Here is a 68,763-nt window from a genome sequence, read left to right on the forward strand (position 1 = left end):
TTTTTTTTTTTTTTTTTTTTTTTTTTTTGAGACGGAGTCTCGCTGTGTCACCCAGGCTGGAGTGCAGTGGCGCGATCTCGGCTCACTGCAAGCTCCGCCTCCCGGGTTTATGCCATTCTCCTGCCTCAGCCTCCGAGTAGCTGGGACTACAGGCGCCCGCCACCACGCCCGGCTAGTTTTTTGTATTTTTAGTAGAGACGGGGTTTCACCATGTTAGCCAGGATGGTCTCGATCTCCTGACCTCGTGATCCACCCGCCTCGGCCTCCCAAAGTGCTGGGATTACAGGGTTGAGCCACCGCGCCCGGCCTACCTTTTCTACTTTTATATAAATGTGATTGCTCAGTACATACTGACATTGTATGACTTCTTTCTTCATAACTGTTTTGAGATTCATCCACATTGTCCTATGTATCAATAGTTTGTTCCATTTTATTGTTGACTAGTATTCTACTGTATATATAGACCACAATGTTTATCCATTCACCTACTAATGGTCATTTGAGTTATTTCCAGTTTTTGGCTATTACACATAAGACTGCCAAGAACATGCATGTACAAGTCTTTGGACATATGTTGTCATTTATTTTGGTAAATAACTAAGAACAGAGTAATTGGGTCATATGTTAGTTGTACGTTTAACTTCAAAGAAACTGTCAGCCAGGTGCGGTTGCTCACACCTGTAATCCCAGCACTTTGGGAAGCTGAGACAGGCAGATCACCCTGAGGGCAGGAGTTTGAGACCAGCCTGGTCAACATGGTGAAACCCTGTCTCTACTAAAAATACAGAAAATTAGCCGGGCGTGGTGATGGGCACCTGTAGTCCCAGATACTCAGGCGGTTGAGACAGGAGAATTGCTTGAACCTGGGAGGCAGAAGTTGTGGTGAACCGAGATCATGCCACTGCACTCCAGCCTGGGTGACAGAGTGAGACTCCATCTCAAAAAAAAAAAAAAAAAGAAAGAAAGAAAGAGAGAAACTGCCAAACTAGTTTCCAAAGTGGTAAAACAACTTCATATTTCCAGCACCAGTGTATGAACATTCCGATTGATCTCCATTCTCATCAACACAGAATATGGTCAATCTTTTCAATTTTAGCCATTTACAAGACTAATGACATTGGGCATATTTTCAGGTACTTATTTGCCATCTGAAAAGAGTCTTCAAATTTTTTGCCTTTTTTTTTTTTTTTTTTAAAGGAGTCTCCCTCTGTCACCCAGGTTGGAGTGCAGTGGCACGACCTTGGCTCACTGCAACCTCCACCAGGTGCAAGCAATTCTCCTGCCTCAGCCTCCCGAGTAGCTGGGGTTACAGGTGCATGCTACCACACCTAGCTAATTTTTTTTTGTATTTTTAGTAGAGATGGGGTTTCACCGTGCTGGCCAGGTGATCTCGAACTCTTGACCTCAGGTGATCCACCTGCCTCGGCCTCCCAAAGTGCTAGGGTTACAGGCTTGAGCTACCACGCCTGGCCTTTTTTGCCAATTTTTTTTATGGGGTTATGTTCTTATCATTGTGTTTTGAATTCTTTTTAAAATATTGATTGATTGATTGATTGACTGAGATGGGGGCCTTGCTATGTTGCCCAGGCTGGTATCAAACTCCTGGACTCAAGCGATCCTTTCACCTTGGCCTCCAAACGTGAGCCAGTGTGCCTGGCCTTTTTGTTATTTTTATTTTTTATTTTTTTTTATTTTTTTTGAGACAGCGTCTCATTCTGTCACCCAGGCTAGAGTACAGCGGTGTGATCTTGGCTCACTGCAACTTCTGCCTCCCGTGTTCAAGTGATTCTCCTGCCTCAGCCTCCCGAGTATCTGGGATTATAGGCACCCACCACCACAACCAACTAATTTTTGTATTTTTGGTAGAGATGGAGTTTCTCCATGTTGACCAGGCTGGTCTCAAACTCCTGACCTCAGGTGATCCACCCGCCTCGGCCTCCCAAAGTGCTAGGATTATAGGTGTGAGCCATCACACCTGGTCTTATTTTTATATTTAATAGAGATAGGACCTTGTTTTTTTGCCCAGGCTGGTCTCAAACTCCTGGGTTCAAGCGATGCTCACACCTCAGCTTCCCAAAGTGTTGGGATTGCAGGCATGAGCCACTGCGCCTGGCCAAGAGTTCTTTATTTGTTATATAAGACTGTTCTGCAGTGAGCAGCTATATGCAAACCTACCCCGAAGGCTGAAGGAGCTGAGAGACTGAAGGAATAAAAGCTGACAAATCTAGTTTCTCAAAAGGTAACATTTAATAGTGACTCACAAACAGAAGACATTTCTCAGACAGCCATGGGGTGGTGGATCTCTGCATCCACCCTACAGAAAATAGCTATAGCAAGCTATTTTGGTAAACTCGAGCAGTTGGTCAATGTCTCACAACATCTCACCTAAGTTAGGTAAGCATCTTGATTAGGGGTTATCTATGCTGCAGGTAGTCTGACCTCTGCATAACAGACTTGCCTTGGCTGAGCATTCAAAGATCACTGGATCTCCGCTCTTTTTTTTTTTTTTTAAAAGACATTTCGCTCTTGTTGCCCAGGGTGAAGTGCAATGGTATAATCTCGGCTCACCACAACCTCCACCTCCCGGGTTCAAGTGATTCTCCTGCCTCAGCCTCCCGAATAGCTGGGATTACAGGCATGTGCCACCACGCCCAGATAATTTTGTATTTTTAGTAGAGATGGGGTTTCACCGTGTTGGTCAGACTGGTCTCAAACTCCAGACCTCAGGATCTCTGCTCTTCTAATAGTTAACCTTCAGTCTGCTGCTCAGCTATATCTGCTTTTCCACTGCAGGAAATAAAAAGTCTACTTTGTAAGATAACATAGAGGCCCTCCAGCTTTCACAATTAGCCACTAACTGCTTGCTAACAATCCCTGGTCTCTCATTATCCCTCTGTAAGGCATTCACACAACTTGGCAATAACCAACCAACTCTCTTGTCTTTGTAAGCATTGTTCATCCTCTGCCCCAAATCTTCCAAATACCTCAGTTAGTGCACCTGCCACAGCACTTCCCTCCACTGGGATGTCTTCCTTGGTCACCCCTGGTGATTTTTTTTTTTTTTTTAGACAGGGTCTCACTCTGTTACCCAGGCTGGAGTCTAGTGGTGTGATCACAGCTAACTGCAGCCTCTACCTCCCAGACTCAAGCCATCTTCCCACTTTAGCCTCTTGAATAGATGGGACTACAAGTGTGTCTCACCATACCCAGCTAATAATTTTTTTTTTTTTTTTTTTTTTTTTTTTTTGAGATGGAGTCTTGCACTGTCGCCCAGGCTGGAGTGCAGTGGTGCGATCTCGGCTCACTGCAAGCTCCGCCTCCCGGGTTCACGCCATTCTCCTGCCTCAGCCTCCTGAGTAGCTGGGACCACAGGCACCTGCCACCACGCCCGGCTAATTTTTTTTGTATTTTTAGTAGAGACAGGGTTTCACCGTGGTCTCGATCTCCTGACCTTGTGATCCGCCCGCCTCAGCCTCCGAAAGTGCTGGGATTACAGGCGTGAGCCACCATGCCCGGCCTTTTTTTTTTCTTTTTGAGACAGAGTCTTGCTCTGTTGCTCAGGGTAGAGTGCAGTGGCACAATGTCAACTCACTGCAACTCTGCTTCCCGGCTTCAAGCGATTCTCCTGTCTCAGCCTCCCAAGGAGCTGGGACTACAGGCACCTGCCACCACGCCCAGCTAATTTTTGTATTTTAGTAGTGACAGGGTTTCACCATATTGGCCAGGCCGGTTTCGAACTCCTGACCTTATGATCCGCCCGCCTTGGCCTCCCAAAGTGTTGGGATTACAGGCGTGAGCCACTGCGCCCAGCCCCAGCTAATTTTTTTATTTGCTAATTTTAAAATGTTTTAGAGGTGAAGGTCTCATTATGTTGTCCAGGCTGATCTCCAACTTCTGGACTCAGGCAACCGTCCCACTTCAGCCTCCCAAAGCGCTAGGATTAAAGGCATGAGCCACCGCACACAGCCCTACCATTGGTGAACTCTTCAGCAGTTGTGCTGCCACCTTGTGGACACACTCTGCCCCACTTATCAATTAGGCTGGCACCCTCTCCGCTTGTGAAGCAGTTGAGGGAGCTGGTCCCTCATCAGTAAGGATAAAAATTATTTGAATAAACAATTAACAAGCATGGACTTCTGGAAGTCAGTAGAACCCTGCACCCAAGGAATCTTGAGTATTCACTAGGTACCAGTTGCTTTATGTGAATTACCTCACTCTTTCACTGAAATGTGGCTTCTGTGACTGAGGAACTTAATTATTTGAAATTAATAATAAAAAAAGATAGAGATGAGGTCTCACCATGTTGCCCAGGCTGGTCTCAAACTCCTTAGCTCAAGCAATCCTCCCACCTTGGCCTCCCAAAGTGCTAACATTACAGGTACAAGCCACTGCTCCTGGCTTGACATTATTTTAAGTTTAAATAATCTGTAGCCATAAAAAAGAATGAGTTCATGTTCTTTGCAGGGACATGAATGAAGCTAGAAGCCATCATTCTCAGCAAACTAACACAGGAACAGAAAACCAAACACCACACGTTTTCACTCATAAGTGGGAGTTGAACAATGAGAACACATGGACACAGAGAGGGGAACATCACAAACCGGCAAGAAGAGGGAGCGCATTAGGACAAATACCTAACACATGCAGGGCTTAAAACCCAGATGATGGGTTGACAGGTCCAGCAAACCACCATAGCACACGTGTGCCTATGTAACAAACCTGCACGTTCTGCACATGCATCCCAGAACTTAAAGGAAAAAAGTCACTAATTGGCTGAGCATGGTAGCTCATGTCTGTAATCCCAGCACTTTGGGAGGCCGAGGTGGCAGACTATTTGAGGTCAGGAGTTTGGGACCAGCCTGGCCAACATGGTGAAATCCCATCTTTACTAAAAATACAAAAATTAGCTGGGCTTGGAGGTGCATGCTGGTAATACCAGCTACTTGGGAGGCTGAGGCAGGAAGATTGCTTGAACCCAGGAGGTGGAGGTTGCAGTGAACCAAAATTGCACCACCGCACTCCAGCCTGGGGGACAGAGGGAGACTCTGTCTCAAAATAAATAAATAAATAAATAGTCACCCTGTAATCCCAGCACTTTGGGAGGCCGAGATGGGTGGATCACGAGGTCAGGAGATCGAGACCATCCTGGCTAACACGGTGAAACCCCGTCTCTACTAAAAAAATACAAAAAACTAGCCGGGCGAGGTGGCGGGCGCCTGTAGTCCCAGCTACTCGGGAGGCTGAGGCAGGAGAATGGCGTGAACCCGGGAGGCGGAGCTTGCAGTGAGCTGAGATCTGGCCACTGCGCTCCAGCCTGGGCGACAGAGCAAGACTCTGTCTCAAAAAAAAAAAAAAAAAAAAGTCACAAGTGGCTGGTGGTGACCCTATTGGATTACACAGGTCTAGAGGCTGCATTCTTCATGATTAAAACCCTAGTAACAATCTGCACACCTTGATTTTTCCAGTACTTTATGGTTTCCAAAGTATTTTGCTCCACTTCTGTCTCGTGATCCTTATAATACGCTATGGGGAAATGGAAGCTCAGAAAAGTGAAGGGACTTGTGCAAAGCTTCACAGCTGCAAGGCCATGCACCTGCCTGCCCAGCTCCTGGTCACCTCACTGCATTGCACAGACTGGGCACATCATGTTATATTTCTCTAAACTCATCCAAGTAAATGTTCACACATTCACCTCTGATGCACCCTTCCTTCCCTGTTTGCAGAAACCTCTCTTAGAACGTTGGGAGTGGTGAATGCTTCCTAGTAAGAAGAGTACATTCCAGGAAGAATGACATTTCTGTTCTCACATCCCTTGAAGCTCAGATCCTTCCTCTATCTTGGCCTTTCCACAACTTCGCTTGATTCCACGGTGCAATTTGATTATACAAACAAAAATAGTATCTTTTGATTTGCAATTCACTAAGAACCCAAGAAACAATGGTTCTATACATACTCCCTCTTAAAAGAACTTTCTACTCAGTATCTACTCCAACACTATTTCTTGAGTTCTTACTTTGTGCCCAGCACTGTGCTAGATGCCTAAAAAACACTACAGGCATTTTTTATTATTTGAGTATAATTTTATCCATTTCACATACAAAAGGAATCAGACCTTGTCCAAAGTCAGCATTTCTTGTTTTTTGAGACGGCGTCTGGCTCTGTCGCCCAGGCTGGAGTGCAGCGGGGCGATATCGGCTCACTGCAAGCTCCGCCTCCCGGGTTCATGCCATTCTCCTGCCTCAGCTTCCCGAGTGCCTGGGACTACAGGCGCCCGCCACCACGCCTGGCTAATTTTTGCATTTTTAGTAGAGACGGGGTTTCACCGTGTTAGCCAGGATGGTCTTGATCTTGTGACCTCTTGATCCGCCCGCCTCGGCCTCCCAAAGTGCTGGGATTACAGGCGTGAGCCACCATGCCCGGCTGACAAAATCATTTTTAAATAAAGAACACGAAGCCACAGTGAGCTAGGATTGTACCATTGTACTCTAGCTTAGGTGACAGAGTGAGACTGTCTCAAACAAACAAACAAAAAACTTTGTCTTTTTTATAATTTTTAAAATTAAAATAATCTCATTTTGGCACATTTTATATATAGAATTATATATTAACAAGACGTTTTATTTTTAGTAACCTTAAATTTTAGTGAAAACCTAGGAAGTAAAAAATCCTTTTTAAAAATTAAAAAAAATACATTCTTCACATTCTCAAATGAGTATGCAAAGAAATCTTGAATTGTTTGTGACATATTAGTATTTTATAGACGAGAACCACTGTATAATTATAAACATGCTTTTGTAACTTTCGTTTTTTGTTTTTTGTTTTTTGTTTTTGAGATGGAGTCTCACTCTGTAGCCCAAGCAGGCTGGAGTGCAGTGGCGCAATCTCGGCTCACTGCAACATCCACCTCTCGGGCTCAAGCACCACAGCCTCCCAAGTAGCTGGGACTACAGGCGTGCGCCACCACGTCTGGCTAATTTTTCGCATTTTAGTAGAGATGGAGTTTCACCATTTTGCCCAGGGTGGTCTCAAACTCCTGAGATCAGGCTACTTGCCTGCCTCTGCCTCCCAAAGTGCTGGGATTACAGGCGTGAGACACCTAGTCTGGCCCTGTAATATATTTTTTAAATTGAAAATGACCCAGATATTTAATGAGTATTTATTTAACATAATTTTAAGATTTTAAATTACATGACAATTGTATTTATAAGCATTTATCTTATATTTATTTATTTTTGTTTTCATTTTGCTTTGTTTTGTTTTGAGATGGAGTTTCGCTCTTGTTGCCCAGGCTGGAGTGCAATGGCACGATCTCAGCTCACTGCAACCTCCACCTCCCAGGTTCAAGCGATTCTCCTGCCTCAGCCTCCTGAGTAGCTGGGATTACAGGCATGTGCCACCACGCCTGGCTAATTTTTGTGTTTTTAGTAGAGACGGGGTTTCTCCATGTTGGTCAGGCTGGTCTCGATGTCCCAACCTCAGGTGATCTGCCCATCTCAGCCTCCCAAAGTGCTGGGATTACAGGCGTGAGCTACTGCGCCTAGCCTATATTTATTTTTAACATTTACTTAGACTAGTTATGAGAACTGAATATTAGACAAAGGTAGTCATTATTTGAAATTTTTTTTGTTAATTATTTGTACAGCCTGTGACTATCAGATGTTCACCTAACAGTCTTAAATACATAGCTATTTCGTTGATAACTCGGAAGATTTAGCTGTTTTCTGTTAAACTAGTTATATTAAATTAGTCATATTTATCAAAACAATCACACAAACAAAGGTCATTTTGGTTTTGGCTGGGTTTATAGTTTTATAATCTTTAGGCTAAACCCTGACACCCTTAAAATATCTAGCAGAGACACAGGTAAAACTTTGACCAGTAAACCAAGGCAAAAATGTATGTTGACAATTTTGAAGACATTTTTATTTTACCAATAATTTAAAAAAACAGTTTATTTATTAAAGATTTACTTAAGTCAGTCCAGGCGCTGTGGCTCATGCCTGTAATCCCAGCACTTTGGGACGCTGAGGCAGGTGGATTACTTGAGGTCAGTTTGAGACCAGCCTGGCCAACATAGTGAAATCCTGTCTCTACTAAAAAAACAAAAATTAGCTGGGCCTGGTGGCACGCGCCTGTAATCCCAGTTACTCAGGAGGCCGAGGCAGGAGAATCGCTTGAACCCAGGAGGCAGAGGTTGCAGGGAGCCGAGATTGCACCACTGCACTCTAGCCTGGATGACAGAGCAAGAGCCCGCCTCAAAAAAAAAAAAAAAAAAAAGATTTACTTGTCACATGAACTTGAAAAACATATTTGGGCTTAATTTATGGGTATTTATTTATAAGTCACTTTGGTACCATGTAGACACGATATATAACATATGTAAACACATCTAAACACATATATACACATAAATAAAACTCTTATAGCCTTAGGCCGGTCGTGGTAGTTCATGCCTGTAATCCTAACACTTCGGGAGGCCGAGGTGGGGGGATCACTTGAGGTCAGGAGTTCAATACCGGCCTGGCCAACATGGCAAAACCCTACCTCTACTAAAAATACAAAAATGAGCCAGGCGTGGTGGCAAACACTTTTAATCCTAGCTACTCAGGAAGCTGAGGCGTGAGAATCACTTGAACCTGGGAGGCGGAGGTTGCAGTGAGCAGAGATTGCACCACTGCACTCCAGCCTAGTAGACAGAGTGGAAAAAAAAAAAAAAAAAGGTCTTACAGGTTTTACCTTAGAACTCTAGTCATGGGATTAGTACTACAGAGACACTAGTTTATAAAAGATGGTTAGGTCCAAATTATTTTTGACAAAACTGGAACTTGTTTACATGGCTCAACTTTATTTGTCCCAATAGGTAATCTTTTTTTTTTTTTTTTTGAGACAGAGTCTCATTCTGTTGCCAAGGCTAGAGCGCAGTGGGGCAATCTCGGCTCACTGCAACCTCTGCCTCCCAGGTTCAAGTGATTCTCTCTTGTCTCAGCCTCCCAAGTAGCTGGGATTACAAGTGCCTGCCACCACGTCTGGCTAATTTTCGTGTTTTTTTTGTTTTTTTTTTTTGAGACGGAGTCTCGCGCTGTCGCCCAGGCTGGAGTGCAGGGGCGCGATCTCAGCTCACTGCAAGCTCCGCCTCCCGGGTTCACGCCATTCTCCTGCCTCAGCCTCCCAAGTAGGTCGGACTACAGGTGCCCGCCACCATGCCCTAATTTTTTTTTTTTTTTTTGAGACGGAGTCTGGCTCTGTTGCCCAGGCTGGAGTGCAGTGGCCGGATCTCAGCTCACTGCAAGCCCCGCCTCCCAGGTTCACGCCATTCTCCTGCCTCAGCCTCCCGAGTAGCTGGGAGTACAGGCGCCCGCCACCTCGCCCGGCTAATTTTTTTTGTATTTTAGTAGAGACGGGGTTTCACCGTGTTAGTCAGGATGGTCTCGATCTCCTGAACTCGTGATCCGCCCGTCTCGGCCTCCCAAAATGCTGGGATTACAGGCTTGAGCCACCGCGCCCGGCCTTTTTTTTGTATTTTTAGAAGAGAGAGGGTTTCACCGTGTTAGCCAGGATGGTCTTGATCTCCTGACCTCCTGATCTACCCGCCTCGGCCTCCCAAAGTGCTGGAATTACAGGCGTGAGCCACTGTGCCCGGCCCCCAATAGGTAATCTAATGGAGGCTGTGAACCAAATTTTTGGGTAGTTTCCATGGCAGTTTGATTTTTTTTTTTTTTTTTTTTTTTTTTTTTGAGACGGAGTCTCGCTGTGTCGCCCAGGCTGCAGTGCAGTGGTGTAATCTCAGCTCACTGCAAGCTCCGCCTCCTGGGTTCACGCCATTCTCCTGCCTCAGCCTCCCAAGTAGCTGGGACTACAGGTGCCCACCACCACGCCCAGCTAATTTTTTTTTTTTGTATTTTTAGTAGAGACGGGGTTTCCCTGTGTTAGCCAGGATGGTCTCTATCTCCTGACCTTGTGATCTGCCTGCCTCGGCCTCCCAAAGTGCTGGGATTACAGGCGTGAGCCACCGCACCCGGCTGGCAGTTTGATTTTTAAAACCTATCTTCTTCTTTTTTTATTTTTATTTTTATTTTTTTTAAGTTTTAAATGGGGCCAGGCATGGTGGCTCATGCCTGTAATCCCAGCACTTTGGGAGGCTGAGGCAGGAGGACTGCTTGAACCCAGAAGTTCAAAACCAGCCTGGGCAACATAGCAAGACCCCATACCCATATACACACACACACACACACACACACACACACACACACACACACACACACAAAGACAATGNCACACACACACACACACACACACACACACACACACACACACACACACGAAAAGACAATGAGTTTAAGGTTAAATTTTTAATGCTCACATTTTAGCTAGAACCTGGCTGAACTACATAGAAAAAATATCCAGGTAACCTCGAATTAGTAACACTGTAAAGAGTTTTATCTCAACGCCAGTAGAAAAGTCAACAGACTCAAAGCAGGTAGAAAAATAAAATAGAGAAGGTAGAAGACGCTACATGTTAACTCTATAATTGCAGGCTGACCATTTGAGCTCTGAATTTTCCTTGATGCTATTTGCCCATCAGTTTTAAAATGTGCACAAAACGGGGTATAATATGTAGCCAGCTAGCATCCCAAAAAAGCTAGCATGCCTTTGAACTTCCCATGTAGTTTTTAAACATGCAAGCCAAAAGGGTTCCTGAAGGTGGTTGGCTAGAGACTGTCCCGTTAGAACGAAGCCCCCCCCATAATTGCACTGCCCTTAGCCAGGTGACCCTTCAAGAGTACTCAGCATAAGCACCCTCACAAAACCTGAGAACCAGCTGAGTCTGACCTGATTACGCCTCCACCCCCACCCATAAGCACAGGGTCCACAAAATGTTCCCTCCGTGGTCTGAATGGAGGGAATCAGGAAGTCCCCCTTTAAACCCAGAGTTGACAAAGACATACCTTCCAGGGTCTGGATGCAGGGAACTGGGACCAGGCACTGGGAAGGAACTGAGAAGGATTGGGAAAGCCCCTGCCAGTGCAGGGCTGTCAGGCAAGGTCCCCTCCAGGGTCCATCAATGATGAGAACCAAAATAAAGTCTCCAAGATCGCTCTCTTTTTTTTCTTTTCTTTTCTTTTTCTTTCTTTCTTTCTTTTTTTTTTTTTTTTTTTTTGAGACAGAGTCTCACTCTGTCGCCGAGGCTGGAGTGCAGTGGCGCAATCTCGGCTCACTGCAACCTCCACCTCCTGGGTTCAAGCCATTCTTCTGCCTCAGCCTCCCGAGCAGCTGACAGAGTCTCACTCTGTCGCCGAGGCTGGAGTGCAGTGGCGCAATCTCGGCTCACTGCAACCTCCACCTCCTGGGTTCAAGCCATTCTTCTGCCTCAGCCTCCCGAGCAGCTGGGACTACAGGCGCGCACCACCACGCCCAGCTAATTTTTGTATTTTTAGTAGAGACGGGGTTTCACCATATTGGCCAGGCTGGCCTCGAACTCCTGACCTCGTGATCCGCCCGCCTTGGCCTTCCAAAGTGCTGGGATTACAGGCGTGAGCCACCGCTCCCGGCCTTGAATGTACATTTTAAATATACCACGAGTTCACCACTAAGGCTCAGAAAATACAAGTGGCCTCTCGGGTCTCTATACCTCCGGAGAAAAAATGTCTTCTTTTCTTCTATTTTATCCCCATAACAGTGAATGAACCAAAGAGAACCCGAAGGCGGTGGGAACCCAGCGCAGTCTCACCCGGCCCCATGCAAGCCGCTTCTCAGCAGCGGCAGCCAAATTCTAACGAGGCTTAGCAACCGTTACCTTGACAACGCAATCCCATCACGCAACACGGAGCCTGGCGCCCCTCTGCATCCCAGAAGGCACCGCGCTGTCTCTAAGCCTTCCGCCCCTCTCCGTCCCAGCATGCAACGCGGTCACAGTCAATGCCTCGTTATCAGGGTGATTACAGGAATGCCTGTATATCCACGTTTGTTTTAACACTTAAAGTGTTTGTAACCATTGTGAACGGGAAAGATCTGGAAAGAGTGGTCTCAGTGATTTTTTTCAGACTATAGTTTTAAATCTCGAGGAGGAAATCCCCATCTTTCCCTGGACTTTTACAGGCATCTCATTGGGCAGCCGCGCACACCGACAGCGTGGGGTGGGGAGAGTCCTCGGGGTCCTTGGCACGGCACGTGCGGGAGGAAGTGGAGCTGTCTGTAGGCGCTGCCCTAGTCGGCTCCTCAACGTGGAGCGATGGGAGGCCTTGAGAAGAAGAAGGTGAGTGGGAAAGACGGTGGGAATTCCCGAGAGATGGGATCTGGGGGCGGCAGAGCATGGGGTCGGCTCTTTTCCCGAGCTCCATCTCTCATGGAGACTGGAAAGACGGGATCAACGCGGCAGTAGTCAGCTGCGAGAAGGGGTCCGAGGATGGGCAAGGATGGCAGTACTCGTTTAGTGAAATCCAAGAACGAACTCCAGAGTTCTTTCTGTGGAGAGGGCTGTGAGAGAGAGTTGAACTTACCAAGCGTAGCTTCATTCCAAAAGCAGGCCGAGCCGTGGGACCACTATTTATCGAAAGGGTGATAAACATTACGTAGTGTTCACCGTTACTGCCCGTCACATTATTTGGTTAATGTTGTCTTGGAAGTTCTCTTCGAGGCATAACATTTCGACTGAAATGGGAAAGATCAGAACGTCTTGGATGGGTTGTGGGGCATGGTAGTGCTTAACGAGCAAGCCTGACAAGGGAAACCAAATGCCAAGATCAGTAGGCAGGAAAGGCTTGCTGTGTGTAAGGAGTTGGAAGGACATCAGGATGTAAACCAAGAAAAGAATGGCATCTGATAAGATTGGGGTTGGACAAGTACTGTATCGTGCAAGGCCTGTAAGCTTGGATTTTATTCTAAGTGCAGTAGAAATAGTGTAGAGCTTGAATTTTATTCTGTGTGCAGTAGGAATCGAAAGAGTAACACGATTAGAGTTTTTCAGGGAGTTCTTGTGGCTGTATGGAGAATCGGCTCAGTGACATGAAAAGACTGGGAAGGGAATGGGAATGAGGAATATATAGTTGGCTTAAGTGTTTCTTTCAGAGTGAAAGTTTCTGTTGCCAGTATTTTTAACCCAACACACTACATTGAGTGTCCAGTGCTAGCCCCATCGGAACTGCAAAGATACAAGATGGGAAACCTGCCCTTGAGTTGCAGATGTAGATATGTAACAAAATCGTCACAGTTTTTAAAAGCTGGGTTTCAGAGCCAGAATCAACAAAGATGATTCTTTGTTGTGGAAAGGATTGTCTTGTGTGTAGTAGGATATTTGGCGACATCCCTGATCCTCCACCTGTTGGATGCCAGTAGCACCCAGCAACTAAAAATGTCTCCAAACATTGCTGAATTGTCCTTCTCCCAGCACATACCCAGGGAGTACCCCATTGAGAACCATTTATTCCCTTAACATTACAAGGATAAGCATGGTGTCAGAGATAAGTGTGGCATAAGGCAATGGAAAACGCTGTAAATGAAAACTCAACTTCTTAAGGCAGTCTGAAACTCATCTTTATACCTCCAGGACTTAGCATGGGCTTGATACCCAATAGACAATTAATACATGTGTAAAGGAAAGAATGAATGAAGGGTATGTTTCATGACTATGATGTTATTAGTAAACATACCCCTGGGAGACTAACAGGTTTGTCTCTTTAGAGCTGAACCTAGCCAAAGAGGCCCCTGCTGTCTTAGCCCAGAGGAAGATCTTGTTTGGAAAAGACATGCTTGTTAGCTTGCAGGGTATTTGTTACAGTGCACTGCTCATCTCTATCTAGGGATGCAGAAGTGTGACGGATGCAGAAGTGTGAGGAATACAGAAATGTGGGTGTGAGGCAGCGTCTTAGCACCACAGGCATCCAAATGGTTACACAAGACAATATGCTTCTTGGGGGCAGGTAGAGACCAGGCTTTTTGTCTTTATTGCCTTCATAGCATCTAGCTTAGTGCTTTGACTATGATAGAGGACATGTTATTGTCTGTTGAATGAATGAATGAGGAAGGGGAGAAGCTGTGTGGCTTAGAGCATACTTTTTCAGCCAGGGTAATGCCACCCTCAAGGGAACAAAATTGGTTGAGGGGCAGTATCTTAGCTATTACAGTGGTTGTGGCCCCCCAAGGACCACATTACGTAAACAGACCTGCAGTATATCTCTGGTATTAACATTTTATGAGGCATGGGGAAGAAAGGGTGATGGGTGAGGGAGGAAGGGGGTGTCTAATAAGTCTCCTGGTAGTGGTGAAGAGATTATAATGAGGAAGAAAAGGAGGGAAAAAGATTAGGAACACTGGCTTAGCTGTTAGGCATTCAGGCACCGGACTCAGACCTGAGTTTGAATCCCAGCCCCAACTCTTAAAACGCTGTGTGCTTGGCTGGGCGCGGTGGCTCAAGCCTGTAATCCCAGTACTTTGGGAGGCCGAGACGGGCGGATCACGAGGTCAGGAGATCGAGACCATCCTGGCTAACATGGTGAAACCCCGTCTCTACTACAAAATACAAAAAAACCCTAGCCGAGTGAGGTGGCGGGCGCCTGTAGTCCCAGCTACTCAGGAGGCTGAGACAGGAGAATGGCGTAAGCCCAGGAGGCGGAGCTTGCAGTGAGCTGAGATCCGGCCACTGCACTCCAGCCTGGGCTACAGAGCGAGACTCCGTCTCAAAAAAAAAAAAAAAAAAAAAAAAAAAAAGCTGTGTGCTTTTTAAGAGTTGCATAGGTTATTTTACGAGCCCGTTTTCTCCTTTGTGAAATGGGGGTTCTGACAGCACCTACATCACAGGGTTATGGGAATTAAATGAAATGTGTGAAAATCACTAATTGTAATGGCCAACATTCAGAGCTAGTGCTAAGCACTTGGCACAGCACCCTATCCATAGCAGCCTCGCAGCCCTCAGCATCGTGTATGTGTTCCCTGTGCTGGCAGCTGCAAGGACGGTACAGGAGAGCTCATCCAGGCAGGTCAGCTCCTTCCCTGCAGTGTTTCCTCTCCTTGATTCATCTCAGCCACTTATCCGGAGTGATAGTTGCCTGTGGAACTAGGCATGCCCAGAGTTTGATGTCGGTCACTACAATCATTGCTAACGGAGAATTGCTTTTTTTTCCTCTCCCAGTATGAACGAGGCTCGGCCACCAACTACATCACCCGGAACAAAGCCCGGAAGAAGCTCCAGCTGAGCTTGGCTGACTTTAGGTGAGCTTGGAGAGAAGGGGAATATAGAGGGACCGCGGGAAGCCCAGGCAGTGAATTGCACATTGAAAACTCAGCTGTATCCCTGTCTTACCTGAGTTGCCATACCCGTTCTGGAATTCGGGTATTCCTTCTCTTTCTCACCTTTCCTTACTTTAGTGAGTTGTGTTTGCTAGGTGTGGTCCAAGGGAAAATGGAGGAGAACTGAACTGGATCGTCAGGATGGGCTAGCTGGGCTGGGCTGGGTCCCTGCCATCCATCCCCTCCCGTCTGGCAGAAGAGACCCCTGATCCTGCAGCTAGGGGTTTTCATTCCTCATAGAGTCAAAATAGTGAAGTCTTTCACTATGGCCTGTGGGCCCTGGCCTCTGTGGCTCACCTGGCCCACTTTTTTTTTTTTCTTCCAGAGACGGAGTCTCGCTTTGTTGGCCAGGCTGGAGTGCATTGGCATGATCTCGCTCACTGCAACCTCCACCCCCAGGTTCAAGCGATTCTCCTGCCTCAGCCTTCCTAGTAGCTAGGATTATAGGCGCCAGCAACCATGCCTGGCTAATGTTTGTATTTTTTTTAGTAGAGACAGGGTTTCATCATGTTGGCCAGGCTGGTCTCCAATTCATGACCTCAGGTGATCCACCTGCCTCAGCCTTCCAAAGTGCTGGGATTACAGATGTGAGCCATCACACCTGGCCACCTGGTCCACTTTTATTTTTATTCCTTCAAACACACCAGCTCTTTCCAGCCTTCTGGACTTTGTCCCTCTTGTTAGAATGCTTCTCTCCTTGTTAGGATGCTTCTCTCCTTGTTAGGATACTTCTCTTCTTGTTAGGATGCTTCTCTCCTTGTTAGGATGCTTCTCTCCTTGTTAGGAGCTTCTCTCCTTGTTAGGAGCTTCTCTCCTTATTAGGATGCTTCTCTCCTTTTTGTGGCTAAAATGCCCATATCTCAGCAAGTCCTTTCTTAACTCCCCTAGAGACTCTCAAGTCTGCGTTTTTGTTTTATGACTGTGATTGTGAGACTTGTGTACTAGGATGTGAGCTGTCTAAGGGCAGGGACCCCATGTTCCCTGTTTACCGTTGTTTTCCAGGCCCAGCTGTGGCCAGTGCTCCCCACCTTTACCCACATAACTGACATAACAAATGGCCTCTGTCTTCCAGGCGGTTGTGCATTCTGAAGGGTATTTATCCTCATGAACCCAAACACAAGAAGAAGGTTAACAAGGGTTCTACAGCAGCCCGAACGTTTTACCTTATCAAAGACATCAGGTTTCTCCTCCATGAACCCATTGTCAACAAGTTCCGGGAATACAAGGTGAGGTCTGGGCTCTAGAGTCTGTCAGGTTCTCATCGCAGCTCTGTGACCCACTAACTAACTGTGACCTTGGGCAGATTGCCTACCCTCCCTGGGTAAGCCTATACAGAGAGCAGCGTGAGCCTCAACAGAAGTACTTGGAGGGAAGAGGTCGTTTAATTTTAGGACCTGGCCCCAAAACAGGCTTCCGTTGCATTTTTCTGGGTGGCTCAGTGCCACACACAGATCCACAGCTTGTTTCATGCTGATATAGTCTGGTGTTGGGAACGGAGGCCAGCCTTTCTCATCCTGTCAGTGGCAGGTCACTTGGCTTCTGTTCTCAGTTGAAAAATGGAGCTGCTGGCCGGGCGAGGTGGCTCAAGCCTGTAATCCCAGCACTTTGGGAGGCTGAGACGGGCGGATCACGAGGTCAGGATCTCTACTAAAAAAAATACAAAAAACTAGCCGGGCAAGGTGGCGGGCGCCTGTAGTCCCAGCTACTCGGGAGGCAGAGGCAGGAGAATGGCGTAAACCCTGGAGGCGGAGCTTGCAGTGAGCTGAGATCCTGCCACTCCACTCCAGCCTGGGCAACAGAGCGAGACTCCGTCTCAAAAAAAGAAAGAAAAATGGAGCTGCTTTGCTGTGCCGTCCTCCCATGTAAACATGTGGAGTTGGGACATCTGTGCATTGTCAAAAAGGGTGCCTGGTCTAGCTCTGCTGGTTAACACACCAGGCTTGGTGCTCCTTGGAGTTGGCTCTTTTGCATATCCTGGGCAGAGGGGTCGGTGACACAGGCACACAGCCATGGCCAGCTTCAAGGGGCATGAGAGTCCTTCTGCCCTGCGTTTCCATCTTCCATAGAAGTTGTCCAGGAGTCCTGAGCCTCAGCATCAGTGGTCTTTTCCTTTCCTTCAGGTGTTTGTCCGGAAGCTCCGGAAGGCCTATGGGAAGAGCGAGTGGAACACTGTAGAGCGTCTAAAGGACAATAAGCCCAACTACAAACTTGACCACATCATCAAGGAACGGTGAGCCAGGCCGTCCTCGGGACACCGCAGTTTCTTCATTTACTGCTGGTCTCTGCCCTAGCACCAGGGATTCAGCAGGGAACAAGACTAAGACCCAGCTCAAAGAGCTTGCATCTCCTTGAAGGACACAGACCAAAAACCAAGCTAGCAAATTTCTAGAATGATTACTAGGTCTGTAGTTACAGGGCTGTCAGACAGGGCTCTGAGGGGAGACGTCTGAGCCAGCCAGCGGAAGCACAGGCCAAGCAGAGGCCGTGGCAAGTGCAAAGGCCCTGTGGTGGGAGAGCCCCAGCGCTCCTTGGCTGCACGGCGGGTACCCGGTAAGACCTGGGAAGCACGGCTAGACGCTTCTGGTCTGAACTGTTCCTTGCCCAGCCTTCTCAGATGTCCCCCTCATTCACTGACTAAATCAGCAAATTTTGTTTCGTGTGTTTTTTGAGAAAGTCTTGCTCTGTTGCCCAGCCTGGAGTGCAGCGGGGGGATCTTGGCTCACTGCAACCTCCACCTCCCAGGTTCAAACAATTCACCTGCCTCAGCCTCCTGAGTAGCTGGGATTACAGGTACCACCACCACGCCTGGCTTATTTTTGTGTTTTTAGTAGAGACTGGGTTTCACCATGTTGGCCGGGCTGACCTTACGTGATCTACCCACCTCGGCCTCTCAAAGTGCTGGGATTACAGGTGTGAGTCACCACATCCAGCCTAAATCAGCAATTCTTAATCAGGGGTGATCTTGCTTTTCCAGTGGGCATTTGGCAATGTCTGGAGACTCTTTTGGTTCTCACAACTTGGATGGATGTGCTATTGGTATCAAGTGGAGAGAGGCCAGTGATGCCACTAAATGTGCTATAGTAGTCCCCTACAACATAGTGTAGTCTGACCCGAATGTCAGTAGTGGTAAAGTTCAGAAGCCCTGGGCTGGTGAATGTCTGTCATCTTTGGGGGCTGATGGCCCAGGAACACTGAGCTCCAGGATGGCTCGGGTTGGCTTCATCCAGCCTGGCTGTGGGCTGTCACAGGAAGAGCCCTGGCCTAGGAGCTAGACAGCCGGTGTTCCCATCCCAACTGTGTGGCACATGCGCTGGGTGGCCAGAGGGTATTTCTTAACCCGAGTAGGTCCCCATCTCCATAAGAAATGATGGCAGTTCCTGTCCTGCCTGTGACACACAGTGTTCGGTGAAATAAACGAAAAAAAGCCACACACAAAAAGCAAGTGCCTGGATTCATACACACACACCAAGTGTGACGGTGTGGTTGTGGTGATCTCATTTTCCACCATCCCCAGCTCCTTAGCTAAAGCCAGAGCTTAAGAAAGAAAAGCAGTTGGCCCGGAAATGCTCGTGCTGTTTCTACAGAAAGCCTGGGTTGTTGGTTTTGTCTGTGAGGTGGAGAGTTAGGAAACTACAAGGCACCAGAGAGGGCCAATTGAGGCTGCCACCTCTGCACCAAGAAACCAGACAGCTATCCTGCTGCCTCATGAGAGGTCTCTGCAGGCCTTTCTCCCATCTTGGCATGGGTTTGAAGACCTGGCAGACTTCTGACTCGTAGCAGTGAGTGATGCCATCTGGGGCTGGAAGGACCTTGGCAGTGTCTGGTCTCATGGATTTTGGAGTCTTTTTTGAAATAGCAGAACCCATTCTCTCTCTCTCTTTTTTTTTTTTTTTTTTTAACTGCACCCCTCCCGCTGCCCCGCCCAACCCCCAGCCAGAACCCATACTTCGAAAGGAAGCTGCTTCTCCTTGAAGACTGGGCACTTGGAAAAAAGAAAATAGAAAAAGTAACAAAAATGATTTTTAAAAAGGTAGCTTCCTGGAAGGCAGTTTGGATGCCAGCGTCTCTGGCAGCTGCTCTGGCTGCGGGAGAGAAGCTTGAAGCTCTGTCCGTCCACTTGGGCCCAAGGCGTTTCTAGGGAGCTGCAAGAGCCCAGTTGTAAATGAAGAGTCTGGGTCACAGCTCGGACCAGGACTGGAATCCAGGTGTCGTTGCTTGTGGTTCTGTGCCTTCTCTGTGACCCATGCCTCTGTCCCTCAACAGGGCAGCCACACAGTGCCTGGGGTGGCTCCTCCTTGTTGGCTTTGTCATTTACCACAAGATTCCCCGAAACACATTCTGCTCTGGCTCTTCCTGGACCCAATTCCCTGGGTCTTATTGGTTCTGCCAACTAGACAGGTCCAAGGGGTGAGGGGCATGGAAGATAGAACCTACGCTGGCGACCTGTGGCCAGGCCCAGACATAAGTGCTGCCTAGGGGAAGCAGCCCCCACCCCGCTCCCTTCTCCACTAGGGCAGCTTCGGTTTCACATTTTCCATCTTGGACCTCTCTATAGAGTGTCCGTGCACTAAAGGTTCACCTTCAAAGACAGCCCTGGAGGACCTGACTCCGTCTACCTTCATGCACCACAAAATACGTACGTGGGTCAAGGCTGGGTCTTTGGTGAGCAGTGGATGTCTTGAGGATCCCCATCAGGACTTCTCTGGTCCTCAGAGCCTAGTGGGCACGTCCTGGTTAAGTGGTTCCTCCCAAGGACTGTGGTCAGATGTGGGGAAGCTGCTCCTGCCAGGTCAGGAGGTGGCAGTGATGAGGCCTGGCTTGAGGAATGGGGCATCTGGGGTGGGGTAAGGAGATCAGGGCCCCCCTTGGCACCCAGGCTGAACAGGCCCCACGTGCTGCCCCACTGGCCGTGCAGGTACCCCACATTCATCGATGCCCTGCGGGACCTGGACGATGCCCTCTCCATGTGCTTCCTCTTTTCCACCTTCCCACGGACTGGCAAGTGCCACGTGCAGACCATTCAGCTGTGCCGCCGGCTCACTGTGGAGTTCATGCACTACATTATTGCCGCCCGTGCCCTGCGCAAGGTGAGCCTGGGACCGTCCGGCGGGCACCCCACCCCACGCCCTCTCCTGCCCCCCATGGTCTTCACCCAGCTGTCTCCTCTCCCACAGGTCTTCCTGTCCATCAAAGGCATTTACTACCAGGCCGAGGTGCTGGGGCAGCCCATCGTGTGGATCACTCCCTATGCCTTCTCCCATGACGTGAGTGTGCCTGTCGGGAGGGGAGGGGTGCTGCCTCCTAGACAGATACAGGTGTGGAGGAAGGGGGATTTTGCTGTTCATGGAGTCTAGCAAGTGCTGGGTTCCCAACTGTTGACGATGGGTGAGGTGGGGCAGAACAAGATGGGGAATGTGCCACACAGCATCCTCATTAAGAGCAGGAACCTAAGCTAGTCCTGTGGCAGCACCTGGCAGCTGCGTGCCCTTGGACGTGTTCCTTTCACCTCTCTGTGCCGCAGTTAACAGTGTCTACGTCCTTAGCAGTGCCTGGTGCTTGGCCTTTTAGGGGCCGAGTGAACAGTGAGAACAGCTACCAGGGTCATACCCGGCCTGCACGTCGAGCACCACATGGGGACAGTGGCAGAGCCCTGCCCTCAAACCTACTGGGGTCCTTGTCCCTGCTTTGCTGCCAATAACTGCCAGACCTTGGCCAAGTGGCCTTGCCTCCCTCCTCTGCTTCCCCCTTCCCGCCTGTCTGCCCCACAGGACTCGAGGACTGGGAGAGAAGGGGAACAGTGAGCACAGGAGAAGCACTTAGCATGTGGCACTGTTTCCTATACATATTGTTCTCTCTTTCTTTTAAAATAGAGATAGGGTCTCACTACATTGCCCAGACTGGTCTTGAACTCCTGAGCTTAAGCAGTCCTTCCATCTCAGCCTCCCAAAGTGCTAGGATTATAGGCGTGAGCCGCAGAACCCAGCCTTTTTCTTTATCCATTTGAAATCCTGGGAATTGTTGGCAGGGATCCACTGAGAGAAACCCTGGTTTTGCCCCCTCGTGGAGGCATCATTAGCTTCTAGTGCCCCCCAGGTGGTGGGGCCAGGCTCTCCTGCCTCCCTGTGCTGGTAGCCTGCATTTAGCCCACCTTGCTTGATCATTGAGTGGGAACTGGTGCCTTCAGTGGAGAGCAGCCGCTGCCGGTCCAGTTAGCACAGTGGCTCTGCTGTCCAGATTATCAGGGGCTCCGGGGGAGCTGGGGCTCTAGGCGCTCTGGACTGTTCCTTACGATCCCTTGTGGGTGGGGTTGCAAAGGCTGGAACCTACCCTAACTGGCTGCCTGGTGGTGAGGCTGTGGCCTGTTTGCCGGTGAGAGGCGGGCTTGGCCCTCAGCAGTCCCTGTTCCCACCCCCCGTGGGGCACGCATGAGTGGCCCTTCCTTCTTCCCCTCCGCAGCCCTCTCTCCTCTTCCTTCCTTCCTGCCTTCCTCTTGGGCCTTCCATCTCTCTGACGTCCTGCCCCCATGCTACTCAGACTGCTCTTTGTGTGTCCTCCCTGCTGGTGAACAGGGCCCTGGGGCAGGCTGGCCTCCACACAGCTGGCCCTGGGGGAAGGGAGCCAGCCACCCATTCCCCTTTCCTCCCCGGCCAGTTCACAGCCGTTGCTTCCTCTCAGTGGATGGGGAGGACTGGCACTAGGTCGTAGTGGAGCCCAGTTGTGCCCCTCCTGTGAGCAACCAGGGTTGGGTTCATAGCTGTGGAAGTCAGGCTGGTTGTAGGGGCGGGGGCTCCCTGCTCAGTGCTGGGCTGTGGGAAATGTGGTTGGTCCCCAGATGTGCCTGTCAGGGGCCCTCACAGATTCTCATGGAAGGATGGAGGTGTGAATGGGGGGACAGGCAGGACTTCCCTTGGCCCTGTGTGCTTTCACAGCACAGGTCACTGTCTGGCAGCAGAATAGCAGAACAGCTGAGAGTCATGGGCACACCCGGCACCCATGGTGATCACTACTGATTTTCATGTTGCTGGGAACGTGCTGCCGCGTCCTGGGAGCCAGCTGGGATGGCGTGGCCTCCATGGTTTTAGGGGGCAGAACCGCTCAAGAGTTGCGGTGCTTCTGTCTGGGCCTCAGTTCTTTGCCCTGTTTTGCCCTGTTAACTGCTCCAGGGCGAAGATGAGCCTTCTGTGTCCCCTGTTGCTGGGATGACAGCTCTTTGCCTTTGCCCTGAGCAGTAAGTAGTTTGTCTGCTGGCCATTTCCCAAGAGCTGCCTGGGGGCTGAGCCAGGCCAGCTGCCAGCCTACCCCAGCCCTTTGGGTCGTGGCTCTGGACCCGGCTTGGGCCCAAGGAGGGGTCACTCAATTCTGAGTGTCCATCCCGAGGTTCAGAGGTGGGACTCAGTGGGCGGCCTGAGCCCCATTCATCCCCCGCCCCCGCTGAGCCTGGCCTTCCCAAGGCACCTTAGTCAGCTAAGGTTTTGCCAGCCCTTCTGGGCTAGGGACAGCGCTGGGAGCACCGCCCTCCTGGTGCCCACACGCTAGCCCAGCAGCAGACATGCAGCAAAGATTGTGGGCTAGGTGATGCAGAAGGCAGGAGCTCCGGCCGGGTCAGAAAGTGGTGTCTCCAAGTCTGAGCTAGACCTGAAGGGAGTGGGAGAACTGGCGCAGGGAGGGGAGGACCAGCCAGTCCTGGGAGCAGTGGGGACCAGGGTCCCTTTTCTCACTCTTTTATGGGGGTCTGGCACTGACTTCCAGGATGGCTCTAACCCTTGGGACCCCTATCCAGAGCCTCACTTGTGGCTGGGAACACTTGTGGCCAGAACGCCCCTGGGTGGGAAGATCCGTGCCACCCCTTCCCTAGGGCAGTGCCTTCCTGAGGAGCTTGGGGTCCTCGGGTAGGTCAGACGGCCCCCACTCTGTGGTTGTCTGTCCCTCCTTTGCCCCCATCCCTGCGCCCACACTGCTCATGCACCTCTTGTGTTCCTCAGCACCCGACAGACGTGGACTACAGGGTCATGGCCACCTTCACCGAGTTCTACACCACACTGCTGGGCTTCGTCAACTTCCGCCTCTACCAGTTGCTCAACCTGCACTACCCCCCGAAGGTAGGACGCCAGCCCAGTGCCTTCTGCTCGCGGTGCAGGGGCCGCAGCCCTTCTCTGTCCACACAGAGGCAAGGGGCTGTGGCTGTCCTCTGCCCCTGACCTTCCTCTTGCCTACTAGCTCGAGGGGCAGGCCCAAGCAGAGGCAAAGGCCAGTGAGGGCACCTACGCGTTGGACTCCGAGAGCTCTATGGAGGTGAGAGGCTCCAGCAGCGTCACCTGGCATCTCCCAAGGGCGTGGTCTCTGTCCCCAACACCTCTGGGGGTCTGGGTCAGGGTGGGGGTGGTTGTGGCTAGGTGGGTGGTCTCGGCCTGCCCTTGGAACCCACACCTGCTGATGCCCAGGACTGTCACTGCTGCCTCTCCCCACCCTGGCCCCATGCCCGCATGAGGTCCCCCACTGCAAGCAGCCCCTTCTCTCCTGTAGAAACTGGCAGCCCTCAGTGCCAGCTTGGCCCGCGTGGTGGTGCCTGCCACAGAGGAGGAGGCCGAGGTGGATGAGTTTCCCACCGACGGGGTGAGCACTGCACTGCCTTCTGGCAGGAGGACTGGGAGGGGTCGTGTGGGGGGGTTCCCAGCTTAGGGACATTTGTATCCTATAAATTAGGTGTTATTTGACGGTCAAAGCAACTGAGCAGAAGAACGGGCTGAATTGTCATCAGAGTTTACATAGGAGGCAACAGAGTTCAGGAGTGGGGCCTTGGAGTTTCCTTTGAAGGCAGGATCCAGGATCTAGAAGGAAGCTGGAGTGGGCGTTATCTCCAGCCTTGGCCCTCCAGTGGAGGTGGGCAGCCCTGGTGGTGCGAAGCCTAGCCTCTTTTTCAACAGGAGATGTCAGCGCAGGAGGAAGACCGCAGGAAGGAGCTGGAGGCACAGGAGAAGCACAAGAAGCTTTTTGAAGGCCTGAAGTTCTTCCTGAACCGAGAGGTGCCCCGTGAGGCCCTGGCCTTCATCATCAGGTAGGGAGGCACAAGGGCCCTCTGACAGCACTGGTTCGGCCATGCTCTGGTCTGGGTCCTGCCCTGGTGTCCATCAGTAACATTGGGATGGTGTCAGTTTCTACTTCTTATGAAAGAGTGTGTGGAAAGTGCTCGGCACTGCACTGAGCACATAGGAAGCACTCAGCAGAGGGCGGGACTACCGTCATTTTATTACCAGCTTAGCACAGAAGGATGAGCAGTGGGCAGATCTCTGCTGAGCCAGGATTGGAGGATCCTGGGGTGAGGAGGGGGCAACTGTGCCCTAAGAGGGTGAGTTTTTGGACTGGGTGGCCAGCAGATCCCAGGGAGCTGAGTCCCAGGACAGGCAGTTCATGTCTGTGTACCCGTGTGGGCTCTCCCTGTCCCTGTAGGAGTTTTGGGGGGGAAGTGTCCTGGGACAAGTCTTTGTGCATCGGGGCCACCTATGACGTCACAGACTCCCGCATCACCCACCAGATTGTCGACCGGCCTGGGCAGCAGACCTCAGTCATTGGCAGGTAGGTCCCCAATCTGATTATCTGGATTTCTGTGTGTCCCATCTCAAAGGCCCTGCGATGCAGCAGGACCCTGGGTTGCCCTCCGTGACTTCGTTTTTGCCTGCCACTCTGCACCAGGTGCTACGTGCAGCCCCAGTGGGTGTTTGACTCGGTGAACGCCAGGCTCCTCCTCCCCGTGGCAGAGTACTTCCCTGGGGTGCAGCTGCCCCCACACCTTTCACCCTTTGTGACCGAGAGGGAAGGAGATTACGTCCCACCTGAAAAACTGAAGCTGCTGGCTCTGCAGCGGGGAGAGGACCCAGGTGAGCAGGATGGGACTGGGCTGGCCTTGGCCCCTGGGCCCACACTGGCTGTTTCCCTTGGCTGCCAAGGTGGAAAGCTCCAGGGAACAGGCAGTAGGAGCAGAAAGCCCTTTGAAGCCACCTGTGGAGTAAGGCTTTGGAGAAGGGACATCTGCCTCCTGGGGTCAGGTGTTATTTGACGTTCAGGATAACTGAGCAGAAGAACGTGCTGCGTTGTCATCAGAGTTTACATTGGAGGCAACAGAGCTCAGGACTAGGGGCCTTGGAATTTCCTCTGATGGCAGCTGGGCTGTGGGGAGGTGCCAGAGAGGGCCACAATTGGGACAGCCCTGAACTGCCCATGGCTAAAGACAGCAGGGTCAGAGAGGATGGGGCCTGGGCCTGTTGTCATCCTGCCAAAGAGACAGCAGGTTCCCATGGCATTCAGAGGTCATTGGCTGTCTCTAGGAAACCTGAATGAGTCAGAAGAGGAGGAGGAAGAGGACGACGACAACGAAGGTGATGGTGATGAAGAGGGAAAAGAGGAGGAGGAGGAGGAGGAAGATGCAGAGGCTGGTTCAGAAAAGGAGGAAGAGGCCCGGCTGGCAGCCCTGGAGGAGCAGAGGATGGAGGGGAAGGTAGGGGGAGCTGCACTGCGAGCTCAGCCTGGGAAGCAGCCCTGCTTGGTGCCTGCCCTGGCCTAGAAGGGCAGGAGCCAGAGACTGTGGAGGTTGGGGGAACCTGCCCTCACAAGCACCCTCCTTGTGTCCCCAGAAGCCCAGGGTGATGGCAGGCACCTTGAAACTGGAGGATAAACAGCGGCTGGCCCAGGAGGAGGAGAGTGAGGCCAAGCGCCTGGCCATTATGATGATGAAGAAGCGGGAGAAGTACCTGTACCAGAAGATCATGTTTGGCAAGAGGCGAAAAATCCGAGAGGTGAGTTCCTGCCACCCAGTTGAGACCCAAGTGTGGCTACCAGACCCAACTGCACAGGTGAACGTATGTGGCCTGGGGCCCTCCTCTAGGCAGACTGAGGCTCTCCTAGCCTTTTCCTGAGGTTGCCTGCCTGGCCCAGCCTAGCCTTTGGGGCCCCCAACCCAGGCCAGTGTAGGCATCTTTGGTACTGCCAGCTCCGGCCCGGGCTTTCCTTAGGGCTTCTGTCGCACCCTGCATCCAGCTTCCTGAGTCTGCTGGGGTCTGCGAACAGAGCCTTCCTGGTGTACTCAGGGACTGTGGGGGACTTTTGTTAAACTTCTATCTGTTTTGTATTTTCTTGTTCATAAAGCCATATATGCTAATTAAAAATACAAACTCATGCACCCTGGAACCCTTCGATGAGTGATGCAGAAGTGGCTTACAGCCCTGCCCGTGGAGTAGAGCAGCCTGTAATAACAGCGCCCAGGTTTCTCTTGTGCCCATAATGACCCGTCTTTGGGAGGTCATGCTATAGATTGTTTTGAGGTATAATTTGTTTTTTGAGACAGAGTCTTCCTCATCACCCAGGCTAGAGTGCAGTGGAGCGTTGGGATTAGAGGCATGAGCCACTGTACCCAGCCTGAGGTGTAATTTTCATTTAACCGTAATATGGACTTCTCATCCAATACCTGGCCTGTCCCCTGTGGTGGGATTCGATTGTTCTCCAGTTTCAGTCATTCTCAGAAAACATCCCTGAGCATGTGTCTGCCCTCCTCTGAATGATTCTGCAGGCTAAATTCTTAGAAGCATAATTATTGCAGTTTTGAAATCGTTATTGTCAAATGGGGCTCGGCGTGGTGGCTCACGCCTGTAATCCCAGCACTCTGGGATACCAAGACAGGAGGATCAGTTCAGGCCAGGAGTTCAAGACCAGCCTTGGCAACATATTGAGACCCTGTCTCTACCAAAAAAAAAAAAAAAGAGGCTACGCATGGTGGTGCACACCAGTAGTCAATCCCAGCTACTCTGGAGGCTGAAGTGGGAGGATTGTTTGAGCCTAGTAGTTTGAGGCTGCAGTGAGCTATGATCATGCCACTGCACTCCAGGCTGCGCAACAGAGAAAGACCCTGTCTCTTTAAAAAAAAAAATTAAAAATATATTGTCAGGTGACCCAAGAAAGAAGGTTCTTCCTGTTGTACCCCTTTCTACCAGCTCCTGGTGAAGGTGCCAGTGGTGTCTGCTTTCCAGGCGGAGTAGGGAAATGGGACTGTTGCCAAGGCTCCTTCCAACTCTGGGAGTTTAGGATTCTCTTATCTCGAGATTTGTGGGCGCGTGAAATAATGTCGTTAAAGCAAGGCTAGGGCATGTTTTCTCACCGTGAAGTGGGTCAGGTAGATCTTTTTCCTATGGGAATTTGTGACCTTTTCTGGAAGCTCTTTTTTTTTTTTTTTTTTTTTTTTGTACTTTTAGTAGAGACGGGGTTTCATCGTGTTAGCCGGATGGTCTCGATCTCCTGACCTTGTGATCTGCCCGTCTCGGCCTCCCAAAGTGCTGGGATTACAGGCGTGAGCCACCGCGCCCGGCCTGGAAGCTCTTCTTTTAAGGGATATAGCTTTGAGTTCGGTGCCCCACACCCTCCCCTCTCCACACATCTCAGCCTGACCTTCGCCTTCCCCCTCACAGGCCAACAAGCTGGCGGAGAAGCGGAAAGCCCACGATGAGGCGATGAGGTCTGAGAAGAAGGCCAAGAAAGCAAGGCCGGAGTGAGTGCCTGCGGCCCCTCACAGGGCTGAGACCAGCCCCTAGCAGCTGGATGTGGCAGAGGCAGGCCAGAGGACCTAAGTGTGATGGACCAGAGTCGCTTCTCTTCTCCTCCTCCTTTCTCCAGCCAGCCCTGACCCCTCATGCTCTCTGGCTGGGCTGGTGGGCAGCCCTGGCCTCCCTTGGATGGAGCTGCCCTGCTGGTGCCTAGGCAGAGAAGAGGCATCTGTGCCCAGCCTGATTCTCTGCTTCCAGGAGCCAGTGACATGAGGTGCAGGGGCCCACCCAGCCCCCTGCCTACTGCCCCCACTCATCCTGGCTTTCCACAGCCCCCTCCCACACAGTTGGACCCGTGATTCTCAGGGTGTTGTGATGGGGTGAGGGTGGGTGGGGCATTTTTATTAAATGACTGGACTTTTGCGCCAATTGCATTCCGTGTCCATGAGCCTTCCTAGGGTTGGAGGAGGCCCACCTAGCACTCTGCTGCAGGCTGGGCCAGCCCTGGGCACCTCTTAGAGCTCTCTGGACCAGGTCCAGGGATGCCAGAAGGTAGACACAGAGGTTCTGGGTCTGGGCTTCACAGCCTGTCTGGCCTTGGTTCACATTCTAACCCAGGCACTTTCCCTCTGCACCTGCTTCCTCATGTGTCAGTTACCGGTAGAAATTCTGTTCTTTGAAAGGGATGTGTTGAGGGTTCTGTGATAACTTTATAGGCTCAGACCTTACAGACTCAGTAATGTCAGGTGTGTAGTAAGTACTTGGTAAACACCAACTGATTTACATTACTTCCTGCTGGAGTCGGCCCAGAAGGTAAAAGCCAGATCCGGAAGGATCTGTGGGCCTGCGGTGAGGTCCTGCCCTCAGCTTGCCTTGTGGGCATGTTGGCAGAACCACTGAGTACCTCCCAGCGTAGGATTCCACGGCAGCTCCACTTACGGTCTGTGAGGCCTGCCTGACAGCTTCCCAACTGACCTTGGCAGTGTCCCTGCTGACGCCCATTGGGATATGCCCTTGTTTGGAACCGCCAGTGCATCATGACAGAGCCAGGACTATAACCTGGGGCTCTCGGTGCTCACTCTGAGCCCCTCCCAGGACTCACCTCCCAGGGGTGAGTGCTGTCGAGGACTAGGGCCAGGCTGAGGAAGGGTGGGTTTGGAATGGCTCTACTTTCCCTGAATCCAGGCACCTAAGGGCCTTGCCCTCTGCCTCTCACTGTTTGCTGGCTGTGTGGGCAGAGAATGTTTTTGTGGCAGTGGATGTAGGTCCAGCCTGTGAAGGGGGAAAGCAAGAGCTTGGGCAGGCTCTGGCCTGGGGAGCAGAAAACCTAGGGCTCCCCTTCTCAGCTGGGACTGGCTGTGGGTGGGAGGAGAGGGCTGTGTGCCATTCCCAGTCTGTCATGCACATGGCGATGGGAGGAAGCGGGGTTGCCTCCAGAGGCAGGAACAGAGGGTCAGGACCTCTGGAGCCAAAGCCTGCAGCCCCGGGGGACAACTCAGGCCTGTCTGGGGGCCTGTGCATCCAGGGCCACACAGCTAGAGCACAGGCCCATCAGATACGGAAAAATTCCTGGCAGTCATGCTGATGTGGAATTTTCCCCATTCCAGAATCTCCCAGTAATGGCGGGGGCAGTGGGGCTCTGACGCGTCCCAGGCCCCACTGGGTGGCCAGCTGGTTCCTTACTGCCCACAGCTGGGCTGAGGATTCCAGGCAGGCAGGCATTGGTCCTCATCCATGATCTTGCTCCTCTCGGGTGAAGAAGGAAAGGCCAAGCTTGGAAAATGAGACAGGGCCTGGATGGGACACCTGCCTCCTGATTGCCCTGCTCAGCCCTCATTGGCACCCTAGAGAGTGACAGCTGAGACCTCCAGGTGGCAGGACCAGTTGGAGCTCAGTCTCTTGCTTGAGCGCCCCCCACTCCCATGAGTGCCAAAAATGTGTTGTCCCCAGTTGGCACTGACTAGAGCAAGAAGCCATATGATCCATTGGATCCTGAGGGCCCCAGGACCCCCCAACCAAAGTTAAGCAATAGTCCTGCCGCCGCCTTTTTCCCAGAGCCGTGGTTCCCCTCCCCACCACCACCAAGCCTGGGCATCCTCAAGTCTTCTGGGCTGAGGGCTCCGTTGAGCCAGAGGGCCGGCGGCGGGACAATGGCCCCGTTGGCGCGTCCGAGACAAACGGGCCTTGTTGGGCCGGCAGCGGGGGCGCAGCGATGCGCCCCAGCGCGCTGAATGCGGCTTCTGTGCGTCTGGGGCGGGCGCAGAGGGGCCGGGACGGGGCGGGGAGGGGGCCGGCCCGGGGCGGGGAGGGGTCTGGGGTCCGGGGCGTCCATTGGCCCTGGCGCCGGAGGCCGGGCCAGGCTGGCGGCCGCACCTGGCCGGGAGCGGGCGCGGTGCGGCAGCGGCGGCGGGGGCGGGGGCATGGACCAGGCCTGGTGGAGCGGGGGGCCCGGCCGGGTGCGCCCCGCCGCCCAGTGAGCGCCCGGGCGGCGCGGCCCGGGCCGAGCCACCCACGCTGAGGCGGAGGAGCACGGGGACAAGGTACGTCTTGGGCTCTAGCACTCACTGCCAGCTTGAGCCCTGCCTCACTCTACTCCCTGGGGATACCGCCCACTTTACCCTAACCCCCAAACTGGGACCGCGCGCCGGAGGAGGGGAATAGGAGTGCAGCACCGCTGCTCTAGACGCTGGGTACCCCTGCCCACTGCCAGTGGGTGGCCCGGTGGGGGCCAGGGAGGGTGCAGGTTGGTGCCCTCCATGCCCTTGGTTTTTTCCCCTGCCCCCTAACCCCCCTTCCAGGGCTTCTCAGTCCCTGAAGGTGGGATGGGTGGGGCAGAAGGCAGGCTGCTGGGGCTGGGCTGGAGCTGGGAGTGCGTTAATGATTAATATTGGACACAGTGGCCAGAGCCCTAGGGGAGGAGGGGCAGAGATCTCTCCTGTCTCCATCAGCCCTTCCCAGAAAGGGGGTCAGAGCAGGAGCCGGAGACCATAGTAAGGGATGGATCCCCTCTGCTGGGGGAAGGCCCTGACCTGTACCCCAGAGGAAGCAAAGCCACCAAAGAGAGGTTTGGGAGGGTAGGACAAACCCTGGCATCCAGGTGGGGTCCTATAGGAAATCCCACAGTTCCTCTTTCCTAGCCCAGTGCCCAGGAAGGGGGTCCAGCTTGGTCTGCCCTGTTGGTGCCAGGTCAGCATTTTGGTACCAGCACAGAGCACACTACAGACCGAGCCCTTCCCAGTGGGAACTGCCCCGCTCAGCTGCCCAGAGCCAGAGAGGTGATGGGCACGTCTGGCTGCTGTAACCCACACCAGGGGGAAGGAAAGGGAGAGAGGGCAGCAGGCTTGACACCTGATCCCTGGGCTGCTGCAGTGACAGGTGACAGGTGCCATGAGAATCCTCCAGAGGGCAGAGAGGTGTGGAGGACTGTCCATTCCAGTTGAGAAAATCCAACCTCTTCCTTTACTGACGGGGTGACCTGAGACCCAGAGAGGGTGAGGCTTGTCCAGGGCCACACAGGGGGCACAGGAGGGCAGTCCTGGGCCAGAGCAGTCACTGTGTACGCACTGTTCCTTGTCCTGTGAAGGAGGCATTACTACCTATCCCCATTATCCAGAGGGGGATACTGAGGCTCAGGGAGATTCAGTGACTTGTCCAAGGTCACATGGCTCAGAGGTAGCTGAGCTGACTCCAAATCACAGGAGTCTTGCCCTGGCCCCCATTTCAGGACCCCAGCCCAACCCATGACCTCTCTCTGCTCCTTTGGGGTCCTGCCTTCTTGGATCTGCCTGGGCTGCCCCAAACCCTCAGCTCTGGACCCCTCCCCCTCGCCTCCCTGGCTCCCAGCTCCGCCTGACACTTCAGCGGGTGAGCAGGCTGCTACCCAGGGAGCAGAGACAACGAAGCCCTGTTCCCAGCTGCCACCTCAGCCTGCTTTATTCCCTGCTTGCTCAGGCAGAGCCCTTCCTGAAGGAAGCTCCCTGTGGACAGAGAACGCCTGGTCCCCATGCATCCCCTTCCCTTAATGGGTCTGATGCCCTCTTGTCACCCAGCAAGGGAGGAGTGTGTCCCCAACAGCCCCTCCCACTGGGTTCTGAGGGACTGGGTGTGCCACCCAGTGAAAGAGGCAATGATTAACCTGAGAGAATGATGCACAAATGGAATTCTGGGCCTGGCTGCAGGCTCCTGAAGGGCTCCTTGCTTCACTTTGACTGGGTGAGGAATATAGATGAGCCCTTTTAGGGGCTCCACATGACTCCAGGGCAGAGCAGGATGGAGCACAGGTGCCCATGGGGGTCATCAGGCTGGGGACTGCTGGAATCTCCAGGTGAGGGGCGACGGTAGGAGAAAGTGGGGGCCCAGAGGATGCCTGCATTCCCCCCTGCTAGTTCCGGCTCCTTGGATGGGGATAGTGTCCTTCTAGAAGTCTGAACAGACAGAGCCTGCTTCCCCACCAGGTCGGAGCTAGGAGGATCACAATACAATCAGAGGAGCTAACGCTGAGTGTGTGAAGGGCTCTGCGTGCCTCACGGCAGGCCTGTGAAAGCGTCATAGTACCTGCCAGTTTTTAGGAAACCAAGGCTCAGAGAGGGGAAGTCACTTGCCCAAGGTCGCCCAGCTGCGGGGTGATGGAGCCAGCATTTGTTACCAGGGGAGTTTCCAGGAGTGGAGAGGTGGGTGTAGGAGCCAGCATTTGTTACCAGGGGAGTTTCCAGGAGTGGAGAGGTGGGTGTAGGTATCTCCAGCATTGTGCATTGCAAGTGTCAGTACCTTTTCACAAACCTTTATATTGTTACATAGTTTTAGGCAAATAAGCGCATAACAATCCTTAACAAATATTTCAGGCATGTTATAAGGTACAGAGACTGATATTATCAACTCCTACATACTCAGCTCTGGTGTTCTCAGCATTTTTGGAGCTAATGACAAAGTGATTGACTTCTCGGTGAAGCTGTGACTTGCAACTCCCCAGTTAGCGCTTCTTTAAGGCTACTCAAATCTCCCCTCAGGAAGCCAGGTGATTTACCCAGACAAGGCAACGGAGCAGGAAGAGCTGTGGCCTTGCTCCTCATTTTGGCTTTGCTGCGTAGGCCTTCTACAAGTTACTGAGCCTTAGTTTTCCCACACATCACATTGGGCTAGCAGAGGAGACTGGGAGTGTCTGTCAAGGTCACAGGCGTGGATGCCCTTTGTTTTTTGTGTTTTTGAGACGGAGTCTTGCTCTGTCGCTCAGGCTGGAGTGCAGAGGCACCATCTTGTCTCACTGCAAGCTCTGCCTCCTGGGTTCACGCCATTCTCCTGCCTCAGCCTCCCGAGTAGCTGGGACTACATGCACCCTCCACCATGCCTGGCTAATTGTTTTGTATTTTTAGTAGAGACGGGGTTTCACCATGTTAGCCAGGATGGTCTCGATCTCCTGACCTCGTGATCTGCCCGCCTCGGCCTCCCAAAGTGCTGGGATTACAGGTGTGAGCCACCATGCCCGGCTGTGGATGCCCTTTGAAACAGCAGAGAGGTGACCTTGCAAGATCAATAAGTGCTTTCTGAATCATCAAAGAACATTAGCCTCTCTCAACTGCCGGGCCGGCTACCACCTGCATCCACCCCTGCAGCCTAGGGAGCAGCAGGGGTCAGATGTCAGGGCTGACATTTTGGAAGTGGTCTCCGAGCCAGCGAGTTGGGATCCAGCTGAAATGCTCCAATGGGTGGTCTTCCACCTCTCTGCTCCAGCACCCCATTCTAGAGGGGCTCAGATTGAGGAAGCTTCTGGATGCTTGCAAGTCACTTCCCCAGTACCCCTGGATGGAGCGTTAACCTATCCCATCTGCCCCTTCTGCTGTGCCACCCACACTTCCCAGCTCCTTCTTGGTCCCAGGCCCCTATTGCCCCTTCCGCACTTGGTGCACTGAGGTTCAGAGAGGGCAGAGTGTCTGCCTCGGCCACACAGTGAGGAGAAGTGGGACTCATCTTCCTCCAGGCGGGCTGCAGATTTTCAAAGTGGAAATATCTTTATTTATCTTTCCAAAGTAATATAAGCTCTTTTGTAGAGAGTGTGCACGTGTGTGTGTGTGTGTGTGTGTGATCACAGAATCAAAATATGTTCCAGAAAGTATATGGGCTTACTCCCCAGGGAACTACAATTTATAACTGGGTATCTTTTCAGACCCTTATACACGTGTACGAATGTACAGCTTTTCTCTACATGAATAAGTTTATTCCATATACAGTGCTTTCCGGGCTTAATATTAGGCAACTCTTTTTTTTCTTTTCTTTTTTTTTTTTTTTTGAGATGGAGTTTCGCTCTTGTTGCCCAGGCTGGAGTGCAATGGCGTGATACTGGCTCACTGCAACCTCCGCCTTCTGGGTTCAAACGATTCTCCTGCCTCAGCCTGGGATTAAAGGCATGCGCCACCACGCTGAGCTAATTTTTGTATTTTTAGTAGAGATGGGGTTTCTCCATGTTTGTCAAGCTGGTCTCAAACTCCCGACCTCAGGTGATCCACCCGCCTTGGCCTCCCAAAGTGCTGGGATTACAGGTGTTAGCCACCGCACCCAGCCAGGCAACTCTTTTTTAACCTCCCTGAGCCTCAGTTTCCTCATCTCTAAATGGGGGTAAAGGCTCTGTGAGCACTGGAGGAAATTATACTGCAGTGGCCACTTTTATATGCCCATCTCAGATTGATTGTTAGATTATCTTTGAACCATATTCCTGCAGGTGGATTGCTGGGTCTGAGAACAGGCACGCTCAGAACTGTAATAGCTGCTGTCAAATCTGCACTACGAACACCATAAGGAGAGTTGTTTTGCTCCACTCTTAAAAGCTCCTTCCATATCCCCATGGGATTCCCCTCCAGCTACAGAAAGCAGCCCTGGAATACCCTCACCCCACCACCTTCTTGGCCAGAGCCCTGTTCCTTTATGTGCATATGAGCAAACAGCACAGATGTGCCTCAGTTGGTGAATGGCTTTTGTTTCTTGGGGTTTGTTTTTTTAAGATGGGGTCTCGCTCTGTTGCCCAGGCTTGGAGTGCAGTGGTACGTTCATACCTCAGTGTAACCTCAAACTCCTGGGTTCGCGGGGTCCTCTTGCCTCAGCCTCCTGAGTAGCTGGGGCTACAGGTGTGCACCACCACACTGGGCTAATTTTTAAATTTTTTACACAGACAGGGTCTCACTATGTTGCCCAGGCTGGTCTCAAGCTCCTGGGCTCAAGCAATCTGCCTGTCTTGGCCTCCCCAAAATGCTGGATGGCGCATGCCACCATGCCCAGCTGGGGAATGGTTTATGGGGGAATAGCAGTGCTGCAGACTCTGATACAGCCCTAGCTGCCCTCTTTTATCTCGTTAGGGAGCTCTTCTTCACCCTGCTCCGTAAGTACAGGCTCCCTGTCCTTCCTCACCCTTCCTTTGTTGACTCTAGTTACTCCTATGGCCTCAATTTCCACTTCTGTGCCCAGCTCCCCACCTACCTCTTCCCCTCCCCCAAGACCCCACTCTTTGCTCCTACAGATCTTTAGACATTCTATGATCATGCCAAGCATCCCTCAGACTCAGTGTGTTCTAAACAGAACCTGACACCACGTGCTTCACCCCAGCATTCAACCTGGCCCTCTCAGACTCCCCGACTCAGGCACTAGTTCCACCTCCAGCCAGCAGTCACCCAACAGCAACTCTTCCCTCCCCTCCTCCACACCCTGCCGCCAACAGAATGCTGCCTTTGCATGGTCTCCAGACAGCTCCGGTACTTCCCCAGCCTTCTCCTTGTTCCACGTCACACCTGCACAGCTGTAACAACTACTGTGGAGGTCAGCCTGCTCCTCCCTCTCCTTCCCCATCCCTACAGTTCATTTCTTACCCAGTAGCCCATAGGAATCCCATCTGCTCACTCCTCTGCTGAAGACCCTCCCATGGGTCTCTCCCTGCAGCCCACAGGATCCAGGCAAGACTCAGTAGCATGCTTCCTGAAAGCCCTGCAGCCCTGCATGTCCTTCTTTTTTTTTTTTTTTTTTTTTTTTAGATGGAGTCTCACTCTGTCGCCCAGGCTGGAGTGCAGTGGCATGATCTCTGCTCACTGCAGCCTCCGCCTCCCAGGTTCAAGTGATTCTCCTGCCTCAGCCTCCCGAGTAACTGGGATTACAGCCTCCTGAGTAACTGGGATTAGGCGCCCGCCATCACACCCGGCTAATTTTTGGTACAGACAGGGTTTCACCACGTTGGCCAGGCTGGTCTCGGACTCCTTACCTCAGGTGATCTGCCCACCTCGGCCTCCCAAAGTGTTGGGATTACAGGCGTGAGCCACCGCACCTGGCCCCTGCGTGTCCCTCTTAACCCTGCCCTATTTTCTGGCTGTCTCTGTAGTCTCTCCCCTGCCCAGCCAGCCTCTTACACGTACACACACCAGACACTCCAGCCGGTGGAATGTTCGTTTCTCAATTGCCCTGGGCCTTTGCATGTGCTTTTCTCTCTGTGTGGCTCATTCTAGGGTAACAAGCATGTTAGTTAATGCTAGCTGCTGTAACAGACAAACCTGAAGTCCTAGAAGGCTTAATGCAGTTCTTGTTTTCTTGAAATCCAGTCAGTGTCTGGTGGGTAGAGATGCAAAGGCCTAGGCTCCTCCCAACTCCACCCACGCGCGGATCCTTGGATACCGCCCCATTCATCCAGTAAATGGGAAAGGAGACCACAGAAAAGGTCCACCCACTTAACCTCATCAGCTGGCATTCTGTTCACATCTCACTGGCCAGGACCCAGTTACGTGATGACACTGAACTGCAAGGGCGCATGGGAAATGTAGTCTAGCCATGTGGCCGTAGAGAAAAGGGAACTGTCTTTGGAAATTGGAGACCACACAACAGCTTCTGCCACCAGAGGCCCCTACCCCAATAGGCCTTCCCAATGCCGCTGTCCCCTCCCCAAGGCTGGATCAGGTGTTTTCTCTGTGTTTCTGCAAGCCCCAAACAATCCGTTGTCCATCACTGCCCTCGCCTCGCAGCTGTGTGTTCCTCTGTCTCCCCAGTTAGGACTGTGAGCCCCGAGCTCTCTGCACGGGGTTATTCTGAACTCTAGTGCTGGAATGCAGGTGCCCAGTAAACACCTGTGGGATGGATCAATTTAAAACTATCATGGGCCGGGAGCGCTGGCTCACGCCTGTAATCCCAGCACTTTGGGAGGCCAAGGCAGGTGGATCACTTGAGGTCAGGAGTTTGAGACCAGCCTGCCCAAGGTGGTGAAACCCTGTCTCTACTAAAAATACAAAATTAGCCAAGTGTGGTGGCAGGTGCCTATAATCCCAGCTACTTGGAAGGCTGAGGCAGGAGAATTGCTTGAACCCAGGGGGCGGAGGTTGCAGTGGGCCAAGATCGCCCCATTGCACTTCAGCATGGGTGACAAAAGTGAGACTCTGTCTCAAAAAAAAAAAAAAAAAGAAAGAAAGAAAGAAAGAAAGAAAAAACTATCATGGCCGCTAGGTGTCCACAATTTATTGATAGGTGGGGAAAAAAGCAAGTTAACAAAATATGTCCCCCAAAGAAGCAGGTGCATCTGGGCTCCATGTCTTACACCTGTAATCCCAGCACCTGGGGAGGCTGAGGTGGGAGGCTCACTTGAGCCCAGGAGTTCAAGACCAGCCTGGACAACATAGCAAGACCTCATCTTTACAAAAAATCAAAATACAAAAATTAGCCAGGTGTGGTGGTGCATACCTGTAGTCCCAGCTGCCTGGGAGGCTGAGGTGGAAGGGTCTCTTGAGCCCAGGAGTTTGAGGCTGCAGTGAGTCATGATCATGCCACTGCACTCCAGCCTGGGTGACAGAACAAGACCTTGTGTCAAAAAAACAAAAACAGTTTCCATTCCATCATCTATATATATATATGACCAGAAATCCTGTGATGGTGATGACCTCTGGGGTTGGGCTTCTTTTAATCATCTTCTTTATACTCTTCTGTATTGTTTGAATTTTTTTTCAGTATGCTGCTTTCATCATTGAAAAAGTTTTTGCTGGGCACCGTGGTGCACACCTGTAATCCCAGCTACTTGGGTGGCTGAGGCAGGAGAATTGCTTGAACCCAGGGAGCAGAGGTTGCAGTGAGCCAAGATCTTGACACTGCACTCCAGCCTGGGCAAAAGAGTGAGACTCTATCTCCAAAAAAAAAAAAAAAAAAAAAAAATTTCCTGGGGGTGGGGGTGGAGAACCAGCCAAAGATGTTGTCATTGGCTGGGCGCGGTGGCTCACGCCTGTAATCCCAACACTTTGGGAGGCTGAGGTGGGTGGATCACGAGGTCAGGAGATCAAGACCATCCTGGCTAACACGGTGAAACACTGTGTCTACTAAAAATACAAAAAATTAGCCAGGCGAGGTGGCAGGTGCCTATAGTACCAGCTACTCGGGAGGCTGAGGCAGGAGAATGGCGTGAACCTGGGAGGCGGAGCTTGCAGTGAGCTGAGATCGCGGCACTGCACTCCAGCCTGCGTGACAGAGCAAGACTCTGTCTCAATAAAAAAAAAAAGAAAGATGTTGTCATCAATACTCTGGGAAGAGACTTCTCTGGCAGGGCTGGAAGCACAGGTCTACCATCAGGGCTCCCTACTCTGGAAATCTTTGCTTCCCTTGGCTAGTTGCTCTCCTCCTCACCGACAATCTCACCTCTTGTTCAAGAGCCTGCACTTCACTCTCACCTAGATGAGGTTCTCACCCCTCTATAAAATGGAGATGATAACAGGAGCTCCCCAGAGAGGATTATGAGGCTGCAGATGCATGACAGGTCCCAAGCTCAGAAGTGGACCCTGTTGGGTTCAGAGTCCACTCTAATAAACTACAGCCCCTGCAGTTTGATGCCAGCTCCACCCTGACTCTCCCTTGGAAAGCTGTCTTCAAGCCAGCTCAGCTCAAAAGGCAGAAGGTCAACGGAATGTTAGCCTGGATAAAACAACGCCATACCATGTCCCAAACCTGATTCCAGCACCTAGAGAGAAGGTGACTCCGGACCTGCCTTGTGGCACTTTAAGCCCTGGTATTTCGTGGGTGCCTGGGGGCTGCTCCCAGACTGGTGAGGCTTTGAGGGAAAGGGGGACTCAGAGCAAGTGAGGATGCCTGCTGTTCCCTGGGAGAGGCTGGCAGCTGCTTAACCTATGGAAGTGCTTAGTGTGGGATGAATGACTGTCACAATAATGATCATTATTAATTGATGGTGGCAGCTGGGTCCCTAAATGGTGCCACCTGCCTGGTCTGTGATGAGGTTCTAGGCAGCAGTGCTGAAGGGAGGATGGTGGAGGCATTTCTGGGCACAAGGAGACCTCTGTCCATGGACAAAGCTGAGACAACTGACCTGAACCTAAGATTCAAGTGCCTAAACTGAGTCCTAGGATTCCTGGGGCTTAGGGCCGGGGCACCTAGAACTGCCTCTTCCCGCAAGGCCTTGGGGAGGATCTGCATCTCCAGTCAGCCCAAGTCCTGCAGAGCTCGTCGAGTGTCTGTGTATCACCATTCCTCACCCAGGTATAGAGGCAGGACACGCTCTTTGATGTAAGATTTAGAGCTCAGGAAGTGAAATCTTGCCAGACTCATCTGAGCCCCGGTCAGATGCTCTGCCTCCTGGAAGCCTTCCAGGCTGAGTTACTTGTTCATTCTGGGTTCCCACAGATTTTGGATAAACCTTGGTCTCTGGTTGTGTCTCAGCATCTTTAAGCCCTGGAGTGTGGCAAGTCTGCATATGTACTCTGGCTTTGTCTGCTCTCTGATAGCTGGGTGACCTTGGGCAGGTGACATTACCTCTCGGAGCTTTGGTTTCTTTACCAGGAGGGTAGAATAATAGAGGTGCTTGGTGCATCAGCTGTGAGACTTAAATGAAATGCAGCAGGTGGAGCAATTAGCCCTCTTGCACCCCAGCCCACCTGCATCTCCCTGTCCCTCAGTCAGCCTTAGAGCCTGTTCTGGGCTCTGTGCAGGCTTCTGCGGTTGCTGTGTCCTTGGCCCAAGGATACCTAGAATCTTTCTGTGCCCTTGGATGAAAGAGCTGCTTGCTTGTTGGGGTCCAGAGAGAGGTGAGGACCGGCCAGGGCTGTCCAGTGGGGGCAGAGGGCCAGGGCAACACCTGCAGGGTACCAGGGTGTGCCACCTGCTATCCCCAGGAAGCAAACTCATGAATATTCATACCACTGGATGGGAGGGAGCCAGCCAGCTTGCTGCTGGGTGTCATTGGAGCATTCCTGTCTCCCAGTGACCGCAGAGACAGCCTGGGAGTTGGACGTGGCTCAGGCAGTGAGTGGAAAGGGGCAGCCAGCCACAGCCCGAGGTGAGTGTGTCTCTTATTCTCCACCACAGGGGTCACAGGGAAAGTAGGATACCCGGATACCTGCCTGGTGGTGACGCTCTAAGCCAGAAGGTTTACCATCCCAGGCTGGGTTTCCCTGTGTGCATGATGTGGGGGAAGAAGTCCTGTTTCTCCTTCATTCCCTGGAGGGTGTCAGTTCACCTAAACAGGAGGATGGCCGGGCCTGGCCTGCTGCCAGCTCTCTGCACTGATGCAGGCCAATGTGACGGGCATAATCTAGAAGGGCAGGAGTAGATGGGGTGGGCTGGTGATAGGGGGACTGTCCATCCTGAGTGCCTGCAGTTGTCACTACTATGGGTGGAGGAGGTGGGAGACCCAGGTTCTAGTCCCGTCTCTGCTGCTGCTGTGCTCTGTAACCCTGAAGGTGTCCTTGCCCTCTCTGAGGTTCAGCCTCCCTGCCTCTTTGTCTTCTGGCCTTGAGGCTAGGAGGCTCTGGCTGCATTGAGATCATTCCTGGACTTGGGACCCTCAGCTTCCTGCAAGCCTCCATTGTGGGTCAGTGGGCACACACTTTGGTGGGGCTGTGGCTGGGACCCTGGGAACGTATCGATGATGATGATGATGACAATGATGGCAGGCCCCGCTCAGTGACTCTCTGCTCTGCACCAGCCCCGGGCTGGGTTCTTTTCTTGTGGAATGCAGAGGATCTGCACAGCACCCTGTGATGGAGGCTCAACTGGTACAGGTTGAGTATCCCTTATCTGAAATGCTCGGGACCAGAAGTGTTTCGGATTTCAGATTTTTCAGATTTTGGAAGATATGCATATATATAATGAGATATCCTGGAGATGGAACCCAAGTCTAAACATTTTTGTTTAGAAAGAATTGATGTTTCTTTCTTTCTGGTTGATTTTATTGTTTAAACTTTTTTTTTTTTTTTTTTTTTTGAGATGGAGTCTCACTCTGTTGCCCAGGCTGGAGTGCAGTGGTGTGATTTCGGCTCACTGCAAGTTCTGCCTCCCGGGTTCATGCTCCTGCCTCAGCCTCCCTAGTAGCTGGGACTACAGGCTCCCGCCACCATGCCCAGCTAAATTTTTTTGTGTATTTTTAGTAGAGATGGGGTTTCACTGTCTTAGCCAGGATGGTCTCGATCTCCTGACCTCATGATCCACTCACCTCAGCCTCCCAAAGTGCTGGGATTACAGGCGTGAGCCACCGTGCCCAGCCTAATTTTAATGTTTTTGAGACAGGGTCTTGCTCTGTGGCCCAGGCTGGAGTTCAGTGGCACGATCATGACTCACTGCAGCCTCAACCTCCCAAGTTCAGGTGATCTTTCTGCCTCAGCCTCCCCAGTAACTGGGACTACAGGCATGCACCACCATGCCTGGCTAATTTTTGTATTTTTTGTAGAGATGGGGTCTTGCCATGTTGGTCAGGCTGGCCTCAAACTCCTGAGCTCAAGCGATCCTCCTGCCTCTGTGTTTCAAAGTGTTGGAATTACAGGCATGAGCCACCACGCCCCACCTTCATGTATGTTTCTTATACACGTAGCCTCAAGGTAGTTTTATTTTTCCCTTGAGGACACTAAATAAACTGTGTGTTGTGCACCTGGGTTTTGACTGAGACCTGTCATGTGAGGTCAAGTATGGAATTTTCCACTTGTGGTGTCATGTAGGCATTCACAAAGTTTTGTATTTAGGGACATCTCAGATTTCAGATTTTGGATTTTTATTTTTATTATTTATTTATTTATTTTTGAGACAGAGTCTTGCTCTGTCGCCCAGGCTGGAGTGCAATGGCGCAATCTCAGCTCATTGCAACCTCTGCCTCCCGGGTTCAAGCAATTCTCCTGCCTCAGCCTCCCAAGTAGCTGGGATTACAGGTGCACACCACCACGTCCGGCTAATTTTTTGTATCTTTAGTAGAGACGGCGTTTCAGCATGTTGGCCAGGCTGGTCTTGAACTCCTTACCTCATGATCTGCCTGTCTCGGCCTCCCAAAGTGCTGGGATTACAGACATGAACCACTGCGCCCGGCCCATGGGGGCTTTTACATGCATGTGCCTCACATGTATTACTCTCGTCTGTAGGTCTCCTACACAGGATCTCTCCTGTGTCTCAGTGAGGTGTTGTCTGCCTGGACCATGTCCTCATCCACATTCTCTGCACAGGCTCTATAGCCCTGCCCACATTCTGCCCTGAGAGCCATGGGAAGTCATTCATCACACATTCACCAGGTGCCAGGCTCGGGGAGCTCAGGGATGAGTCACCAGTAGGCTTGCCTGTAGCGGGGCACGGAAGGGAGCTCTCCTCTGGCACGCCAATGAACCAAGGCTGGGTCAGGGTCAATGGTGATGATAATAATGAATATGTGTTGATCACCTCCTGGGTACGTGCATTGTCTCAGTCTCATAGCCTGAGAGCAAGGCATGGTGGCTTATGCCCAGCACTTTGGGAGGTGGAGGTGGGGGAATCACTTGAGGCCAGGAACTCAAGATCAGCCTGCAACATAGGGAGAGCCCCCATCTCTACAAAAAATTAAAAACTTAGCTAGGCATGGTGGTGACCTGGGCGTGGGTGGTATGCACTTGAGAGGCCGAGGCAGGAAATTCACTTGAGGCCAGGTGTTCGAGACCAGCCTGGGCAGTACAGTGAGACCCCCCCATCTCTAAAAAAAAAAAAAAAATGTTTTTAAAGTATCCAGGCATGGTGGTGCATGCCTGTAGTCTTAGCTACTCAGGAGGCCGAGGCAAGAGGATCCACTGAGCCCAGGAGTTCAAGGCTACAGTGAGCTATGATCACGCCACTTCACTTCAGCCTGGGTGATAGAGCAAGATCCTGTCTTTTTAAAAAATTAATCTCATAGCCTGGTGACCGTTCTCCCTCAAGCCAGGCTCCTGGCTGTCAGCTAGCTCCTCTCCCGACCTCAGTCTGTTCAGGGGCTCTGCCTGTGATTACAGAGGGCTCTGTGTGCCTTGATCTTGCTGGTGTGCGTCCATGCACACATGAAGAGACTGAGGCTCAGGGAGGGTGAGGTACATAGTTTCACACCTAAGTTAACAGTGGCCAGGCAGGAAGGGCACAACCAGACTTGGACCCCTCAGGTGGCTGGCACAGGAGGGACCAGACACCAGGGTCCCCTCTGCTTCCCCTCCCCTTATCCTGGCTGCAGGCTCAGCCCACAGAGAGCAGACCCTGCTGTGCTCCTTGGACAGAGCTTCCTGTCCACCCCCACATCCCCCACTTTCTGTGATGCAACTTTCCCTCCTTCCTTCCCCTGGGCTTGGGACAGGGCTTAGGACACACCAGGCAGGGACTGCCATGGACAAAGCAGGAAGTGGAACATTGGAGGTCTATAGACCTGGGCTCTAATTCTGGCCCTGCCCCGCCTTTGCTGAATGACCCTGGGCAAGTTATGTCACCTCCTGGAACCTCACCTTTCCCATCTACCAAATGGGGGTGACAGCAGTGTGTCGGGGGGTGGAGTGGTATCCACTAAGTGGTTGCTGAGTAGGGTCAGTTAGATGCTCTGAAGAGGCAGGCCCCTGCCCTGGGCCTGGCTCCTAACACGGGCTCAAAAGTAAAACTAGGAGGGATGGCCCAAGGTTCAGCAGCAGGCAGCACCCAGCACGTGTGGCAGGGACCTGGCAAGCTTTGAGAAATAGCAAATGGGGGCTGGGCTCAGCGGCTCACACCTGTAATCCCAACACTTTGGAAGGCCAAGGTGGGTGGATCGCTTGAAGTCGGGAGTTTGAGACCAGCCTGGCCAACATGGTGAAACCCTGTCTCTACTAAAATGCAAAAATTACTTGAGTGTGGTGGCGTGCAGCTGTAATCCCAGCTATTCGAGAGGCTGAGGCAGGAGAATCACTTGAACCCAGGAGGCGGAGGTTGTAATGAGCTGAGATTGTACCACTGCACTCCAGGCTGGGCAACATAGGGAGATTCCATCTCAAAAACAAACAAACAAAAGAGCAAATGGGAGAATGAAATGAGGGAGTGAATGAGTGAACCAATAATGGTGTGGGGGGGTGGAGGAACTGTCCTGGGCGGGGCCAGGTGGAGCCTGATTGGCGGGGCAGGGAGGCTGGTCTGCCCCCTGCTGCTGGGCCTGGACCTCGGTGCCTCCAGTAGTGCAGCCTCTCTGATTCCGGAAGGTACCCTGGTGAGTGGGGCTGCCGGGGTGAGTCCTTGGGATTTCCAGAGGGCAAGCCACAGTAATCCTAATCCCTCCTCATCTTAAAGTCAGAGAAACTGAGGCCCAGAGTTTTGGACTATGATCTGGTCCACGACTCGGCCCTGTTTTCTGCTGGGTCGCTGAGAAGTTGGAGGCTGACAGGGGTGCTTGAGGCTGAGGCAGGTTTGTGCTTTGTGGGCGGCCCAGCCCCCACTCCTTTTGGGGTTGAAGGCAGGTCCCCCCGGGCCTCAGGAGGGGTACAGCTAACACTCTATATGATGACTGTGTGCTGGTTGCTTTGCTTAGGAAATTTCTCCAGAGAGCAGCTAGGGGCGCCTCCAGCTTTCCCATTTTACAGATGAGAAACTGAGACTCCATGAGGGCTCTTGGCGTCTCTGAAATCACAGGGCTGGATTGAAACAGGCCTGGGGCCCCTCTATGGCTGGCGGGTTTATTCCGCTTTGCAAGCTTTCTGATTTGTTACTTAAATGTGTTAAGTAACAAATTAACTAACACATTTGTTAAGGTGTTGACAATTAATTGCCTTTTTTTGAGATGGGGCCTCACTCTGGTCACCCAGGCTGAAGTGAAGTGGCATGACCTTGGCTCGCGGTAACCTCTGCCAACCTCTGACCCCCAGGCTCAAGCAATCCTCCCACCTCAGCATAACTTTTCCAGGGCATAGTGTGTGCGACCCTCCCCCAGGGTGGCTGACTGGCTTCTGCCCGCAGGGACAGTGGTGATAAAGCCATGCATGTAGTTATTAGCACATGTGACTTTTCCTGGCCTCGGGAGCCCAGGGCGCAGTGCAGCGTGAGCCAGGACAGGAGTGGAAAGTTCGGGACAAGAGTAGAAAGTTTGGGCACCTGGTTTTGCAGCTAAGGTAAGGTGGGAAGACCCTCCAAGCCGCAGCTCTCTCCTAGACTCCAGTTCCTCAGCCTGAACTGCCCCCGTCACAGTCCACGTCTCAGCCCCCTGCTGATAGGGTTGCCACTCTTAGATCATCCCCCAAAACAAACAAATAACAACAGGCTGGGCACAGTGGCTCTTGCCTGTAATCCCAGCATTTTGGGAGGCTGAGGTGGGAGGATCGCTTGAGTCCAGGAGTTCAATACCAGCCTGGGCATCTCAAAAATAATAATATAAAAAGTGTTAAAAAATATATAAAAATAGGCCAGGCGCAGTGGCTCACACCTGTAACTCCAGCACTTTGGGAGTCCGAGGTGAACAGATCACGAGGTCAGGAGATCAAGACGATCCTGGCCAACATGGTGAAACTCCATCTCTACAGAAAATACAAAAATTAGCTGGGTGTGGTGGCGTGTGCCTGTAATCCCAGCTACTCGGGAGGCTGAGGCAGGAGAATCACTTGAACCAGGGAGTGGGAGGTTGCAGTGAGCCGAGATCACACCACAGCACTCCAGCCTGGTGACAGAGCGAGACTCTGTCTCAAAACAATAAAATAAACGTATAAAAATGAAAAATAAAATAAGGAAATAACAATAACAAAACCTCCAGGACATCTAGTTAAACTTGAAGTTTGAATTTTTTTTTTTTTTTTTTTTTTTTGAGACAGAGTCTCACTCTGTCGCCCAGGCTGGAGTGCAGTGACACCATCTCAGCTCACTGCAACCTCTACCTCCTGGGTTCAAGCGATTCTTCTGTCTCAGCCTCCTGAGTAACTGGGACTGTAGACGCATGCCACCATGCCCAGCTAATTTTTGCATTTTTAGTAGAGACAGAATTTCACCATATTGGTCAGGCTTGTCTCAAACTCCTGACCTCAGGTGATCCACCCTCCTTGGCCTCCCAAAGTGCTGGGATTACAGGCATGAGCCACCGCACCCAGCCTTGGAATAATTTTTAGTAGAACTATGTCCCATGCAATATTTGGAGTATACTTACACCGTAAAAAATTGTATTCACTGTTTATCTGAAATTTGAATTTAACTGGGCAACCCTACCAGCTGGCTTTGGAAAGGGGGTGGGTGTGTGGGCAGACGCCTGGCCAGCTGTGTGACCTGAGCCTTCTTCCCAGCTGTGAGCCTCAGTTTCTCCATCAGCCACCCCTATAGACTCTAGGGGCACAAGGGCCAGTGAGGAGAGAAGAGCCCTGGCTCTTACTGGGTGCCTCACCTGTACCACCGTGGGATGGGTGGCACAGGGGACAGGTAGGGCTGGCTGTGCCTTCTGAAAGGTGAAGGATTCAGACCTCAGAGAGCCCTTGGCCTTCCCTGTAGACAGCCCTGGCCCAGGCCTGGGGGGCGGGCAGTGTGGCACAGGGCATGGGGAGAGGGTCTTCTTTTCCTTCTTATTTATTGATTTATTTATTTGAGACAGGGTCTCACTGTGTCATCCAGAGCTGGAGTGCAGCGGCACAGTCATGGCTCACTGGAACTCAGGCTCAAGCAATCCTCCCGCCTCAGCCTTCCAAGTAACTAGGACTACAGGCATGTGCCACCACGCCTGGTGAATTTTTTTAAATTTTGTTTTGTAGAGATAGGGTCTCACCATATGCCTAGGCTGGTCTTGAACTCCTGGCTCAAGCACTCCGCCTGCCTCATCCTCCCAAAGTGCTGGGATGACAGGTGTGAGCCACTGTGCCCAGCCTTTTCCCTTTTGCCTTAGAAAAGTGTTTCATAGTTGGGCGCGATGGCTCACATCTGTCATCCCAGTAATTTGGGAGGCCAAGGCGGGCGGATTACTTGAGCCCAGGAGTTCGAGACCAGCCTGGGCAACGTGGCGAAACTGTGTCTCTCTATTTTTAAAAAATTAAAGTATAAAAAAAGGAAATAATTTCATTATCATGCCCTAAAAGGTATAAAAAATAAGATAACTTCAGGATCTGGGAGAATTTGGAGTACAATTGAAGAAGTTTTTAAATATATATTTTTATTAAAAATACAAGAAAAAGAAACAGAAGAAAAAATAACTAAAAATAAGGTAACGAGTGTTAGTTATCTTATTTTTTCTTCTGTTTATTTTTCTTTTATTTCTCATCAACCAGCTTAAAAATTAAAAGGAGTGGAAAGTTTGGGGCCCTGGTTCTGCTACCTGGTTCATTTTAATTTTTAAATTTTAACCTTCTCCCTGCCCCATTCCCCAACCTCTCTTTGAGTTGCTTCACCCACCCTCTCTGTCTGCAACCCTGGGGCTGTCTCTTTCCAGGTGGTTGTCTCTCTATCTCTCCAGTGTCTCTCTGTCCCTGTCTGGACCCTGCTGGGGGCCACAGAGCAGGCAAAGGCAGGTCTCAGCTGCCAGGCCTGGGCAGCCTTGGGGGCTCCCTGGGGCCAGTTTCCTGACACTTGCCCCACTCTGTGCTGCCCCCGCAGGTGTCTGAGATGCTGCCACCGCAGAAGAAGCCCTGGGAGTCCATGGCTAAGGGGCTGGTGCTGGGCGCGCTCTTCACCAGTTTCCTGCTGCTGGTGTACTCCTATGCCGTGCCCCCGCTGCATGCTGGCCTGGCCTCCACGTGAGTGGCCCAGCTGGGCAGATGATGGGTGTAGGTGGGGGAGGGATGGCACCCCACCCATGGGGCCCTGTAATTACCACAGGGCCTGCCCAGTGACCTTGGATAGCCACCCTGCACCCTGCACCATGCTGTGCCAGACAGAAATTCCACTGACGGCAGAGCTCGCCGTGTAACCCTGAGCCTTGGTGTGCCCATCTGTGAAGTGGGGATAAAAACAGAGCCTTTTGGCTGGGCGCGGTGACTCACGCCTGTAATCCCAGCACTTTGGGAGGCCCAGGCAGGCAGATCACCTGAGGTCAGGAGTTCGAGACCAGGCTGACCAACATGATGAAACCCCATCTCTACTAAAAATACAAAAATAAGCTGGGCATGGTGGTGTGTGTCTGTAATCCCAGCTACTTGGGAGGCTGAGGCAGGAGAATTGCTTGAACCCGGAAGGCAGAAGTTGCAGTGAGCCGAGATGGCACCACTGCACTCCAACCTGGGCAACAGAGTAGACTGTCTCAAAACAAAACAAAACAAAAACAACAACAAAACAGAGCCTTCCTCATAGGACATGAGAATCAGGTAACACTGTCTGTACAGGGCTTAGATTGGCATCATCTGAGATGCCAATGGAGCCCTGGGGGCGTGACCTGTCCATGGATTCAAATGGGTCCGTCTGACTCCAGGCCCAGCTCCTGAGAACCAGGCTCTCCCGCTTCCTCATGGGCTGCACTGCACAGACCCGGCACAGCCTGTAGCTGGTGCAATACCAGTGCTTGGTGATACTAAGTTGAAACAGAGGAAACTGCAAATTTCTGCAAAACTGACCATTTTTGTCCTATAAAATGGCAATTTCATGTGGCCCAAGCGGCTACTGATTCATGGTACATGTAACACAGTGGCCATGAATGAGGCCTGTGTGCCTCATCTCACAACACTGTGAATAAGGGCCTGTTATTGTACCCATTTCACAGAAGAGGAAACTGAGGCCAGAGAGGCCAAACCACCCGCGCAGGCACCCAGCCTGGACTCAGGCTCCACAAGTCCTACTATCCCAGCTCCTTTGCCACCACTGTCCCCAACAATCTCCCTCTCTAGCTACCAGAGTCCTGAGAGTCCCAGCACCCCCCTGAGGCTCTCCCCACCTCTCTGTCCCCAGCAGGACCCCAGAGGCCGCAGCGTCGTGCTCTCCGCCCGTGCTTGAGCCAGAGGCAGCGAACCGCGCAAACGGCTCGCGGGGAGAGTGCCAGCCGCGGCGCAATATCGTGTTTTTGAAGACGCACAAGACGGCCAGCAGCACCCTGCTCAACATCCTGTTCCGCTTCGGCCAGAAGCACCGGCTCAAGTTCGCCTTTCCCAACGGCCGCAACGACTTCGACTACCCGACCTTCTTCGCCCGCAGCCTAGTGCAGGACTACCGGCCCGGGGCCTGCTTCAACATCATTTGCAACCACATGCGCTTCCACTACGACGAGGTGCGCGGCCTGGTGCCGCCCAACGCCATTTTCATCACGGTGCTCCGCGACCCCGCCCGCCTGTTCGAGTCCTCCTTCCACTACTTCGGGCCGGTGGTGCCCCTCACGTGGAAGCTCTCGGGCGGCGACAAGCTGGCCGAGTTCCTGCAAGACCCGGATCGCTACTACGACCCCAACGGCTTCAATGCCCACTACCTCCGAAACCTGCTCTTCTTCGACTTGGGCTATGACAACGGCCTGGACCCTGGCAGCCCGCAGGTGCAGGAGCACATCCTGGAGGTGGAGCGCCGCTTCCACCTGGTGCTCCTTCAGGAGTACTTCGACGAGTCGCTGGTGCTGCTGAAGGACCTGCTGTGCTGGGAGCTGGAGGACGTGCTCTACTTCAAGCTCAACGCCCGCCGCGACTCGCCGGTGCCGCGGCTGTCCGGGGAGATGTACGGGCGCGCCACCGCCTGGAACATGTTGGACGCCCACCTCTACCGCCACTTCAACGCCAGCTTCTGGCGCAAGGTGGAGGCCTTTGGGCAGGAGCGCATGGCCCGCGAGGTGGCAGCCCTGCGCCATGCCAACGAGCGCATGCGGACCATCTGCATCGACGGGGGCCACGCCGTGGACGCCGCCGCCATCCAGGACGAGGCCATGCAGCCCTGGCAGCCGCTGGGCACCAAGTCCATCTTGGGCTACAACCTCAAGAAGAGCATCGGGCAGCGGCACGCGCAGCTCTGCCGGCGCATGCTCACGCCCGAAATCCAGTACCTGATGGACCTCGGCGCCAACCTGTGGGTCACCAAGCTCTGGAAGTTCATTCGCGATTTCCTGCGGTGGTGACGTCCCACCGCCCAGCGGCTTGCCTGCCTGCTCGCTCCCTACGGAGGGGCTGAGCAGGACGCCGCTGGTGCTGGCCGCCCCCAGCCCCCTCCTGGTGCCACCTCGGACCCCGGGGTGAGGGGGGTGCTTCCTGGGGGGACGCAGCCAGCCAAGACTGGGCCCACGCACACAGAGAGGGCCTAACCGATATCAGTATTTAACTAATTATACCGGTTTTTATTAAACCCCTTTCCCTCCCCGAAAAAGAATGTTCTATTTCTGCCTCCCCTTAAAGGGGAGACCTCAGAAGTAAAGGAATTTGATGTTGTGTTTTTGTTAATCAGCCTCAGTGGTGGTGACTTGGGGTGGGGGTTGGCGTGGGGGGAACCACAGTGGTGCCTGGGTGAGTCTGTAGGCAGAGACCAATGGGTGGCAGGGATTTGATGTGTTTTTGCTATGTGCTATAGTCCTATGTGGTTCAGGGACTCCCATGAGCTACCAAGACCTGGAAAAGCGCATGTGTATGTGTGCATGTGTGTGCACACGTGTGCGTGTGTGCATGTGTGTGTGATCATCCTAAGGAGTACAACAGTTACTCACTCTGACTGTGTGCCCGGCACTAGGCTAAGGGCATTATTTCAACTCATCTTCACCAAAACCCAGCAACCTGGGGACTGTTATTGTCTCATGCTAGAGACAACGAAGGATGCTCAGAGAGGGACAATCACTTCACCAAGATCACACAGCAAGTGGTAGGATTAGAGTAGGGGACTGGGTGGGTAGAGGATGTGGCCAGATCAGAATAGAGAAAGAGAGAGAGGGAGGAAGAGACAGGGAGGTGGCGGGGGTGGGGCCACTCAGTAGGGCATTGTCAACAAGCCCTGGGCCCAGGCTAAGGGCTTCTTGCACAGACTTCATTAATCCTCAATAACTGAAGTCGTTAAAATTACCGTCCCATTTTACAGATGTGGGAAAGGACATTCGGGCAGGAGAAGGGATTTGCCTGAGGTCATGTCACAGGACATATCAGACCAGGGACTCAAACCATCTCCCAGGGACCCCAAACCCTTCCCATCTCCAGTGCCTGTCTCTCCCCTCCTCCACCCTCCCCCTCCATTGCTACTGGTCCCTGGCTTCTAGCCTGCCTCACCCTGTCTCTACCTGCCCCTCCCGCTTCTACCCTCCCATCCCAGGCCGCCTTCCACACCTGCCTGTACTCTGCCCCGACAAAAGCCCTGGGCTTCCCCGCTCCACTGTGAGATTCCATTCAATTAATCAAAAAAAAAAAAAAAAATTGGTATCCACCAAATCCCTGTTATGTACCCCAGCCCTGAGCTGCTCTGAGCATACAGCAGTCAGCAAGCTAGCCAACTTGTTATTAGTGCCTGCCTGTAATCCCAGCACTTTGGGAGGTTGGGGTGGGCGAATTGAGTGAGCCCAGGAGTTACACCAGGCTCAGCTACATGGCAAAATCCTGTCTCTACAAAAACAAACAAAAATCACCACCAACAAAAAACAAGTTGGTCAATCCCTCCTGGGGCTCATATCCAGAGGGGAAGATGGCCGTCAGAAACCAATGCAGGCTGGGTGTGACTGACTAGGATGTGGACACACCCAGCTCTAGCCACTCGCCTCATTCAGCATCCCCAGTGGAGAGAAAGTCCTGGGGCACAGGACTTCAGTCTTCCAGCTAGCAGCTGGCATCCAGGCCTGAATGGCAGAAGCCACAGTCAGGTAACTCTTCTTAATTTTTTTTTTGAGACAGGATCTCACTGTGTTGTCCAGGCTGGTCTCAAACTCCTGGGCTCAAGTGATCCTCCTGCCTCAGCCTCCCCTGAATAGCTGGAGGAGAATACCACTATGCCTGGCTTCAAGTGATTCTTTATTGGAGACCTGTTTGTGTCAGGTTCCAGGCCGGATGCTTGCATACCTTAGCCAAATATCCCAGCTTTTAGACTAAAACTCAGAGAAGTTAAGTGACCTACCCAAAGTCACACAACAAGTTAGTGCCAGAGTCAGAATTCAAGCCCATACCAGTCAGCTATTAACCTCTCACTGGGCTTGGGTTATTGCCTCCTAGGAGTGAGCTTCTAGCCTGAGTAGAGTGGGGAGGAGTTAAGGTGACCAACTGTCCCAGTTTTCTGGAACTATCCTGGTTTTAGCACTGAAACTCCTATTTTCCAGGAAACCCCTCTGTCCCAGGCAATCAGGACAGTCCGTCACCCTGAGAGAGGTTTGACCCCACCAATCCCTTAGAGCCACTGCCTGCACCTTCATAATGTTCTTTGTGGCAAGAAACAATATTGTTTGCAGCACACCCATGAGACTGTTAATTCGTATGGAGAGAAATAAGGAAAAAAAACTCACTGACAGTGGCTAAGACTATTCACAGGAGAAGATGTTACTGATCCCAAATTCATGAGATAATTGCTCCCACCTTTGGTTTTTTATGGAGATGAGTGGTCTCCACCTCCTGGCCTCAAGCATTCCTTCTCTCTTACCCTCCCAGAGTGTTGGGAGTACATGTGTGAGCCACCATGCCTGGCCTTCCTCACTTTTATTAATCAAAGATAAATGTAACTTAGTGTGCAATATAATATTCTGAGTTTAAGGAATTCCATAGTAATCATATCTCCTCAGGCCCCTAAAGGCCTAGAAATGCCAGTAATAATTTTATTTATTTATGTATTTATTTTGAGATAGAGTCTCACTCTGTTGCTCAGGCTGGAGTGCAGTGGCATGATCTTGGCTCACTGCAGCCTCAAACTCCTGGGCTCAAGTGATCCTCCTGCCACAGCCTCCCAAGTAGCTAGGACTGCAGGCACTCGCCACCACAATTGGCTAATTTTTTCCTTTTCGTAGAAATGGGGTCTTGCTATGTTGCCCAGGCCGATCTCAAACTCCTCGCTTCACACTATCCTCCTGCCTTGGCCTCCCAAAGTGCTGGGGTTATAAGCATGAGCCACTCCACCCAGCCTATTGCATGATTTATTTTTATTATTGTCACCAGTATTTTGAGGCCCTTAAGAATCCAAGGAGAACAAACCTGTCAGACAGCAGGTGTCAGGAATATGAATTACTGCATTGGAATTTATAATCCGCTTGCTTTGTTCTAATAGCATTGTTACAGTTATTAACTCTTTTATTAACAAAATTTATATTTTATTTTTATTTGTTTTATTTATTTATTTTTTACATGGAGTCTTGCTCTGTCATCCAGGCTGGAGTGCAGTTGTGCATTCTCAGCTCACTGCAACCTCAGTCTGCCGGGTTCAAGCAATTCTCCTGCCTCAGCCTCCTAAGTAGCTGGGATTGCAGGCATGAGCCAGCATACCAGGCTAATTTTTGTATTTTTAGTAGAGATGGAGTTTTGCCATGTTGGGCAGGCTGGTCTCAAATTCCTGGCCTCAAGCGATCCACCCGCCTCAGCCTCCCAAAGTGCTGAGATTACAGGTGTGAGCCACTGCACCCAGCCAACGTAATTTATATTTTAATAAGTGATGATGGGTACTGAGTCCTACGTCCAGCCCTGTGCAATGTGGAAACATGGGCGATCCCTTTTGCTCCCCCAAGGAAGTGACTGAGATGCAAAGAAGCTGCGCAACCAGCCTCTGCCAGGGTCACAGAGCAAGGCAGCCACTGAGGCAGGATGCAAACCCAGGCAGGTCTGACATCAAGACCGGGGCTCCAGGGCTCCAGACCTGCGGCACCATTCCGAGTTGGCCATCTCAGCCTCAGGACTGATGGACAGTCCATCCTGAAAAAGTATGGGGTCTACAAAAGGCTTTGCTGTCAGCCCTGACTCCTGGCTGGGTTTGGCTGGGGGAATCTACGGTTACCTGGTATCCACTGACCTGATGTGTGAAAGTCAGAGCAGGGGTCAGGGCTGTCCCCTGTAAGAAAGTCAGTGGAACCACCTGTTCCTTTTTGTTGTGGGTTGAACTGTATCCCTCAAAAAGATATGATGAAGCCCTCACCTCCTGCTCCTGTGAATGCGACTTTATTTGAAAATACGCCTCTACTAAAAAAAAAATGCAAAAAATTAGCCGGGCGAGGCGGCGGGCGCCTGTAGTCCCAGCTACTCGGGAGGCTGAGGCAGGAGAATGGCGTGAACCCGGGAGGCGGAGCTTGCAGTGAGCCGAGATCGCGCCACTGCACTCCAGCCTGGGCGACTAAGCGAGACTCTGTCTCAAAAAAAAAAAAAAAAAAAAAGAAAATACGTCACTTGAGGCCAGGAGTTTGAGACCAGTCTGGGCAATAGAGTGAGACCACCACCCTGCAGTTCTCTACAAAAAATAGAAAAAAAACTAGCTGGGCATGGTGGCGCACACCTGTAGTCCCAGCTACTCTGGAGGCTGAGGTGGGAGGGTTGCTGGAACCCAGGAGTCTAAGGCTGCAGTGAGCCAGGATCACACCACTGCACTCCAACCTGGGCAACAGAGTGGGGCTTTGTCTCTTAACCAAAAAAAAAAAAAAGGATATTTGCAGATGTAATCAAGTTAAAATAATGTCATTCAGTGGGCCCTAATCAATTCTGGCTGGTGGCCTTATAAGTAGAAATGGGACAGGCGTGGTGACTCACACCTGTATTCCCAGCACTTTGGGAGCCCAAAGCGGGCAGATCACTTGAGATCAGGAATTTGAGACCACCAGGTTGACCAATATGGCAAAACCCCGTCTCTACTAAAAAATACAAAAAGTAGCTAGGTGTGGTGGTGCACACCTGTAGTCCCAGCTTCTTGGGAGACTGAGGCATGAGAATCACTTGAATCTGGGAGGCGGAGGTTGCAGTGAGCCAAGACTGTGCCATTGAACTCCAGCCTTGGTGACAGTGAGACTCTGTCTCAAAAAAAAAAAAAAAAAAAAACCGCCAAGAAGTGGAAATGCCACGTGAGGACAGATGCACAGGACGAATGCCATGTCACAACAGGCAGGGATTGGAGTGAGGCAACAGCAAGCCAAGGAGCGTCAAGGATTGAGGCCACCATCAGAAGTTAGGAATAGGAAAGGGAAAGTTCTACCCAGAGTCTCAGAGGAAACCCAGCTCCGCCAATCCCTTGATTTCAGTCATCATTTCCTGTTATTTTAAGCCACCCAGCAGTTTGTGGCATTTTGTTATGGCAGCCCCAGGAAATTAACAGACTATGCCGCACCTCTGTGCTAGGTCCAGCCTCTCCACCTTGCCTGGATCCCCACCTGGCTTCTCTCCAGCAAGCTCACCCTTTCTTTTCTTTTTCTCTTTCTTTCTTTCTTTCCCTTCTTTCTTTCTTTCCTTCTTTCTCTTTCTTTCTCTTTCTTTCTTTCTCTTTTCTTTCTCTTTCCTTCTTTTTCTTTCTTTTCCTTCCTTCCTTTCTTTTTTCTTTCTCTTTGTTTTCTTTTTTCTTTCTCTCTCTTTTCTTCTTTGTCTCTCTCTTTTTCTCCCCCCCTCCCTCCCTTCCTCCCTCTCTTCCTCCCTCTCTCTCTCTCTCTCTCTCTTTTCTTTTCTTTCATTTTTTTTTTGAGATGGAATCTCACTCTGTTGCCCAGGATGGAGTGCAAAGGTGCAGCCTTGGCTCACTGCAACCTCCACCTCCCAGGTTCAAGCAATTCTCATGCCTCAGCCTCCCGAGTAGCTGGGATTACAGGGACGTGCCACCATGCCCAGATAATTTTTTGTTTTTTTAGTAGAGACAGGGTTTTGCCATGTTGCCCAGGTGTCGAACTCCTGAACTCAGGCAGTCCCCCACCTTGGCCTCCCAAAGTGTTAGGATTACAGGTGTGAGCCATCACACCTGGCCCATGCTCACCCTTTCAAGCCAGCCACCCTGCACCTGAAGCCCCAGGCTCACATGTGCTCCAATCCCACCATGGTCCTCGCCACCTTGGGGAGAAGCCATATTCCTGTCCACCTCTGTGGTCTTGCACATACTCTTCCGTCTACCGCAAGGCTCCCTTCCCTTTGCAGGCCTAACTTTGTTCTGTGTTTTCAAAACAAGCTCTGCCGCCTTCTCCACCAGGCATTCTTCCCTGACACCCAACCACCAGCCTAGCATAGGGCCTGGGGCTCCCACAGCCTCCTGTTATTCCCTATCGGGGCTCTGCCCACTCAGGATGCAACTGTTGATTTGCTCGTCTTGCGAGCCCCCTGGAGTGAGCTCCTCTAGGACAGGGACCAGGACGCATTGGCACAATTGGCCTCCAGGGCTAGGCCAGTGCCTGGCACACAGTAGGCGTTTAATAAATGTTGAAAGACAGAGGAACACAATATTAAAAATAGAAGGGAAGGAAGACAAGCAGGGGGGAAGTGAGGTAGGGAAGGGAGAAGGAGGGAGGGCAGAGGGCCTTCCAGAGCCTACTTGTGACTGACAGGGGCCCCATTTCCCTGGCAAGGGGAGCACATTACCCAATGCAGGCATGCGCTGGAATGAGTTCACTGGGTGAAAACCCATGCGACACTGGAATGGGGCACAAACCAGGTAGTTTTGACAGTGACAGGTAGAATCAGGGATCCTGGGTGATGCTTGCTCTGGGGCATCCCAGCTTCCATTGCTGGCCTATCTTTGGTGAATTTTTTTTTTTTTTTGAGACAAAGTCTCGCTCTGTTGCTCGGGCTGGAGTGCAATGGTATGACCTCGGCTCACTGCAACCTCCGCCTCTCGAGTTAAAGTGCTTCTCCTTCAGCCTCCTAAGTAGCTTAGATTGCAGGCATGCACCACCACGCCTGGATAATTTTTGTATTTTTGGTGGAGATGGGGTTTCACCGTTTGGCCAGGCTGGTCTTGAACTCCCGACCTCAGGTGATCCACCCACCTTGACCTCCCAAAGTGCTGGGATTACAGGTGTGGTGAGCTTTTATTGAGCACCTACTGTGTACAATGCACCACAGTCGGTGCTGGACTGGGAGTGTACCATGATGAACCAGACCCTCAAGGAGCCCAAGAGTGAGACCTGTGACAGATCACAATTGCTGGAAGGATGGAAGATGACGGTGGGGTGTGGGATTTTAGGGGCCTGGGGATTTGCTTCCCAGCAGAAAAAAAAAAAAAAGAAACACATCAGAAAGGACATCGCCAAAGAGAAGGCATTTGAAGTAGGCCTTGTGGGAGGCAGGGACTGAATACAAGGGTGTTGCAAGAAAGGCATTCCAGGGAGAGGGAACAGCAGAAGAAAAAGCTGGAAAGAGAATGGAGGGGAGGCAAGGGACCTGGGATAAGGGAGAAAGGAAGGGGAAATTAGCTCAGGAGGGACCCAAAAGGGCCTTGAGTCTAGGCGAAGGCATTTACAGTTTTTACTGAGGGTAATAAGGAGCCCAGGGAGGCTTTGGAGCAGAGGAGGGACATATTCAGAAGCCAGCTTGAAGAAGATGGGCCAAGGCTGGGTGCAATGGCTTACTCCTGTAATCCCAGCACTTTGGGAGGCTGAGGTGGGCAGATCTCTTGAGGTCAGGAGTTCAAGACCAGCCTGGCCAACAAGGTGAAAACCTGTCTCTACTAAAAGTACAAAAATTAGCCATGTGTGGTGGCATGCGCCTGTGATTCCAGTTACTCGGGAGGCTGAGACAGGAGAATAGCTTGAACCTGGGAGGAGGAGGTTGCAGTGAGCCACTGCTCTCCAGCTTAGGCGACAGAGCAAGAAGACTCTGTCTCAAAAAAAAAAAAAAAAAAAAAAGAAAAGAAAACAAAGAAGATGGGCCAGAGGTGCTGGGAGCAGCGACCCAGGGGGAGGAGACGAGAGTAGGGGAGAGTTCCTGACTTTACCCCTCATGGCTCAAGCTCCAGCCTGAGGTGTGTTGGGTACTGGGGAGGCCCCACCCTGTAGAAGAGGCAGATCTGCTCATTACCCTCTTCCAGGGCTAAGGGGGACTCTCCTGGGACTTAGCAAGGCCACCTATGTGCATGCCTCTGCCAGGAGCCAGCCATGTGGGATACAATGTCCTGAGTAAGCACCAGGTCCAGATAGTCCTGATTGTCACTTACTCTATGGCTGCATGGCCCCAGGCATGCTGCTTCCCTCTTCCAGGCTCTGTCAGGTAGGGAGGAATAGTCTAGGGCTCAAGGAGCACATGAAGCCTTTGGACTAGAACTTGACATGGAGCCCAGCAAATGGTCTCTGATTAGAGGTGAAGCTGGTGATGCCTGCCTATATCACCTTAGCCTCACTACTCCCTAGCTGCAGAACCTGTGTTTCTCTGCCTAAGGACGCTCTCCAGCCTTCTGAATTGTGTGCACAGCAGGCCAGAAGTGCCAGCAGAATTGACAGCCCCTGGAGCAGCCCTCAACCAAAGACTGTCCCGAGTTGCTGTATAAATACCCCAGTTCCCTCCCCACTCAGGCAAGGAAACGCTGAAGGGGGGCGTTCCCTGCTGCCTCCCAGAAGTCCCCACTGAGATTGAGTTCTTCTGTACTTCCTTGATAACCAGTCCTATACAGCTGCCTTCCGTTCTCTGTGTCATTTCCACACTTCCCTACCTGTCTTTCTCAGGACACATCTCTAATAAACTTGCACTGATCTTCTTGTCTCAGGGCAACCCAGACTACTACAAATACCTACTGTGTTCCAGGTCCCATGCACACCACGTGATCTCATGTGTCCTCATCTTGGGCTCTGGCTTTCTGCTTGTCCAGTGGGTGGTGGGAGCAGATGTAATGAGGAGTCCCTCCTCGCCTCTCATCCTGGCTCCCAGGCCAGGTGTGGCCCAGCTCAGGATTGCATATCCACCTGTTTGGGTCTGGGCCTGGGAAGTCTCATCCTCAACCCTGAAGCCATGTGCCCTAACAGCTGGGATGAATCATGGGCAGTTGCTCTGGACATGTCAGGTGGTAGACAAAGCCTGGGATGAAAGTGAAGGCATGATGACAGTGACTTCTGGGTCTCTGTTGGGGGTGAAAGATGACTTGTCCTGGCTCAAGGAGGCGTCTTAAGGGACCACAGGAGTAGAGGGTAGGGGATTGAGAGGCAGGATGAACTGCCACCCCCATATGCGTGAAATCAGGTGGTGTCAATTTCAACATGCCCACATCAACGCTCCCAGGAAACATCGCTGTCCTGATTTTGCAAGTGAGGATGTGAACCCAGGGCAGGCTGAGTCCAGGGCCCCGTGCCTGAGGCACCTAGGAAGGAAATGAGCCCCACCAGTTGCCCTAAGGCTGACAGGAAGGAGTGGGATTTCTGGGCAGTGATAAATGTGGGCATGGCTGCCAGCTGGGCAAAAGGCAGGCCACCTGGAGGGAGCCACAGAGCCGAGCCTGGACCCACTCATGGGCAGCCCATCGCAGACCTGAGCCCATCGCAGGAGAAGTCGCTGGCCCAGGTGAGTGAAGGGAGAGACTCCTACACCAGCCTCAGTTTCTCCTTCTGCCATGGGGAGGGGCAGGACTCAAGGTCCCTGAGGTTCTTTTGAACTCTCCAGCTCTGGGTCTCTTCCCAACCATGAGGGACTTGGCAGCCGGAGGCTACACCAGCACTAGCCAATAGAAATACCACGCCACCATAAATGCAAGCCACATAGGTCATTTGAAATTTTCTTTCTTCTTTTTTTTTTTTTTTTGAGACGGAGTTTTGCTCTTGTTGCCCAGGTTGGAGTGCAATGGCACAATCTTGGCTCACTGCAACTTCTGCCTCCTGGGTTCAAGCAATTCTCCTGCCTCAGCCTCCCGAGTAGCTGGGATTACAGGCGTCTGCTACCACGCCTGGCTAATTTTTGTATGTTAGTAGAGACAGGGTTTCACCACGTTGGTCAGGCTGGTCTGGAATTCCTGACCTCAGGTGATCCACCCACCTCAGCCTCCCAAAGTGCTGGGATTACAGGCATGAGCCACCGTGCCCGGCATTTTTGAAATTTTCTATTAGCTCCATTAAAGAACTAAAAAGAGGCTGGGCACCGTGGCTCATGCCTGTAATCTCAGCACTTTGGGAGGCTGAGGTGGGTGGATCATTTGAGGTCACGGGTTCGAGACCAGCCTGGGCAACACAGTGACACCGTGTGGCAGGAGAATCGCTTGAACCCAGGAGATGGAGGTTGCAGTGGGCCAAGATTGTGCCACCGTGCTCCAACCTGGGAGACAGAGCAAGACTATGTCTCAAAAACAAAACAAAAAAACAAACAACAACAAACTAAAAGAAACAATTGAAATAAATTTTAATAACCTATTAACTTCAATATATAATCTAATCAATATAAAAACGATTGGCCTGGTGCGGTAGGTCAGGCCTATAATCCCCGCACTTTGAGGTGCGAGGATCACTGGAGCCCAGGAGTTCTGGTAACATAGCGAGAACACATCTTTACAAAAAATTAAAAAATTAGCAACATAGGCCGGGCGCGGTGGCTCAAGCCTGTAATCCCAGCACTTTGGGAGGCCGAGACAGGTGGATCACGAGGTCAGGAGATCGAGACCATCCTGGCTAACACGGTGAAACCCTGTCTCTACTAAAAAATACAAAAAACTAGTTGGGCCAGGTGGCGGGCGCCTGTAGTCCCAGCTACTGGGGAGGCTGAGGGAGAAGAATGGCGTAAACCTGGGAGGAGGAGCTTGCAGTGAGCTGAGATCCGGCCACTGCACTGCAGCCTGGGCGACAGAGCGAGTCTCTGTCTCAAAAAAAAAAAAAAAAAAAAAATTAGCAACATAGAGTGACCCCATCTCTAACAACAACAACAACAACAAATAGCTGGTGTGGTGGCCCACGCCTGTAGTCCCAGCTACTCGGGAGGCTGAGGTGGGAGGATGGATTGAGCCTAGGAGGTTGAGACTGCAGTGAGCCATCATGGTGCCACTGCACTCCAGCCTGGGCAACAGAGCTAGACCCTGTTTCAAAAAAAAAAAAAGAGTGTTTTGAGGGGATACTGAGTCTTTGAAATCCTGTGTATTTTACACTCACAGCAGACCTCAGTTCAGACTAGCCACGTTTGAAGAGTTTGTGTCTACCGTACTGGACAGGGCTGGTGAAGGCTGCTGGCCTGCTGGGGAGGCTGCATTGGCAGGTCCCGTCCTCAGCTAGGAACTGGAGAAGGCAGGAACAGGGTGCATTTTCATCTCTAGCCTGGGAGGAGTCCCTCCAAGGTCCTTAGGGTCTTTCCTTCGTGGTCGCACACGGCAAGCGTGGGCTTCAGGAAGACTCAAACAGTTCCATGTGCATGGACGCAACGACGGGGCCTTGGAGGTCTCGATTCCTGCCATCACAGGGCTTTGCATCTGGTAGGTGGTGTACCCGGGGTGGACGGTGCCGGGAAGGGGTTCGTGGGGCAAAGAGGGGCGGCGACCGCGCGCTGGAGTGGGCTTTCTGGTAGGGTCACGAGACCGATGGGGAGGGTCTCGGTGTGGGCGGGGCGCGGCGGGGCCCGGATCCAGGCTGGGGACGGGATATGAGCCAGGCGTCCCCGCCCAACACCCTGCCCTTCCATGCCCTGCCTTTCGGTGCCAAGAACAGGCACAGGTGCCAAGAACAGACGCAGTTTCTCCTGTGCCTGTTCTTGGTTTTCTTCCCCAAGGTAGTGTGTGTAAAGCTGTGTGTTGGTAACTTCACCCGTTTCCTTAGAAAATGGCTGAATGTGTTGCTGATGTATAATGATACCAGAAAATTTGTTTTTTGTCCATGAGAGTGAACAGGAAATTTATTTATTCATTTATTTAGAGATAGGGTCTCACTCTGTCACCTAGGCTGGAGTGGTGAGAACATGGCTCACTGCAGCCTCAAACTCCTGGGCTCAAACAACCCTCCCACCTCAGCCTCCTGAATAGCTGGGACTACAGCCAGGCACACCACACCCAGTTAATTTTTAATTTTTTTTTTTCTTTTTTGAAATGGAATCTTGCTCTGTCACCCAGGCTGGAGTGCAGTGGTGTGATCTTGGCTCACTTCAGCCTCTGCCTACCAGGTTCAAGAGACTCTCTGCCTCAGACTCCTGAGTAGCTGGGATCACAGGCGTGTGCTACCATACCCGGCTAATTTTTGTATGTTTTGTAGAGACGGGGTTTTGCCATGATGGCCAGAGTGGTCTGGAACTCCTGGCCTCAAGTGACCCACCCGCCTTGGCTTCTCAAAGTATTGGTATTACAGGCATGAGCCACTCCACTCAGTCAGAAAAATTTTTATTTTCCTCTCATGAAAAGCAATTAAACACCATTCATACTTTAACAACGCTGGGAAGGGAGTATGATTAAAATCTAGCTTAAGGATGATTGTGGCCTTTAAAAGTTGTGTTTCTTGGTATCCAAGATGATTAAAAAAATAAAATTTAAAAAATAACAATTTTTTAAAAGTTGTGTTTCTTGAATTGTATGACTTTTTAAAAGAAAACAAAGTATAAAGAAATAAAGCTAGCAGAAAAATCTTACAAGTTGTTCAAGTGTGAATTCATACGTGATTATATCCCCATAAAGCTGTTAGTTTTAATTTTTATTTTATTTTATTTTATTTTTTTTTTTTTTTGAGACGGAGTCTGGCTCTGTTGCCCAGGCTGGAGTGCAGTGGCCGGATCTCAGCTCACTGCAAGCCCCGCCTCCCGGGTTCACGCCATTCTCCTGCCTCAGCCTCCCGAGTAGCTGGGACTACAGGTGCCCGCCACCTCGCCCGGCTAATTTTTTTTTTTTTTTTTTGTATTTTAGTAGAGACGGGGTTTCACCGTGTTAGCCAGGATGGTCTCGATCGCCTGACCTCGTGATCCGCCCGTCTCGGCCTCCCAAAGTGCTGGGATTACAGGCTTGAGCCACCGCGCCCGGCCCAGTTTTAATTTTTAAAAGTTCAAGTCATCGACTTTTTTTTTTTTTGAGATGTAGTCTTGCCCTGTTGCCGAGGCTGGAGTGCAGTGGTATGATCTCAGCTCACTGCAGGCTCTGCTGTCTGGATTCAAGCAATTCTTGCGCCTCAGCCTCCTGAGTAGCTGGGATTACAGGCGCCCACCACACCCAGCTAATTTTTGTATTTTTAGTAGAGACGGGGTTTCACCGTGTTGGCCAGGCTGATCTCGAACTCCTGACCTCAAGTGATCTGCCTGCCTTGGCCTCCCAAAGTTCTGGGATTACAGGTATGAGCCACCGCACCCAGCCAATTGATTTTTTTTTTTTTTTTTTTTGAGACAGGGTCTTGATTTATTGCCCAGGCTGAAGTACAGTGACATGATCTCAGCTCACTGCAATCTTTGCCTCCTGGGCTCAAGCAATTCTCCCACCATAGCCTCTCAAGTAGCTGGGACTACAGGCGTGCACCACCACGCCTGGCTAATGTATTTTTTGTAGTAATGAGATTTCACCTTGATGCCCAGGGTGGTCTTGTAGCAGGACTAGCCGCAGACAAAACTCCTCAGACACCAGACTAAAGAAGGAAGAGGTTTTTTATTCAGCCGGGAGCATCGGCAGACTCGCGTCTTAAGAGCCGAGCTCCCCGAGAAAGAAATACTTGGCCTTTTTAAAGGCTTACAACTTTAAGGAGTCCACGGCAAAGGGTTGTGATAAATCGAGCAAGTGTGGGAAACGTGACTGGGGGCTACATGCATCAGCTAACAGAACAGAAAGTTTTACAATGCTTTTTTTCATACAGTGCCTGGAATTTACAGATAACACAAGTAGTTTAGGCCAGGGGTTGATGTTATTATTATTACTTTGTTTAACTCCTAGGACTGGGTGGTGGTGACAAGGTTGTCTGGCTATTTATCTTACTTTTGTTTCTCTCTCTCTTTTCTCCTGTCTTTGAACTAGGCAAGGTAGGGGGAGGAGGGCAGCAGGAATAGTAGTGGTCTCCTCCCTTAGTCTCAAACTCCTGAGCTCAAGCAATCCACCTGCCTTGGTTGGCCAAAGTGCTGGGATTACAGGCATGAGCCACCTCATCTGGCCAAGTAATTGATCTTAATGCCCATGAGTTCAAAATGCAATACCCAAAAAAGGAAAAAAGGAACAAAAACGAGGGGCAGTGTTCGGCATCAGGAAAAGGACATTCTGCTTAGACCTGGGATAACTCTCTTAAAAGACAATTGAAGTCAGAAATTGAAAGAAAAAATTGCTCATGTTGGCTAAGAAGTCCCTTCACCATTTCCAGCCTGACTTTCCTCACTTAGGGAATTGGTATAATGGCAGTATCATGTCAGGATTCATTTAATGCTTAGCAGAGGGCCAAACACTCATATTCCTGTAGACAAAGGTTATCAGTCCATTTTGGGTGGGGGTCAGGGAAAGTCCTTTGAGGGTCCATTTGGGGTCCAATGAGAATAAGACCCAGAGAGGGCGGAATGACTCAGGCAAGGCCACAGTGGGACCTGCTGACTCTTTGTCCAGTGCTCTTTTCCTTACCACATTCATCAGTGTTGGAGGCTGGCTTTAGCCTACAGTCAATGACATCCACCCAGGAACGGATCCTCAGCTCTCAGACCCTGCAGGGTGGGCCCAGGGTCAGCTGAACTATCCCAACCAACTCCCAGGCCAGGTCAAGCCACCCCTCACTCGGGCCTGGCTAACGGGTTCCAAACCATGTCTTTACAGTGAAGCCTTCTAAGTCACAGTCCATCATTTCAACCCTAACCTATCAGGTACACAGCTCAGCCCTGCTTAAGTGTGGGAGGGAACCGTCAAAGATAAAACTGACACAAATTCAGTTTAAAGATCTCAATTATCTTTATTGCAATTCTAGAATCAGGCAACCAGTTCTGCCACTTGCTGGCTGTGTGACACTAGGCAAGTTGCTCAACCTCTCTGAGCCTCATACTCTGTGCAGTTTATGCTCCCACCTGACCTGGCCTGAAGGCTTCCTAAGGATGAAGATTAGCGCCCTAAAGAGGGCCCCTCCCTGCCCCCACATCCCTGAGTCAGGCTTGTAAACCTTCTCTGTGTTTAATCCACGTTTAATTCTCTCTGATGTTCAGTGTGGTAGTTTTTTGTTTGTTTGTTTGTTTGTTTGAGACGAAGTCTTGCTCTTGTGCCCCAGGCTGGAGTGCAATGGTGCGATCTTGGCTCGCTGCAACCTCCACCTCCTGGGTTCAAGCGATTCTCCTGCCTCAGCCTCCCAAGTAGATGGGATTCCAGGCGCCCGCCACCACGCCCAGCTAATTTTTGTATTTTTAGTACAGATGGGGTGTTTCACCATGTTGGCCAGGCTGGTATCGAACTTCTGACCTCAGGTGATCCTCCTGCCTAAGCCTCCCAAAGCGAGCCACGGCGCCTGGCCTGTAGTTGGTTCTATCATCCCATTTCCAAGACGGAGAAAACAAACTGTTACGGCTTGACCCAGGCCCTGATCCTCCCAGCCCGAGTGGGCCCTCTTGACTCAGACATCCCCTTCCTCAAGCACAGTTGAGACCTGCAGGACTGAGGGTAGTTGACCTTTGACCCAGGTCTCTGTCTGTCCTCAGTTCCGGGAGAACATCCAAGACGTGCTATCTGCCTTGCCCAATCCTGATGACTACTTCCTCCTGCGCTGGCTCCGAGGTAAGGATAGAGCGTGGGGCTGGGGTAGCGTCAAGGGCATGAAAGAGGAGTGTATTAGGTATCTATTGAGTGTATCAAATTACTCCAAAATACAGCCATTTAAAACAACTGCAAACATTTGTTCTCTCTCATGATTTCTGTGGCCAGAAATTATGGAAAGGCTTAGTGGGGTGGTTCTGACTCAGGGTCTCTCATGAGGATGCAGTAAAGATACCATCGGGATGCAGTCATCTGAAGGTTTGGGGCAGGAGGATCTGCTTCCAAGATGTCGAACGTAGCTGGCAAGTCTGTGCTGGCTGTCGGCAGGAGGCTGCAGGAGGCTTCAGTTCTTCCTCACAGGGGCCGCTTGAGCATTCTCACAACAAGGCGGTTGGCTTCCCGCTGAGAGACAATGTGCTAGCAGCCCTCACTCTCAGCGCCTCCTCGGCCTCGGCATCCGCTCTGGCGATGCTTGAGGAGACCTTCAGCCCACCACGGCACCGTGGGAGTCCCTCTCTGGGCTGGCTGAGGCCGGAGCCGCCTCCCTCTGCTTGCGGGGAGCTGTGGAGGGAGAGGCGCGGGCGGGAAACGGGGTTGCGCGCGGCGCTCGCGGGCCAGTGCGAGTTCCGGCAGGCGCGGACGCGGGCTCGGCAGGCCCAGCACATGAAGCGGCCGCCGGCGCCGCCGGCCCAGGGCAGTGAGCCAGCAGCTGCGGAGGTTGCGCCGGGTCCCCCAGCAGTGCGGGCCTGCCGGCGCTGCACTCAAATTCTCGCCTGGTTTAAGTGCGGGCCTGCCGGCGCTGCACTCAAAGTGGCGCTGCACTCAAATTCTCGCCAGGTTTAGCTGCCTCCCCGCGGGGCAGGGCTCAGGACCTGCAGCCCGCCATGTCTGAGCTCCCCCGCTGCAGTGGGCTCCCGCGCGGCCTGAGCCTCCCCGACGGGCGCCGCCCCCTGCTCCGTGGCTCCCGGTCCCATCGACCGCCCAAGGGCTGAGAAGTGCAGGCGCAGCCCGGGACTGGCGGGTAGCTCCGCCTGCAGCCCCAGTGCAGGATCCACTGGGTGAAGTCAGCTGGGTTCCTGAGCCGGATGGGGACTTGGAGAACTTTTATCTAGCTAGAGGATCGTAAATACACCAATCAGCACTCTGTGTCTAGCTCAAGGTTTGTAAATACACCAATCAGTACTCTGTATCTAGCTAACTCTGTGTCTAGCTAACCTAGTGGAGACTTGGAGAACTTTCTGTCTAGCACTGTGTCTAGCTCAAGGATTGTAAACACACCAATCAGCGCTCTGTCAAAACGGACCAATCAGCTCTCTGTAAAATGGACTAATCAGCAGGATGTGGGTGGGGTCAGATAAGGGAATAAAAGCAGGCTGTTTCCCCCTCAACCCAGCCAACAACAGCAACCTACTTGGGTGTTTTTCCTGTGCTGTGGAAGTTTTGTTCTTTGGCTCTTTGCAGTAAATCTTGTTGCTGCTCACTCTCTGGGTTCACACTGTCTTTATGAGCTGTAACACTCACCTCAAAGGTCTGCAGCTTCACTCCTGAAGCTAACCAGACCACAAACCCACCAGGACCAACGAACAACTCCAGATGCGCTGCTTTTAAGAGCTGTACCACTCACCACAAGGTCTGCAGGTTCACTCCTGACAGCGAGACTGCAAACTCACCAGAAGGAAGAAGCTCCAGACACACCATCTCTTTTTTTTTTTTTTTTTTTTTGAGACGGAGTCTCGCTCTGTCGCCCAGCCTAGAGTGCAGTGGGCAGATCTCGGCTCACTGCAAGCTCCGCCTCCCGGGTTTACGCCATTCTCCTGTCTCAGCCTCCCGAGTAGCTGGGACTACAGATGCTTGCCACCTCGCCAGGCCACTTTTTTGTATTTTTTTACTAGAGATGGGGTTTCACCAGGTTAGCCAGGATGGTCTCGATCTCCTGACCTCGTGATCCGCCCGTCTCGGCCTCCCAAAGTGCTAGGATTACAGGCTTGAGCCACCGCGCCTGGCCCACACCATCTCTAACAGCTGTAACATCGTGAGGGTCCACAGCTTCATTCTTGAAGTCAGTGAGACCAAGAACCTGCCAATTCCGGACACACTGCCATGAGTGATCCCAGTGAGCAGGGAGGAAGTGGTAATATCTTACAATGAAGCCTTCTGAGTCACATTCCTTTTTTTTTTTTTTTTTTTTTGAGATGGAGTCCCACTCTGTTTCCCAGCCTGGAGTGCAGTGGTGTGATCTCGGCTCACTGCAATCTCCACCACCCAGGTTCAAGTGATTCTTGTGCCTCAGCCTCACAAGTAGCTAGGATTCATGTGCCACCACGCTCAGCCCATTTTTGTGTTTTTAGTAGAGACAGAGTTTCATCATGTTAGCCAGGCTGGTCTCAAACTCTTGACCTCACATGATCCACCTGTCTGTCTTGGTCTCCCAAAGTGCTGGGATTACAGGCATGAGCCATCTCGCTGGGCCAAATTCCATCATTTCTACAGCTATCTATCAGGTACACAGCTCAGCCTTTCTCAGTGAGGGAGGGAACTGTCAAAGACAAAATTACGACACATTTGGTTTAAAGATCTGAGTTATCTCTACTGCAATTCTAGAATCAGGCAACATTTCATCTTATGAGATAGAATAAGTGTTCAATGAGTGAAGCGGAGGAGTTTGGCTTTATACACAGAAAAGGGGCTGAAGAAAGCAGAAACAGAACAAAAGGCAAATCTATCATTTCAAAGCTACAATACTTTTCTGGTAAGGCAAGAACAATGGAAAGATAACTGATTGGTTTACATCAGGTGAGTTCAGGTTACTTTTTGCTGTAAGGCTAAAAACAGAACTTCATTAACATACCAGTTGAAGATTGTAACTGGACTGGCCTGTTAGGGAAATTAGGTGCGTGCGCTGTCTCTCTATCCCTCTTTTAAACAAAGTCTCACTCTGCAGCCCAGGCTGACCTCACTGTAGTCTTGACCTCCTGGGCTCAAGCGATCCTCCCACCTCAGCCTCCCTAGTAACTGGGACTATAGGAGCTCGTCACCACTCCTGGCTAATTTTTGTGTGTATTTTTTGTAGAGACAGAGTTTCGCCATGTTGCTCAGGCTGGTCTAGAACTCCTGGGTTCCAGTAATCCACCTCCCTCAGCTTCCCAAAGTGCTGGTGTAATGCCCAGACCGTTTGTTCCCCAAAGAAGACCACCAGAGTCCAGAGTCAAAGCCAAGCGGCAAGGATCTTTTACTGCAAGTTCGAACTTGGTCCCTCCATTCCACAGCGTACAAGAGGGCCCTGAACAATGCGAGTGCTTGCCTTTTATAGCCCGATGTAAATAGGATATGTAAAGTTACAGAGGAACAAGGGAATTCTTTTGGTTACAGCACTACAATTGGTTAACATTTTAAGTTATACATT

General features: G+C 51.6%; 3 protein-coding genes across 18 annotated transcripts in view; all 3 read left to right on the forward strand.

Moving 5' to 3' along the window:
- Positions 1 to 12,123: 12,123 nt before the first annotated feature.
- On the forward strand, positions 12,124 to 28,243 carry PES1 (pescadillo ribosomal biogenesis factor 1). 3 transcript variants are annotated; one of them, XM_025398890.1, is made up of 15 exons: positions 12,124 to 12,253; positions 15,125 to 15,204; positions 16,355 to 16,508; positions 17,403 to 17,512; positions 20,198 to 20,369; positions 20,457 to 20,546; positions 23,265 to 23,381; positions 23,500 to 23,574; positions 23,806 to 23,895; positions 24,207 to 24,337; positions 24,730 to 24,855; positions 24,973 to 25,157; positions 25,605 to 25,774; positions 25,911 to 26,072; positions 27,735 to 28,243. In XM_025398890.1, exons 1-15 carry the CDS (start codon positions 12,230 to 12,232, stop codon positions 27,816 to 27,818), a joined length of 1,770 nt encoding a protein of 589 aa, XP_025254675.1. In that variant the 5' UTR covers positions 12,124 to 12,229; the 3' UTR covers positions 27,819 to 28,243. The 3 variants fall into 3 exon arrangements, with proteins under 3 accessions (XP_025254675.1, XP_025254677.1, XP_025254678.1); XM_025398892.1 differs by having other exon boundaries at positions 25,914 to 26,072; XM_025398893.1 differs by having other exon boundaries at positions 24,222 to 24,337.
- A 1,984-nt stretch (positions 28,244 to 30,227) lies between these two features.
- GAL3ST1 (galactose-3-O-sulfotransferase 1) lies at positions 30,228 to 50,329 on the forward strand. 14 transcript variants are annotated; one of them, XM_025399534.1, is made up of 4 exons: positions 30,228 to 30,349; positions 46,591 to 46,700; positions 47,583 to 47,722; positions 48,870 to 50,329. In XM_025399534.1, exons 3-4 carry the CDS (start codon positions 47,592 to 47,594, stop codon positions 50,008 to 50,010), a joined length of 1,272 nt encoding a protein of 423 aa, XP_025255319.1. In that variant the 5' UTR covers positions 30,228 to 30,349; positions 46,591 to 46,700; positions 47,583 to 47,591; the 3' UTR covers positions 50,011 to 50,329. The 14 variants fall into 14 exon arrangements, with proteins under 14 accessions (XP_025255319.1, XP_025255324.1, XP_025255325.1 ...); XM_025399540.1 differs by lacking the exons at positions 30,228 to 30,349; positions 46,591 to 46,700 and adding exons at positions 31,955 to 32,133; positions 39,720 to 39,844; XM_025399530.1 differs by lacking the exon at positions 30,228 to 30,349 and adding an exon at positions 31,955 to 32,133 and having other exon boundaries at positions 48,867 to 50,329.
- An 8,907-nt stretch (positions 50,330 to 59,236) lies between these two features.
- The window catches only part of LOC112633416 (putative SEC14-like protein 6), a 31,759-nt gene continuing 22,232 nt past the window's right edge, over positions 59,237 to 68,763 (forward strand). The window contains exons 1-2 of the mRNA XM_025400043.1: positions 59,237 to 59,278; positions 65,306 to 65,381. The gene's annotated coding sequence lies outside the window, so the exon portion shown is untranslated. The remainder of the gene's footprint in view (positions 59,279 to 65,305; positions 65,382 to 68,763) is intronic.

Source organism: Theropithecus gelada, chromosome 10 (assembly GCF_003255815.1).
Source record: "Theropithecus gelada isolate Dixy chromosome 10, Tgel_1.0, whole genome shotgun sequence".
Taxonomy (NCBI): Eukaryota; Metazoa; Chordata; class Mammalia; order Primates; family Cercopithecidae; genus Theropithecus; species Theropithecus gelada.

Coding starts and splice junctions, on each gene's coding strand:
- PES1 (XM_025398890.1), top strand. CDS start 12,230: ATGGGAGGCCTTGAGAAGAAGAAG. Junction 16,509..17,402: donor ACAAGTTCCGGGAATACAAG/GTGAGGTCTGGG, acceptor CCTTTCCTTCAG/GTGTTTGTCCGGAAGCTCCG. Junction 23,575..23,805: donor ACTCCGAGAGCTCTATGGAG/GTGAGAGGCTCC, acceptor TCTCTCCTGTAG/AAACTGGCAGCCCTCAGTGC.
- GAL3ST1 (XM_025399529.1), top strand. CDS start 31,956: ATGCACAAATGGAATTCTGGGCCTGGCTGCAGGCTCCTGAAGGGCTCC. Junction 32,022..47,582: donor CCTTGCTTCACTTTGACTGG/GTGAGGAATATA, acceptor CTGCCCCCGCAG/GTGTCTGAGATGCTGCCACC. Junction 47,723..48,869: donor CATGCTGGCCTGGCCTCCAC/GTGAGTGGCCCA, acceptor TGTCCCCAGCAG/GACCCCAGAGGCCGCAGCGT.